Below are 72,089 nucleotides of genomic sequence, written 5' to 3'. Positions count from 1 at the left end.
CATCCACCTGAAATGACGAGATTGTTGGAACTTGGTTTGTGACTGAAGGTACTGCAAGGGCTGATGATCCGTATGGATGATGGTCTCCTTGTCGATCAGGTAGTGTTTCCACTTTTTCACACTCTACACCAAGCCATAAAGCTCCTTGTCATAAGTGGGATAGTTTATCACAACTTGAGAAAACTTCTCACAATGGTAACAAATTGGATTCTTTTGCTGCATCAGTACGACTCCCATGGCATAACCACTGGCATCGGTTTCAATCTCAAATGGCTGTTGGAGATTGGGTAAGGCTAAAACTGGCGTGGTGCTGATCTTTTCCTTCAATGTTTCAAAGGACTTTTGTTGTCTTCCTCCCCATTGGAAGACTTGTTTCACACTTGTCAATGTGTGAAAAGGTGTTGCAATAATAGATAAATTAGCAATAAATCTCCTCCAATACTGGACTGCACTTAAAAAGCTACGGACCTCGGTTACACTAGTAGGCTTAGGCCAATTTACAATTGCTTCAACTTTAGAGGGATCAATTTTTAACTGACCATGACCAACAATATGACCTAGGTAACCCAAAGAGGTTTTCCCAAACTCACACTTTGACAATTTTACAAAGAGTTTTTCTTTTTTCAGTACATCAAGTACTTTCTTTACATGACACACATGCTCAGCCCAGCTCTTACTAAAGACAAGTATATCATCTAAATATACAAGAAAAAATTCATCAATGAAAGGCTGAAAGAGATCATTCATGACCCTCATAAAAGTGGCTGGAGTGTTGCAAAGCCTGAATGGCATCACCATCCATTCGAACAACCCCATTTTGGTCTTGAAGGTAGTTTTCCACACATCCTATTCTGCAATTCAGACCTGGTGATAACCACTGTGCATATCTAACTTGGTGAAATAATTTTTTTTTTTAAATTGATCTAATAAATCATCTATGCGTGGAAGGGGGTAGCGATTTTTCACCGTAATTTTGTTTAGCGTGCAGTAATCCATGCACATCCTCCATGTGTCGTCTTTCTTTGGCACTAAAACGATCTGTGAGCCACACAGATAGGTGCTCGGCCTGATGACCCCTTGGTCCAGCAATTCCTACACTTGTTTCTTAATTTCCTCCATCTCAATAGTCGACATCCTGTACATGCCAATATTTGGCAAAGGAGTGTCATGCTGCAAATGGATTTCATGTTGGATTTCCCTCTTCAGAGGTAATCCCTTCGGTTCCTGAAACAGCTCATCATAATTAGAAATTAATTCAGATAATTCCTGTTTATGTTCCTGATCGCAGCCCTGGAAAGCATCAACAAATTCTGCCTCTTTTTCCCTTACAACCATAAGCATGCAACCCTTACTGGAATTCACCAGTCTTTTCATTTGTCCAGTGCTTACAAGGCTGGCATTGATTTTATTTTGATGAGCCCTTACTATATATTCTACCCCATCTTTTGTGATTTGGTATTTTTTTTCATGACGAAAGAAGACTGCCTTTCTATCATACAGGTATGGGCTCCCTAACACCATGCCACAGATATCCAGTGGTATTACATCCAGTTCTACTTCATCTACTAGCTTAGAAGCAATTACAAATTTGACCTTACACTGTTTGCTTACATTCAGTTTTTCTTTATCATGTATCGATCCAAGCGGGTAAGGTTTCAGGTGTGGTTTTATTTCTAAGCCAAGTTTCGTTACTAGGGATTCTGCAATTAATTTTGCTTGGGACCCAGTATCAAATAGAGTTTCAACTTTCGTATGATTTACAACAACTCTGATATGAAACAGTTTAATTCTCTTTTGGTCACTAGGAAGGGACTCATTTACAGAACTGGTGCCTTCATGCGATTCAGAATTGACATGAGGTGTAAGAGTACCTTTTGTTCCTGCTGCTGTGATCAACGCTTCATCTATCGAATCCGATCCAAGGTCTTACTGTGCTGTTGCCACTGTCTTCTGCTTCTCTTTTCCTCCATAATTCTTTGGATGCATTTCTGGGTGTTGCTTCCAACAATGATCGTCATTGTGGCCTTCCTTTTTGCAATGATTGCAATACAATCGTTCTCCTTCTTTGGCTGTTGTTGTTTTCTTCTCTCTTCCCTTCCATTTCGCTTTAGATTTGTCATTGGGAGGTTTGAACGGTGGTTTTCTGGAATGATCATCTCTTTCATTTTTGCCCCTATTCTCAATATGAATTGCCTTTACACTAGCTGAGTCAATAGTGGTTAGTTCAAACAAAAACAATGAATGCCTAGTATAACTGTGCAATGAGCCAATATACTTAGTTACAACTTCAGGTGTATCAAGTTCAATACCCAAATTCAGTGCTTGCTTTCTAAACTCCTCTGTAAAACTTTGAACATCCTTACCTTTGCCTTTCCTTAAACACTGCCAATTCATTAAAGATTTTTGCTTGTATCCTAAGGGATAAAACTATTCCTTTAACGTAGAAATAAAATCAGGCCATGAGGAAAAGAGTTTACCCACATTATTACTACTCTATAATTTGCTCTCCCACCAAACGAGAGTGGTGCTGCTCAGCCGTAGAGAGGCCAACTAAATCTTTGCCTCATCCTCCACGATCTGCTGAATCCTGCAGTAGACCTCAATCTGCCTAATCCAATTATCAATCTTTTATGCATTGCTTTCACCATTAAACATGGGAAGATCAAATTTAACATCTAATTTAAAGAAAGGCTTCTTAGATGCATCCTTTGAACTTCTACGATTATGGTGGTGAGAGGAAGGAGAACCTTCACTCTGGAAGGAGAAGGAGGGGGTTATTCTCCACCATTCCAATGTGTTGAACCTTGTCCTTCTCGATTTCTCTCCTCTGCTTTCTCCAGCCTTAAAACCAGCTGACTGATATTCTCTGCCATTGAATATAAAGTCTTGCGGAAATTGCGCTCCTCTTCAAGATGAGCTTCTTCTTCTGCCATGTTTCTCCTTCGATGTGCATGCCACTTTTCGGGACCGAAAGGCTCTAATTCCCCTTCGCCTCTTTAGAGTTTTTCTCTTGTTAGCATACAAACATACAATTCACATCTAAAAAGACTTGCTCTGATACCACTTGATCCCAGATACTTTTGCTTATAGATGCATGAAAAGAATCACATGTAAAGAATTGCAGCTTAACAAAGAATTATAAGGTGCACACAAGAAAAGAAGAAGAAACGCATAAAAAGCATGAAGGAAGACACAAAGACTTGATAACGAAGTTTGTCCAACTCGGACTATGTCTCTGGGCCCTGCTCGGTCAATGAGGAGGCCTTTATAATAAATGGAATAAAAAGAAGAGAATGCAATCATTTGATACATCAAAAGAGCCTTATACCTCCTTTCTGAAAGATGGCTGAGAACAAAAGAACTTAGATGGAGAAGTGGGCAGCACCAATGCATCCGTGGCATTGAGAGGGGCTGAAAACATCTAAAACTTGTCCAAAACAGACAAAATGCACTATCGACCACCTGAAAGCTCTCCTGCCTCGAATAGCATGCTGAAAATCCTCTCCCCCTTGCTTTTTCCAATCATCGGACTTTATAGTGCCTCTGTTTGGACAAATCCCTCTTAAATCGGGGTTGTTTGGCATAAAATAGAGGTCGTTTGAATGGAAGGGTCGATGGGTGCAATGAAGCCTTCAAAATATTCTTTTTATCATTGAAGCGATAATACACTAAAAACCTCGTAAAACACTAAAACCCAACCAAAAATTGTTTACCCAGATTTCAAAAATTATTAAATCGGGCATATATACTTATCGGCTCCGGGCCCAATATCGCAATCACAAGTCGCTAAGGTCCAAGGCCCTATATATCGGGGAACTTTTCCGCCCGCCGATTGCTAATCGCCGATATTGGTGTCGACCGATCGAACTGCCGATTGCTGATCGCCGATGTTGATTGCCGATCGCTCCTCGATCCTGCCTGGTTCTGATATTGCGCCCTAATCACTTGCCTTCCACCGACCCGATAGATCAGCGATTACTGATCGAGGGATGTGGAATCCACCCTCTACACATTCTTCGATGTGATTCCCTTTTAAAGGATTTAAAAGTCCATTTTTGAAGGAAAATGCCTCACTTTCCTACGAAATAAAGCAATCTTCTTTTTCGCGATAACTTCATCGTCCGGACTCGGAGTGACGTGCCGTTGGAATCAGGACAACGAGATATACACTCTGGTCTTGGGTTGTATTCATTCTTAGCACTTTGATTTTTTTGAGGTTTTCCATGCCATTGTATTTGAAGATCCACCTGGATCACCTATACTACCAATGTAGCCCCTTATTGTTATTAGTGCGACCCCCTTATTGTATTGATGTGCCCATGTAGTCCTCATATTGTTATTATTGTTCCCCATAGAAGCCCATTATTGTTATTGTTGTTCCCTGACAATATTATTGTTATGTAGGCTCATATTATATTGTGACCACTTAGACTACTTATATAGAAAGGAGGTATTTTCATTTGTATCATCCAAGGATTGTTCATTTGTGTAATGTAAAGGAGTTTTCCCCCTCAAAGAGGCTAATTTATAAGTCATTTATCTATCTCTTATCCTATTTTGTGATTTGGTTTCATAACATGCTACAATAACTTGTACTCATCAAGCTACCATACTTCTGCCATACGCTCCCCCCGATGTTATGCACCTCTTGTGAACTCTACAGTCCTCTATAAATATGCAAGAAATAATCATGGACTACAAGAGGGGATTCTCTCCAGTACTTGAAGAGTTGTTTCTCCTTTCTCCACACTGTCTTTGGCTACTTCTTTTCTTTCTTCACTGATTTTCTTCTAGTTCCTCCTTATTTTGTGCTAGGTTTGCTGATTTTTCCTTGAATAATGGGACAAAAAGCAGTCTCTTTCCATATGGCCAAAGTTATGACATGCGTAGCACTTCACATGGTTAGGATATGTAGCAAGAGGATCAAATATCATGTTGAGCATGTTAGATTTATACCTTGCTTGCAATGTGCTTCTCCTCCATTGGTTAGATCTGCAATCAACTACCTTATGGCCAAACAGGTTACATGAATAGCAATAACCATAAAAATCATGATTTTACCTGTTGGTCAACCTCCTTGGTTGTTGATACTGTTGCAAACTCTACTAATTGGATCTATACATTTTTCTCTTGCAATTTGTTGCAACATGCCCAAGCTTGTGACAACTATAACATTCTACCTTATGCACAAAAGGAACAAAATGACTTTGATTCATTTGAAACTTTACAGCTCTTCCATGATCCTCTCTAAGAGCCAAAGGTTATCTGAAAGTAGGAGCTCCTTGACGTTTTCTTCTTTGTTGCTTCCAATTTTTCTTCTTGATCTATTGTCGGTTCTGCTTCTTATTTCCTTGGTTCCCATTCATGTTGTTGGTAATTTTTTCTACAGGCTTCTTCGGTTCTTCTTTGTTTTTTTTGCTTGCATGCAAACTACACTCACCCTTTTTAAATCCAAGACCATCTATATCCAATGATGATATTTGGTTGTGAAGCAAATTTTCCAAGGCTACAATGTGCTTCTCCATCTTTCATTTCTTTCTCAAGGACACCACTTCAACTTCTAATCTCTCACACGCATTTTCCTTTGCTTGGTACTACTTATTCATACCTTCCTCAAATTTTTTTGATTTTGTTAATTTAATATTTAAGCTAACAATCACTTCCTTTATCTTGGCCTCCTTATGATCATAGTTTTGCTATATTTTTTCTTGATCCTTTCATGAAGTTGTTAGTCTAGAAATCTCAACTCTCATAACCTCAATATAATTCTCATCTTCACTAGGCACTTCAGTATAATCAAAATATGAATCCTCAAAATGTTATTCAAAAGAAAATCATTAGCATATATACATTTGGATTCATTTTGTTGTAGTCCCTTTGGTTCTTGATCTTTTGATTTTTGCACATTATTGGTTGAAGTACTTTCAGTAGGAAGATGAAACTCTTATGGCCGAGCTTCTTGAATTTGTAGGCCCCTATTCTTTTTTTTTCCCTGAAAGAAAATTCATAATTTCATTATAGGTGAAATTACATGCTGTAGATGACCATGGGCATATGCTATACTGTGGCCGAAGTCCACTGCCAAAGATCAGAAATAATTACAATAAGACCCCGAGGGTTGTACTGTGTTGGTCCAAGACTAAAATAAAAATCAAAATGTCACCCAGAAGGTGATGATTGTATGTATATATATTATTTACATCGATTTTGCAAAAACTGCATAATGAACAAAATTTATAAGAAAAAATTCTGTAAATTATGGGTTGTTCCCCTTTTCAAGTTCCCTGTCAATGTATGACTTGTGGAAGTACCGATATGTTCTTGCTGGTGTGTGTTCTATGATCATCCATTCTCCTAGAGGACGATTCGTCGCTTCTTTCGAAAGCTTGTCCGCGCTTTCATTTCACTCCCTGTAGATGTGAGAGCAAGAAATCTGATCAAAATATGTTTAAAAAAAACAATTTCGTCCATAATAGATCTCAATGTGTATGCATTACAAGTAGCAGTGTTGTTAAACCAGTCAATCACATTCTTTGAGTCCCCAAAAGTTTGTAATTTTCTGCAATGTTGAAGGATAGCAAAGTAAATCAGGTGTCAGAGAGATATCAGTTCTGCATGATTATTTGTTCCATGGCCTAATCCCATACTAATCTGGAAGGAGTGTGATTTAGTGAGATGGAAGATGATGCCACCCCCACAACCATGTGGTTGAGTAGCCCCATCAAAGTAGGCCCAAGGACTTCACTTGTCAATCTGCGCCTTTCTTATAATCCTCGGTCTGTTGTAATTCTCCTCTGCAGGTAACTCCTCAAACGCCAAGCAAATTTTCGGAGGGATCAAATTCCAGATTACTGGCTTGTCTTGAATGATTATGAGATTACGCTTGAGCCAGATATGCCATGAGACCAGAAGGAGTAAATTTCTTGTTTTTGTTTCCACTGCGACTCCCCACCAAGTGTCCCATGTGATTAGTAAATCTGCTCCATGCTAGCTCATGTTCAAGTTGAGAGTTGTAAGAACTTGTGTCCAGATTGAAATTGTAATGGAACAAGTGAGGAAGAGATGCTGTGTCAATTCCTCTTCCTGATGGCAGAGTACACACTAGGTAGGACCAGTGAAAGCCCTCTTTTTAAGATAAGTTCTAGTGGGAATTTTGTTGTCAAGTATGCTCCACATCAGAATTCTTGTGCGCATGGGGGCTTTCAGTTTCCAAAGAGACTTCCACCACCTTCTTATGCTTTCTGGTTTAGAATCAGCAACAATGATGTCGTAGCCCTGTTTAGAGGAATATTGTCCCTTTTTTGAGTGACCCCAAATAAGTTCATCATCTTCATTATTTAATCTAACATGTGATTCTATGAGTGCTTGGAGAAAACTTTGCCATGTCCTATCCCATTCAATGGGAATATTCCAGATTTGTCCAGAGAGCCAAGCTTGAGAAAGAAAGGTGGAGTTTTGATGATCTCTGAGCTGTTTAATATATCTTATGCCTCTACTGTTAAGTAATATATTAGCTCAGGTGGGAGTTGATAAGAGTTCCCACTTCCTGTCCGGGGATCTATCCCAATACGAATGGAAGCTCTGTTTACAATTTTCCATAAGAGTCCATCCTTTATAATGGGAATCGTATTTGGGATGGCCCTCCAAATAACTGAGATGCCTTTTCTATTCCAGGAGGGTCGTCTTATCCAGTAAATGATAGATAAAGGCCAAATGTATTTATGGGTGATTACCTCCGACCAGAGGCTTTTTTTATTTAATAATAGCTAGCCCTGTTTTGCAGCTAAAGCATGTGCAAAGGCAGGGAGTTGCTTAAGTCCCCAGCCTCCCCATTTTTTGGGAGCGGTGATTCTGTTCCATTTAACCCAGGCAAATGGTTTCCCTTCCTTTCTTCCTTTCCAAAGAACTTGACAGCAAGCTTGCTGTATTCTGTGAAGAATCCCCCTTGGGATCCAAGCCAAAGACATCCAAAAGACTGGAGTGGCTTCCAATATTGATTTGATAAGAATTAATCTTCCAGCCCTAGACAGGAATCTGTGACACCAATAATTTATTCTTTTCTCCACCTTAGTGATGAGCCAGGTCTAGTCAGCAATTTCGTATCCATCATGCTTCAGTCTAAAGCCTAGATACTTCAGTCCATCCTTTAATTCATTAACTTGAAAAGGAAATTTTTGAAGTGAAAGTTGTATTTCCTGCTGGGAAAATTCTGAGAATGACATGATAGACTTTCCCCTATTGATTTCCATCCCCATGGCTCTGTTGAAGAGATTTAGCACCTCGTTCATGGATGTGGTATCCTGAACACTTCCACTTAGGAAAATAAGGATATCGTCCAAAAAGAGGAGATGAGTCAGATTGAAATGTTCAGTGATCTTTCATCCCCTGAGTCTCCCCCTTCTTTTTCCAGAATCAATCAACCTACTCAGGCCTTCCATGACTAGGAGAAAGAGTAGAGGGGATAGACGGAAACCCTATCTTATGCCCCTATTAACATGAAAGGAAGGAGTGGCTGACCCATTGATGAGGATAACAAATGATACTGAGGAGATGCATCCTATGATCCAGTTTGAGAAAGCCAGGGGAAAGCCCAAATGAGTAAGGATCATTCTTATGTATAACCAACTGACTTTGTCGAAAGCTTTTGATAAATCTATTTTAAGCGTTAGTCCTTTGAGCTTCTTGAGTTTTGTTAAGTGAATGGCTTCCTGGGCCGAGCCAATAGCATCCTGGATATGTCTATGGTGAAGAAAAGAAAATTGTTCTTGGGAGATGTGATTAGACAGGATGGGCTTTATACGATTGGCAATGATTTTGGATATAATTTTATATAAACAGTTGCAAAGAGAAATTGGCCGGAAGTCATTGAAAGAGGTAGGGGAGTCAGTTCTAGGAATCAGAGCTAAGTAGGTGAAATTTAGAGGGGCATAGATATGGCCAGATATCCTGCTTTCTTCTATGACCGCAAGTATATCCTGCCCCAGAATATCAAGAATTGCAGTGTAGAATTCGACAAGCCATCCATCCGAGCTTGGAATTTTGTCCTTCTTAAACCTTTTAAGGGTGCTCTCAAGCTCCCCCATAGTGATAGGTTTTAGAATATCTTCAGATTCATCAGGATCCACAAAACTAGGGAAATGGCTAGCCAAATTAATGATATCAGGGAGAGTGGTGGCAGCAGGAGCTGTAAACTGATTTTTGAAGTGTGATATACCCAACCTTGCTAACTGGGGGTGAGTGGAGGCCCAGCCATCCTGTTCCCTTGGCAGCTGCCAAATGGTGTTTGTAGCTTTTCTACCATTGGCAAAGTCATGAAAAAACTTTCTGTTGCCATCACCATCTTGAAGCCAAATAGCTCTGCTTCGAAGCCTCCAAGGTTCTTCCTTTTCCAATAAGATCTTTGCTTTCTGTGTTTCCAGATTTACTAGTTGAAGCTTTATATCATTTGAGAGGAAACCAAGCTCCTTTTCATCCGTTAGATAGGCAATCTATTCTTATAAATCCTTCAGGGTCTATTCATCTCTCACTTTTTTCCTTTTTGACCAATCCATAGTAAGTGTTCTGAGTTTGTTTAGGCAACCACAAAACTCAGCAGCCATTCTCTGCTCCCTGAGAGGGGGTTGAGCATTCCAAAAATCTAAGACTAGTTTGATATAGTCCAGGTCATTTAAGTATCCATAATTAAATTTGAAAGGGGCTCGAGGCTTTTTAGAAGGGCCTGAGACTTGTAGAAAAATGGGTGAATGGTCGGATAGTTCTCCAGTGCCAACCCATTGCCTGTATAGGGTGAGGGAATGGAGGAGATCTTCATGAATTATAAATCGATCCAGCCTCCTACACAGGGCAGCCTCACCGGTTCTTCTATTATGCCAAGTAGGCATTTTCTTGTTCATGGGCACATCGATGAGTCTATGGTTCTCTAGAAGTATGCCCATCTAATCCGAAATAGGGTCAATTTGAGAGTGATGGCCCCAGGATTCCTCGTTCCCCAGAGAAAAATTTAAATCACCTCCAATGATGGTGGATCCCGTAATAAGAGGGTTTTCCAGCAAGGAGTTCCAAAAATCAAGTCTGTTCTGGTTTGGAGCATATATGTTTATGACTCGTAATTGAATCCCCAGGCCACTCACAAAAACATCCATGCCCAAGAACCCTTTCCCGCCCCAGGATGAAATAGATTTTACCGATTTGGGGTTGATACCCATGGCAAGACCCCCAGATCTGCCGACAACATTGTTGGCATTATGATTCTGGTATGGCTCTATGTTACAGATGTTGTACTTGATGGCAACACCCTCAAGTGGCAATGCTCTGATCAGGCTCTCAAAATGTTGGAAATTAAGAGGTACGCAGGTGAATGGTTCAAAAGGTGCGTACCCGCAGGTACGCCGGCCAGGAAGTGCGTTCATACCCGCAGGTTACCCATTCATGAGGTGCGTACCCCCAGTTCACTCACTTCAAGGCAGAGAAGCGCGCTCACGTGGGGTTTCTTATGTTTGGCCCGTGGTATTTAGCCCGCCATTCTTGATTCTATGGTTTTGGCTCGTGGTATAGGATCTAATTTTGCCCCGGTTTGGATCCCTTGTATTGGTTATTGATGGTTTTGTCCCATGGTGTGAATAAGGGCTTGACTATAAATAGGGAAGGAGATCACTTGGCTAAGGCATCTTTTGCAAATTGAATATCTTAAGATCTAAAATATTGGGTTATCGGTTTAAAAGCTTGATCTATATAAAAGTAAATTTGAAAGTGAATCTATGAAGTGTGATCTCTCAGGTGCATGATCAAATCTGGGCATCTGACTATCGGTGGCACACTGGGGGACTGCCAATTCAGCCCTAATCAGAGGTACGCAGGTGATTAACAGTGCAAGTGCGTGGGTACGCACAGCAGAATAAGGTGCAGTGCGTGGGTACGCAGAGCAGAAGAAGGCGCAGTGCGTGGGTACGCAGCACGACATAGGTTCAGGTGCGTGGGCACAGTGAAAGTACGCGGCGCTACAGAAGCTGCAGGTGCGTAGATACGCGGCGCGATAGCATCTTAGAGTGTGTGGCCACAGTCGTAGTACGCGGCGCGATAGAAGCAGTGGGTGCGTGGGCACAGTGAAGGTACGCGGCGCGTTTAAAGGGACAGTGCATGGATACGCAGTGCAGCTCAAGGCTCTCTGCGGGGATACGCAAAAGTGCAGAAGGCGAAGTGCATAGCAACGCATGCCAGATAAAGAAAAATTGCGTACCTGTCTTAAGGCTTTTATTTGTCTGACTTTTCTTTGTTGATAAGGTGTTCTGGGTTTAGTTTTCTGTTACTATTGATCTGGTTACTGCAGTTGACTGGGTGATTTACTTGTACTTGATGATCATTTGATGTTCATGGATCCAGTTTGAAAATTTATGAAAAGTGGTCCTTGAAAGAAAAGAAGTAGGGGGTTGTAGCTCCCTTCCAGGAGAGACTGGAAAACGAGAGAGAGTTGTAGCTCTCTGCAGGTTGCAGCCTGCGTACTGGTAAAGGACTGCATCAGTACAAAATCATTGTAAAAGGAGTTTCTAATTGAAAGAAGATAGAGACATATTGCAGCAGGTGGTTTTCACCCACATTGGGTTTCCACCTTACATCTAGTGTTCTTTGGTGTGACTATCTATTTTTCTTGTTCATGCTCATTGCTTTATGGTACTGACATACAAGAATAATTCAAAGTATAAATAAGGAATATTTATTAAAAGAACTAGATAATACTGATTCACCCCCCCTCTCAGTATTATTTCCAACAATTGGTATCAGAGCAGGTCCTTCAGAGAAGCTTGATCGCTTGAAGGAAAATCATTCATCATGAGCAATTACGAGCAGGAAGCATCAATCAGGCCACCAATTTTTGATGGGACAAACTTCAATTATTGGAAGGTAAGAGTTACTGCCTATCTTCAATCTCTTGGTACAGAAGTTTGGGATATCATAGATACAGGCTACACTTTTCCTTCAGCTACTCCTACAGATTCGGCCGAGAAGAAGAAATATGAAACAAATGCTAAAGCAGTCAATACTCTGCTAGGATGCTTATCTCAAACAGAATTCGTAAAGGTTATGCAATATAAATCCGCAAAGGAAATATGGGACAAGATTGTCTTGAGCTACGAAGGAGATGAACAGGTAAAGCGTGCTAAACTTCAAACCCTCAGGATTCAGTATGAGAATCTCAGAATGTATAATGATGAAAGTGTGGCTAGCTATTTTCTTCGGGTAGACGAGGTTGTTAATTGCATGAAAAACTTGGGTCAAGAAATAAAAGAGGCTATTGTGGTTGAAAAAGTTTTAAGATCATTGTCCCCCAAGTTTGAATCCAAAGTGTCTGCAATAGAAGAAAAGGAAAATCTACGAATTCTTACTATGTCTCAGCTACACGGGATTCTAACTGCTTATGAAATGAGAAAGGGAGGTCCATCAGACAGGAGAGAAGCTGCTTTCAAGGCTTCAGGCAAAGGAGATTACTATGAAGCAAGTCATGTGCCAGAAGAAGAAGAAGAATCAAATTTTGTCAGAAATCTTCAACGGGGTACTGGAAGGTTCAGAGGTAAGTTACCTTTTAAATGTTTTTCTTGTGGAAGAGTAGGTCATTATGCTGCGAAATGTCCGCATAAGGATAAGATTGAGAAAGGAAAGGAACCTGCTAGATGGAACAAGAAACAGAATGCAAATAAGAAAAGCTACTACACTCATGAAGATAGTGATGGTCTATCAAATAGTGATGAAGATGAACGAGATAATGACTATAAACTTTTAATGGCATTTGAAGATGATGATTACATGGATGCTATAGATGTGGATAGCTTTTATGAAGAAATTTCTAGACTCAAGACATGTATAGAAGAAAAGAATATGATCATTGATACCCTACAATCTCAAATTGATGAAAAAGAAAAATATCTTGAAAAGTTAGAAGGTGAAATTGTTGGTCTTAGAAAAGAGATTGAGAAAACAAAGGCTATTAATATTAAGTTTGTCAAAGGATCTGAAACTCTGGATGAGATCATCAATGTACAGCGTTCTCCTCTAAACAAGACAGGTCTGGGCTATAATGGAGAAACTTCTCAACCATCCACCTCAAAGAGTTATCTTGATGCAGCAAGAAGGAATGAGCAAAAGCACAATGAAGATCACCAGGTAAAGCAGGGATGAATTACATCAAACAAAGACTATCAGGTAAACCAGGGGCAATCCGTCCTAAGGATGAACAAAAGCTACAACCAGCCACAGGTAAAATCCTCTCAATTTGCTTCAAGAATGGATGACAATAGAAATTACAATCATTTGGCCGAAAGATTTAATAACCGCAGAAGTTTCTTCAATGGACAATGCTTCTCTTGCCATAACTTTGGTCACAAAGCAGCTCAATGTGTTGCATATAAAACAATCATGACTAGAGAAGCTCAAAAACAAAGAAGTATGACCGGGATCACAAAAAGGACCTATAACAACTTTTCGGCTCTTGAAAATGAAGTTGAATGTTCTATTTGCAATAACTTTGGTCATGAAGATTCTGAATGCAGGAGCAGGTTTCAGCAGACAAAGAAACAAGCCTCAAGCACCAAAACATGGAGAATAAAGGAACCACAAACAGAAATATGTGGGATAGCATTTTATGCAGAGGGACAGGAAAATCTATGGTACATTGACAGTGGATGTTCGAAGCATATGACAGGTGATAAAGAAAAACTTGAATCATATTCTGCTTTAGAAAAGGGAAAGAAAGTTTCTTTTGGAAATGATACTCCTGCAGCTATAAAAGGAAAAGGCACTGCTCAGTTAAAAGAAAAGGTCAAAGCTGGAAATGTTTTGTATGTTGATGGATTGAAGCATAATCTTCTGAGTGTCAGCCAGATGTGTGATCAAGGAACCGAGGTGGTATTTAGATCAAATGGATGTCTTGTTCGTGATCTTGATACAGGTAAAACGGTGATCAAAGGTGAAAGAACTCCAAATAATCTATACATATTTGAAGAAGGACAACAACAATGCTATCTAAGCAAGGATGATGAACACTGGTTATGGCACCGGAGGTTGGGGCATCTAAGCTTTTCACAAATAAGGAAAGCATGCAAATATCAGGCAGTTCGCGGTCTTCCAGATATCAAAATTCCAGACAACACCATATGCAAATCATGTCAGTTTGGAAAGCAAACCAGAACTAACTTTCTAGAGAAGGAAGGATCAGCTAGCATGCCTCTTGAGCTTGTACATACAGATGTATGTGGACCATTCAGGAAAAGGACACCTCGAGGAGAAGAATACTTGATATTATTCATTGACGATTTCTCCAGGTTTGTCTGGTTAGGACTTATGAAGCACAAAGATGAAGCATTCGAAAAATTCAAATCCTTTAAAGCCTTGGTTGAAAATGAATCAGGATACAAAATTAAGTGCCTCAGATCCGACAGAGGTGGGGAGTTTACCTCAAATGAATTTTTCGATTTTTGTGAAGAACATGGATAAGAAGAGAATTCTCTACAGCTAGAACTCCTGAGCAAAATGGAGTAGTGGAAAGAATGAACAGAAAAGTCCAACAAATGGCTCGTGCTATGCTTGATGAGTCTGGAACTCCCGCAACTTTCTGGGGTGAAGCTGCATATGCTGCGGTTGTTATTCTCAACAAAACAAATGTCCGGGTGAACAACACTCAAACTCCTCATGAGCTCTGGTATGGTGAGACTCCTTCGGTAAAGCACTTCAAAATCTTTGGAAGCAAATGCTATATTAAGAATACTGATGAGCAACTTGGCAAACTTGAACCTAGAGCAGATGAAGGCATTCTTCTTGGTTATTCTCCACGTAGCAAAGCATACAAGTGCTACAATAAAAGACTTGGAAGAATTGTTGACAGCATTGATGTAGTGGTTGATGAGAAGGGATACATTCCTAGGCAAGTAAATCATGAAGATATCGAAGAAGATGAAGACTACCCTCAAAGACATAATGATGAAGAAGAAGAACCTCAAGAAGAACCAGAGGAGTAGATAAGGATAGAAGAGAAGACTCCATCCAGATATGTTTAGAAGAATCATCTAGAATCTCAGATTTTGGGGCAGAAAGAAGCAGGTGTACAAACAAGAAGAACAATTGCAGAAGCTTCAAGCTATTTGGCATTACTCTCTTCCACTGAACCACAAAATGTGAAAGAGGCATGCAAAGATGAATGTTGGGTCAAAGCAATGGATGAAGAACTTGAGCAGATCGAAAAGAACAACACTTGGGAGTTGGTTCCTAGACCAAAGGATAAGAATGTTATAGGGACAAAATGGGTCTTCAAAAATAAATTGAATGAAAATGGAGAAGTAATTAGAAACAAGGCCAGACTTGTTTGTAAAGGGTATGCGCAGCAAGAAGGAATAGATTTTGAAGAAACTTTTGCTCCTGTTGCAAGACTTGAGGCCATCCGAATGTTCCTTGCTCTCTCAAGCTTTCAAAACTTCAAAGTATTTCAAATGGACGTGAAATCAGCCTTTCTGAATAGAGACTTGGAAGAAGAAGTATACATTGAGCAGCCAGATGGTTTCATTCTTGGAAATGATCCAAATCTTGTATGCAGATTGAAAAAGGCTCTCTATGGTCTCAAACAAGCTCCAAGGGCTTGGTACTATCGTTTGGAAAAATATCTTCATCAACAAGGTTTTTCAAAAGGATCAGCAGATAGCAATCTTTATATAAAAGTTGAAAACGACAAATTGCTAATACTTGTTGTGTATGTAGATGACATTATCTTTGGCAGCAATGAAGACGCTATGATTCAAAGCTTTGCCTTGGTAATGCAGAAAGAATTCGAAATGTCCTTGCTGGGAGAACTGACATATTTTCTTGGTTTGCAAATCCAACAAAAAGAAGGAGGGATCTTTTTGTCTCAAACCAAGTATCTTAAGCAGATTTTGAAGAAATATGGCATGGAAGATGCAAAACCAGTATGTACACCCATGGTCACAGGATGTAGCCTCAGTGCAAATGATGAATCAGCAGCAGTGCATCAACCAACCTACAGATCTATGATTGGAGGTCTACTTTATTTGACAGGTACCCGACCAGACATAATGCATGCAGTAGGAATAGTTGGAAGATTTCAGGCAAATCCAAAGGAAACTCATCTTCAGGCAGTAAAGAGAATCTTCAAATATCTTCAAGGAACTCAAAACTATGGCTTATGGTATCCTAGAGATACAGATCTCACACTTCATGCTTATACAGATGCAGATTGGGCCGGAAGCGTGGATGACAGGAAGAACACAAGTGGTGGTGCATTCTTTATGGGCTCCAGATTAGTATCTTGGTTCAACAAGAAACAGAGTTCGATTGCCTTGTCTACAGCTGAAGCGGAATATGTTGCTGCTGCATCTTGCTACACTCAACTCCTTTGGATGATGCAGACCTTGTAGGATTTTCAAATCACTTGTATACCACCCATCTCCATCTTATGTGATAATACAAGTGCAATCAACATTTCAAAGAACCCAGTCATGCATTCAAAGACCAAGCACATACCGATCAAGTATCATTTTCTCCGGGAACAAGTACTTGAACAAAAGGTCAAGTTGGAATATGTTCCTTCTAAGGAACAAGTTGCTGATATACTCACCAAACCATTGCCCAAGGAGACCTTTGAATACCTCAGTCAAAAGCTGGGGGTTGTTGATGCATCATCTTGTTGTTGAATCTCTTCTGATGGTTGGTTGTACGCAAGGCTCATCTGGGGCATATGCGTACATGTGCTGGGTTGCGGATTGGTCGAAGATCGAATGGCACAGGTTCAAGGGGAGCATATAATGCATTGTTGGCATTATGGAGGACGTACAGAAGGAGATCATGGATGCTGGTCTGAATATTGTTGCAATATGTCTCTATCTCTTTCATGGTCATTTATGGTGTTTGGTGGATTATGGTTCTTCTTTGCAGATCTGGTTTATAGTCAGGAGGAGCATGTTCTTAGGGGGAGCATAACCCTTTGCCCTTGATGTCAAAGGGGGAGAATGACGTTGAGGATCTTGAGGTTGCCATCAAGTCCAAAGGGGGAGATTGTTGGCATTATGATTCTGGTATGGCTCTATGTTACAGATGTTGTACTTGATGGCAACACCCTCAAGTGGCAATGGTCTGATCAGGCTCTCAAAATGTTGGAAATTAAGAGGTACGCAGGTGAATGGTTCAAAAGGTGCGTACCCTCAAGTACGCCGGCCAGGAAGTGCGTTCATACCCGCAGATTACCCGTTCATGAGATGTGTACCCCCAGTTCACTCACTTCAAGGCAGAGAAGCGCGCTCACGTGGGGTTTCTTATGTTTGGCCCGTGGTATTTAGCCCGCCATTCTTGATTCTATGGTTTTGGCTCGTGGTATAGGATCTAATTTTGCCCCGGTTTGGATCCCTTGTATTGGTTATTGATGGTTTTGTCCCATGGTGTGAATAAGGGCTTGACTATAAATAGGGAAGGAGATCACTTGGCTAAGGCATCTTTTGCAAATTGAATATCTTAAGAAAATATTGGGTTATCGGTTTAAAAGCTTGATCTATATAAAAGTAAAGTTGAAAGTGAATCTATGAAGTGTGATCTCTCGGGCGCATGATCAGATCTGGGCATCTGACTATCGGTGGCACACTGGGGGACTGCCAATTCGGCCCTAATCAGAGGTACGCAGGTGATTAACAGTGCAAGTGCGTGGGTACGCACAACAGAAGAAGGCGTAGTGCATGGGTATGCAGAGCAGAAGAAGGCGCAGTGTGTGGGTACGCAGCGCGACAGAGGTTCAGGTGCGTGGGCACAGTGAAAGTACGCAGCACTACAGAAGCCGTAGGTGCGTAGATACGCGGCGCGATAGAAGCAGTGGGTGCGTGGACACAGTGAAGGTACGCGGCGCGTTTAAAGGGACAGTGCGTGGATACGCAGTGCAGCTCAAGGCTCTCTACGGGGATACGCAGAAGTGCAGAAGGCGAAGTGCGTAGCAACGCATGCCAGATAAAGAAAAATTGCGTACCTGTCTTAAGGCTTTTATTTGACTGACTTTTCTCTGTTGATAAGGTGTTCTGGGTTTAGTTTTCTGTTACTATTGATCTGGTTACTGCAGTGGACTGGGTGATTTACTTGTACTTGATGATCATTTGATGTTCATGGATCCAGTTTGAAAATTTATGAAAAGTGGTCCTTGAAAGAAAAGAAGTAGGGGGTTGTAGCTCCCTTCCAGGAGAGACTGGAAAACGAGAGAGAGTTGTAGCTCTCTGCAGGTTGCAGCCTATGTACTGGTAAAGGACTGCACCAGTACAAAATCATTGTAAAAGGAGTTTCTAATTGAAAGAAGATAGAGACATATTGCAGCAGGTGGTTTTCACCCACATTGGGTTTCCACCTTACATCTGGTGTTCTTTGGTGTGACTATCTATTTTTCTTGTTCATGCTCATTGTTTTATGGTACTGACATACAAGAATAATTCAAAGTATAAATAAGGAAGATTTATTAAAAGAACTAGATAATACTAATTCACCCCCCCTCTCAGTATTATTTCCAACAATCCAGACCTTGGAAATTCCAGCCCAGGAGGAGGGAGTGAAGGGTTTTGGATATGTATTCAGACGATCCAAGAGTTTCCTGGAGGAGGAGGATGTCGTAGTTGGAGCTGATCAAAAGACGCTTGAGAGCCAATCTCTTTTTGGGGTTGGCTAGTCCCCTACAGTTGAAGGATAGCCAGATCATGGGGGAAGAGGAGCAGAGGGCTCAGATGCTCTAAGTGCCCTTTCAATAGTGGATTGACGACCCTGAGCTACATCAGCCACTACCGATCTGATGGCTTTTGCAATCTTGGATCGGTGCCCTCTGGTGGGTTTGGCGTCAGTTGAGATGGGAGTTATACCCAAACCAAGGAGGGGAGTATTTTGCAGAGATCGGGATCAAAGGTTGTAGGGATGGGAACCCAACGCAAAGGGGGAGGAGGTAGGGGGGGAGGGGGAGAATTTCCCCCGAACGATGGAGGTGTAGTGGAGAATGTTTGGGGGGGGGGGAGGTTACGATGTTGCAAAAAATGGTGGGGAGAGGGCACGGGGAAGTGGCAAGGGGGGGGATGGAATATTTAGAGTAGTCAAATCATTGAAAGAAACAGAGGTTATGGAAGCAGAGTCATTACCAGGAGGGGGATCCAATCCCACAGCAGATCTGGAGCGCGTGTGAGGTGGTGATGGAGGGGTCTTCCGTGGATTTTTTGTCTTCTGTGTCGACACCCCATCAGCAGCCTAAGGAGGGACTTGTCCTTGTAGTTGGTCACTCATGTTCCACTCTTCCGAGAGGTGATGACCCCTCGAGTAGTCTCAAAGCCGGCGATGTGAGAAGCGGGCAATCCTTGTACAGATGCCCCACTTTGTGGCATCTTCTGCAGCGGAAGGGCACTCCTTCATAGTCGAGGATTTGTCTGTGAGAGAAGTGCCTCCTGTGGAGTGTAATTTTCTCCTCAAGTCCCTCCCTGGTATCAAGGTGAAGCAGGATCCTGGCCATGGTCATGATTCCAATTTTTTTGTAGGACTGGTCATGCTCAAGGTAAGTCCCCAATGCATCGCCAATGCGTTTGAAAACCTGAGGGGTCCAGAATTGCATGGGTAATCCTGGCAGTCGGACCCAGATTGGTCCCACTCCCAATTGCTCTCGTTCTGGATCAAACAAAGGATCCCATCGCTTTAGTAGCACAGGTGCCATCTCAATATGCCAGTAACGGGAAATAATCTAATCTGTATACTCTTCTCTGTGAAAATGGAGGGCAAACCAACCACGAGCCAAAACCCTGATGATTGGGAGTTCTTTTAACAGTGAGCCCCATATTTCCATAGTCCATTGACGAAGGTGCTCTACCAAATAGTTTCTTCCATGCACACGCCCAACAAGAACCTTCCTTGCCGTATCGAACGCATCTCCCATCGGAACGTCCTCACCGAAGGTCAGATTAATGTCTGTATCCACTGCCTTGAGGCACCTTCCCTTTTTTGGCTTATTCATGCGCCGACCCGTGGGGTGCTCTCTCAGTAGACTTCTGCATGCCTCAGAGGAACTGCGAGGGGTTGACTGAGTGGATCTAGGGTTAGGGATGGGAGAGCTAAAACATCCGGAGCGAATCAGAGAAATAGGGTTAAAGCTGCTGGACCCAGGATGAGCAAAGGAATGTGCAGGATGAGTAGGGTTAGATGGACCAACCGGTGCGAAGGAGTATGAGGGCCCATTCAATGGCATGGAAGGAGGCAGAGACGAAACCAGGGGAGATTCAAAAGTGGGGGAGGCTTAAAGGCTAGTGCCGAGCATGTTAAGGGTAGCCGGAGAGAGTGGAGGGCAATCCAAACCGGGGAGGTCTTCAATGTGGACATCAGTCAGGGGCGATTTGCTGGTGGAAAGCAGGTGGTGAGGCGTCAGTCGAGCATCTGTAACCTGATGAGATTTTGTAGCCCTAGGACCAGTGTCGAGGCCAGCTTGATAAGCCCATATCTCATGGTCAGGTGATGGGTCCACCTCGTAGTCCACGAGGTCCTCCTCTACCATCAGGAACCGATAGTAACAGTCGTCCGTAAAACCAGGGGAGGGTAGGACAAATGATGAAATGGGGTTCCCGCGAATGCAGGTCGAAATCCAAACCACAGTAAACTAGTAGAGTGTGAGTTACAAGGGTAAAACAGTTGAAAACAGGAGGATAGTGGTCAGACCTGCTAGGATTAACCCCTATAACCGCCATGAAACCTGTCGCGGGTGCGCAGAACCAGGTCTCCCATCGTATTCCCTAGGGTTTTTCCCAAACTTTCAAGTGAGTTTTCCCATCATTCCATCAGGCCCTTATTCTTATTATTCTTCTTGTTTCACTTTTTCTCAAACTCCTTATTGTTGCTAGTACTATCTCCAAGTATGGATTCTATCTTGTCCCACATTTCTTTACCATATTTAAAACCTACTATTTTCTTCAAATCATCATCATGAAGATTCATGTAGATTATGCATCTAGCTTACGCATCCTGCTGAAAAAATTTAGGTGCAATTTTATCCTTGCCACATCCTTCACATACTATTCTCCAAATGTTAGATCCACAAGATAAAAACTGATATTTAACATTTTTTTTCCATACCTTGAAATTTGCAGTAGTGAGGACAACCACTCCTTTAGAAGTCATTTTGAAAAATAATTTCAAAATTTTCGCCAACAAACCCAGATCTACTCTCCAACGATCAAGCTGCAACTTAGAGCCTCATTCTAATACCAATTGTTGGAAACTTTTGAGAACTAATAAGAGGGGGGGTTGAATTATTAGTTTGTCTTATTATCAGTTTTCACCAATTTAAACTTCTCTATTGAATCACAAATATTAACCAACAATACATTATATCATCATGTGAATATAAAAAATATAAGAAGCAAAATAAAACAACCATGAGAGAAAAAATACACAATAAAACCATCAAACACAACCACAAAATCCATCACAAAAGGGACACAAGATATCTGGTGGGAAACCCTTCACTTTGAAAAAAAAACCCTTGCTATTGTTGCACTACTATGAATAATCTATTAAGAAAATGATGACTTTTACATAGATTTTCACACTCACATTAGCTAGGAGACTCGACCTCATATACAATCTATTCAATCCCATAATTTAGGAGAGTCGATTCTACTGATTAGCTACGAAGACTATGTTTTCACACGGATCTATGGACTACCATCCACTGAAAGCCACCACGATCAACAATCCTCACCGAACATCGAGTGGACTATCAAACTACCAATGGATGGAGAAATTGTTCCTTTTGCTGAAGTTTCCAAATCATTGCTCCACTCTCATGAAGTAAATGCTCATTTATTCTATGTGAACCTTGTTTCATATATTTTCACACTTGATCCCAAGACACTATGCTTAACTCTGATACAGCTCTGCAATCAAATATTAGCAGCAAGACTCTCTGCAAATCACATAAAAATACCATGGTGACATGCTCTCTACTCAATAAAATAGTGGCCACAATCTATCCAATGAAACTGAATAATATAATCACCAACAGCTAAATTAAATCTCAAACTTAGCCATAACATAAAACCCTCAATCCAAAATATATTTACTGCATAATATTATTAGAATCATAAAACAAAATGGTTATGTTCCAAATGCATTAGAATCACCTGCAAAACAAATGTGAGAGTCATAAACTTTGGATGCTACAACTCTCTGCATCTCTAATCTACAATCTAAACCTTTGCATCAATACTATGCTTCAGCAAATATATATTCTCATTTTTCTACCACTAGAACTCATACAATGATGCAATACTTCTCACAAATAGGTCTGAAGCATACTCACACAACGCATCCTTCTCTAACTTACACTATCACTCATCTAACCCTCACCCAACTCTAAAATAAAGAATATAAAACATGTAGGGAGAATTGCACTAGTGGATTGGGATCAAGAGTGCATAAAGTTGATGAAATATAAGAACTATCACCACTACTTGTGCACTAAAGGTGTTCACACCCACTAGAGAACTTACTTAACCAATTTCTACCTTAACCAATTAATACAAAAGCTCCTAGGAATATACAATTCGAAATACATCTGATGTACGTGAGGAATGTAAAGAATTTTTTATGAAGAAGCTCAACCACACAGACAAAACTAGTTGATCCTGGTTGCAAATGCTTGCACAAGCTTGTCTCCATGAGATTGGATCCTTTCACTTGCATGCAGAAGCCTGCATGGGTGCAGTTGGGGCAGAGGATGGTAAAAAACATAAAAAAAAAAACTCTAACCAGAACATTTGCTTCCTGTTGGATCACCTTCTCCAGCTTCTACCTCACCTCCAAACCTCTTCTAAGTCTTGTCACACCTATCAAAATATGCCACACATGTCTCCCAAGAGCCACTATCAAGTTGACCTAGAAGCCAACAAACAAGGATTGACTTATCTCTCAACAAGTCCTCTACTCTCCTCAAGAACCTACACAGTTTGTACTACCTCTGTAGCATACTGAAGCACATCTCCAACATCATCAGAAGGTCAACACATTGTTACAACAAGTCAGGAACAAGAACATAAGCATGATGACTAAATTTTTCATAATCCTCGACATTTCAATACCACTAACACATTAGAAAACACCAATCATTGCCATCTTCCTAAATAATCAAAAAGTTGACATCAAGGTTTGACATCAATTCCAACATAATCATCTAAATGTTAGCTCAACCAAGTGTAACCATACTACAAGGAAGGCATCAACGCATCAACTAGGCTACATAGGGTTGAGATCAATGCCAACATGAGCTAGCTGCCATCATGAAGCCAATGCCAACATCATCTAGCTACAACCATTAACAACATATTGCCAACATAAACAATTATTTAATCATGAACATATTTGGGTGAATGACCATATGGTAGATATATCATGTTACCCTTGGAAACCTTAATATGTGATTATTATAAGAGATCAAAAAATATTTAAAGATTTGGATTGTTTTAAAGTAGAGCTCAAAAATCTTAGCCTAGTTATATTTAATGGGGAACATAGGAAGGGTAAAGATGTCAACACATGTTTGTTGGGCATGAGGAAATTAGCAGAATTTTTAGGTAAAAAATGGGCCTTAAAAAAATTTGTACCATCCAAGTCAACTTTAAGAGAAAAAATAAGTTCCATAATGATGATGTCATCCATCGGGATATATGCTTTTGGAGGGAAGAAGAAAGCTAGTATTTTAATTATACTTTAATCTTATCTCTTTATATATTTACTCAAATTTCAATTGTAGTAACCAATTGGATGTAGAACTACATTCTACATCCAATCAATACCCAATTTGCATACTTTTGAGTATACACACACCTAAGAAAATGAAAAGAAATGACAAAATTCATGTTTCTCTCAGGAACTATATATATATATATATATATATATATATTCAATTTTGTTTGGTGTGGGTCTACTCAAAAGTATGCATAGTGGACACTTGTTGGATGTGATATTATAATTTTGAATCTAGTAGGTGCCTACACTTGACATTTAAGTAAACTTGTTAGGAGATAAGCCAAAAGTACAGTTTAGGAGGCCCATTTTAGACCTCAAAATCCTCATAATGAGTATTTCTATACTCATAGCTATTCATCAATATTAAAGTAATATTTCCATATATTATCTTCAAGGGAAACATCCATGTGGTGAGACAAACAATAGTAGGTCAATCATATTGATGAAGATGTGACAATACTCATTGAAGCATTACTATGAAAACAAGGTTCAAGAATTCCTTTATCTCAATCTAAGAAACATGACTATGAGAGAGTGTGAGAAAAAATTCCTAGAGATTTTGAGGTATTTGGATTTCATCATGGATGAAAAGGTGTGGTTTTAGAGATTTTTAGAATACTACGATCATTTTACAAATAAAAATTTAATTCAATTAACCACAAACTACAAATGAAACTATAAGGTAGGATGAATATTTGTATGACCAAAATAAAGGTAGGACAACATTTCAAACATTTTGGTATGACAAAAAGAAAGGAAAAGATGGATTAGAGTAAGAAAGGATTGAAGCCAACTTTCTTAAGAAATAGATCTCAATATTATCAATAGGGACAACTAGCACAAACTAAACCAATGATGATAGATTCATTGGGAAAATTGTTCATATAGTAACCCATAAAATGTTGGTGATGTTAGGGAGACCACATGTTCTTAGAAGGGATATCAAATGAGGATTGTGCATAAGATTCAAGTGGATAACACTATAGAATCCATGGGTGGAAGCATGACAATGAGTTATGTAGCCTTGTACAATAAACAAAATAACTATTATTTCTACATGATTGAGCTGGAAAGTAAGATCCGTAATCATCCCATATCCATTTTGATTAATCTAGACCTTTTCATAGCTATATAAATCCTAATATAGTTGAAGATTTGAATCGAAGAGATGTAAGCATGAAAAGGAATTGTTGTTTCATCTCACCACTTCCGCCAATAGGAGAATAAATGAGCTTCTAAAGGATTACCTGGTAAACATGAATGGATTTAGCACTAAAAAAAACTGCAAATTCATACCACTTGGGCCATATTATTGCTTGATTGTAATGGATTGTTTGGAAAATCATCACATTGTCCTAGATGGTTACAAGGCTTTCACATGCGCCAATTAAAATGGAAATTTAATGTTTATTAAGGTATTAAAAGGCATATATCCATCAGAGAGAGTGCATCAGACTAGAAATTCAAATTCGTAAGGAACTAATCCATCAAACTAGGAAATATCTAATGGACTAGCTACATACCTAAAAATGCTACAATGGGGTATGAGAAGGCCATGTGAGAAGAGTACTCGCATCCTTTTGTAGATTTTGGAAAAATATGGTTGTGTGTTTGTACACATATGCATAAAAGTTTTATTTTGGGTTTAGTTGATTTTCCCGTTGTTCAATTTTAGACTTCTTATCTAGCTTGTAAGGTAAGTGCTATAACTTGAGGCACAATGATGTAGAGAAGGGGTACACTTTCTTTTTTTATGTAATTTGAAGAGGAATGAGAGATTTCTAGTTGGAATTTCCATAGGAATCATTAAATTATATAATTGTTGAGAATTATGATGTGAAATTTTGTATATGTAAATTTCCATAGCTCTATGGTGATGTGCACTAAGGATAGTGCAAAATAAATGGGGAGGGGAATGTAACACACTACTTTTGATTCCTAGATTAATATTGTATATTTGCAAATGTGATAAATTGTCGAGGGAAAAGTGATTTAATACTAAACTTTGTCGTATAGAAAATAATAAAATACAATACATTGTTGACTAGGGGCCTATGATTACATAGGAGAGGAGGATGCAAGGGCATCCATGGGGAAATCCACTTGCTTATAATACTGTGTCATTTTCATAAAACATTTTCATTAACACATAGTCCTCCATTGACTTATTGAGATCCAATCATTGAAGTCATGTATGAGGGTTAGTAGAAGAGTCAACTATGCTAGTTATTAGAGCATGTGGGTGAGAGAGAGTCATACCACTTAGTTATGATAGCATGGGTTGAGTACAATCCTCTTTGGGAGGAGAGAGATCCAAGCAAGCATTGGAAAAATAAGAACTTTGAGTGGAAGAAGTGAGTGATTATGTAGATAGAAAGAAGTGAATAAAGAGAGATTGTGTTAGTGTTGCAAGAGGTTGCAACCATATTCTATGTGAAAATTAGTTTATAAAGTTGAATTTTATGATGAATATTAGGCTCTTGTGCTTATGAGGAGTCCTTGTTGAAAATTACATAATATCATATGTAAAGATTGTTGTGAGAACTCTTGTAACAACTAGACTTCTTGGAGCCTCTAGCAAAGAAGTTGCTAGCTATTTTTGTACTAGAGGCCTCGAGGGGAAGGATATTTTTTTAGAGACTATGCTATAAAGAAGGAAATCTTAATAATCAGTTTGTGTAAACTAATGTAGAATTCGGATGGGTAGTAATAATTATTGTAGGAGTTCTCTCTCTATGTTTTTTCTAGGTATTGGGTCATATGAGTGGATTGTAGAAACCCATAGAGTCTATATATCCTTATGGAATCATAGCCCCATTTTAGGGGTGACATGCTACTGATGGTAATGGAGCAATAGAGTCTATTTTTGAGTGGAACGTCCAATGTATACAACCATTTTTCTAAACATTTATAAAGATGAGTCTTTTATGGCTATTTAAGTTTGTAATTTTATTGCTATGCTAAAATGTTGGGTTGTTGTGTTCAATCCATATTTCATATGGTTAAATTTTGTTGAGAATGTACAATTCATTGTATTTATAATTTTAAGAATAATGTTAGCTACACAACTATATGTATATCATGTTCTACACATTTTTTCATTTCAATTCATTTAGAGTCATTTCTATAGTAATGTGGCTCAAATAATAACTTACACATATTACATTAATTACTTCATAGCAATTAAGTTAATAATTACTTAATTATTTTTCCAAAAAAATCTATTTGTTAGAGATGTACCAAAAGGTAAGACGGATGATATTCCTACTAAACTAATTTACATACTAATACACCTTACCTAAAAAAAATTGAACTATATAACTATTAACACAAAAAAGCCAAATTTCCAATAACATTAAAAAAACTAATTATAATTAACTTCTTAAATATAATTAAGAATTTATTACTTAAAAATAAATATGGATTAAATAATAACTATTAATAATTAAATAAATATCACATATAAAACTCCAACAAAATTCTAAAATATTTTTACTACACTGAAAATGTTGCTTTGTTGTGACACCATAAGCATATTCATGAAGCAAGAGCGATGCTAATGTGGCATATTTATTCTTTTATGAGAATAGTGTGACTTAGTAAAAGACATAACCTAAATGCATATGATCCTAATATGATGTTATAAGAATACACGCAATTCAAAAGCAATGAAATTTAGTTACATTTACTCTTTTGCATCGATGACAATGATGCTAGAATGAACTTAACGATGTTAATCGAATGTAAATTTATATGCTATCAAGTGTGTTGTGTAATAAACATTGTGTAATAAATGTTTATAGAAAAAATTAATTTTTATTTTATTTAAAATAATATAGATTTATTTTAAGTATAAATTTAGTAAATTTTGAGAAGGATCAAATTTTTTTAGATGTAAATTTATTTTTAGAGTGTTAAAAAATAATGTGTAATTTTTTATTGTTTAAATTGTATTTTTGAATACTATAAATATTACATAATTTAAATTTATAAATCCAAAAAATATTAAAATATTTTTTTTAACATTTTTTTATATATAAATATATAAGAAGTTGATATCTACATAAATTAGTTAACATAGATCTTTAAATAATTTATTTAAATCAGATGTTAAAATATTTTTGAAACTCTAAAGTTTAAACATCTTCCTTATATGTCATGTTTACTTTTAATCACTTTACATAAAATTATATCAAATCATTTAGATAACTAATTAAACATGTATAACATGTTTTTTTTCTTTTTTACTATCACTATATTTAGAAAATATTTTATTTTTATTTAAAAAAAATAAGTGTGAACCCCAAATTAAACACAAACATATTTACACATCACTTTCACACTACTCAGTTATTCTATATAAAATTGAAATAATAAAAATTGTCATATTTAAACGAGTTGTCTTTAATGCAACTTTTTGGAAGCTTTTCCGGTCTAATTTCTATAAAATCTGAATTCATTGAAATCACAAGTTTGATGGGTAACCCCTGCACAATAAAAGTGCCCGAATGGTTTTTTAGTGTATCCATATATATAGTCAAAAAACTTGTTTAAATAACACAAATCAAGATTTCACCTAAATTTTTTCCATAGATTCCGACACTCGAAATTCCAAAAAATCACACTAAAAATAATTCCATTTAAAAATACCAAATCATAGAAAAAATTATAGTAATTGGAAATACCAAACCCGTGGTTCATTCTTTCTGGGAAGAAAAGTATGTGCAAGGATGATACTGAATCCTATCCTAAAAATAAAGAAAGCAACAATATACTTTGTTCTTGCCCATTTTCATTTCATTTATAATGGTCAGTAAAGATAATTGTCCCATCACTATAATGATTAAAATGGTTTCCAACTTTGCAATGAGATGAATTATGTTGGAATTTTAGGAAGTATAAAAATTATAAGAAATTATGTAAAATAAGAGGGTTAATAATAGAAAGTTAATATAATAAGATTGAGTACTTTTGATTGAATGTTTAAAGGATTCACTCGGATAGTATCACAGGTTTGGTTGTCCATCTTTATTTTGCTTAGTTGGTGTTTGACAAAAAATCTGGGTGGACTGGATTGGCAACAGACATCACGTGGCGAAACATCGTGTTTGCTTTTCTGTGAAACAACCGTTTCAAAACCACAAATGGTATATCAGGTGGGGTTTGAATAGTTTCTGGTTTTTTGCGATTAGCCCCCGATTCCACTCTTCATGCGACACGTTGCAGCCAGAGGTGATTCCACTCTTCATGCGACACGTTGCAACCAGAGGTGAGAGAAAATCGCCCTCATCGGGCGGTTAACTCTGGCGCTTCTCGTCTTCCCGATATTCATGAAGGTCGTTGGATCTAAGTCGGATTATCACGGTGGTGATTTGTTTGTGATTGTTGGTCGGACCCGAAAAAGTTAGAGTGCTATGCTTATAATTTTCGTCGAGTCTGTTTGGAAGTTTCTAGTGTGGTTTGTGGTGGAACCTCTTGTGGACCCTCGGCGGGTCATTTGTGGCCTTTTGTGGTCCCCGGGTAGGTGAACTCGTCTTCCAAGGAGTTCAAGGTTCATTTGGTGCAGGTCAACACCACCAGAAGTTCTTTTGCCATAATTGTTTGGCGGTTTCTCCCCGATTTGTCCAGGTTTAGCTTCTCATGGTTTTGGGTAAGTGGTTAGGTTTCTACGTGCCTTGCTGACTGTTAAACACTCACAAAATAGATACAACTTCATGTAAATTATGTATATTTAATTAGGTTAACAAAAATCCTACTCACTCTTGATAAAAAAAAATGTAATGTAATATAGTTTTTGTATTTATTGTTATTTAATTAATAAAAATAAAATTTTGCATTTTTGTTTTCTCACAAGCTTTTTCTACATGATCTTTTTCATACACACTTCTTTTACACATGTTTCCTTCGCACAATCCACACATGCTTTTTCAGCGTAATGACCTCCACACACGCTTCCCAATAAAACTGAGCGGTCCAATTAAAAACACCGCAGAGAAACGTGATGTGGTATCACTAAAATAATAGTGTTGTTAATTGCTTGCAGTTTTTGGAAAAAGAAATCTCTCATGCGATCATCCTTGTCCATTTTCAGTGCTCGAATCCATTGGTCAAAGAAGCAGACTGCAGTGGCTAATTCTTTTTATAGGTTTCACATTTTATTTTTTAGCCTCATTGCTTCAAAACTATTTCAAACTATTTTATTGATGAGAAAACTTTAATGTGCTTTTTCTCAATTATGGCATTAGGATCAGGTCTATTAATAGTGTTGGATTTCTAGAGCCCTTAAAGCTAACCTGCTTATCATGACCCTCGAAAAAAATTGATAGGAATGGAGACCTAATTCCTTTTTGACCCGCACAATTTTGAAGTTTTGTACACGCGATTTTTTGCATTACCGGTCATTTAAATATAAGTCATAAGTCAATAAACATAATTTTGAGATGCGAACCTGTTTGACAAGTAAAAAAATAAAAATAGTATATTGGTGAATTATTATCTTAACTAAAAATAGTATATTAGTGATAGCGAGGTAAGTAACTCTCGGTCACTTCGGGATCAGTGTTTAAAATTGAACATGTCAAAGCTGGTCTAGAGGCCTCGATAGGTCAGAAAAGTGTTAATATAAAATTACCAGTGAAACAAATTAAATTTTGATTTTGACATGTTTTTAAAAAAATTTAAAAATTCTTTAAGAAGGGCTCCTTGTCTACTAAATATTTCTGAAAATTTAAATAATTAAAAACTGCAACACCCGTCCCTTTTTTATGTGACAACTTGACTCTACTAGAGAACGCTACTACAAGGATTATTGAAGCAATAAATAAAATGTAATAGTGCGGAGGTTGTTGCATTGCCAAGTTTTCCCAGTTTTTTCATCCAATCGAACAATAGAACTGCGAAAGAACAGGAAAACTTTCAGGAGAACGGTGAAAGAGAGCAGGAAAACTCTCAGGAGAACTGTGAAAGAAAGCGGGAGAACTCTCTGCAGCTACCTGTTATGAGAAAGCGAGAGCAGCAACAACTTTTCTCGCTGACTCCATGCTTCTGAGGTGAAGGTCCAACTGTAAAGATCTATCTATGCTGAAAATATATTTAAGATATGATATGTTGTTTTCAACCGGGCTACACATAGAGAAAGCAGAATTTGGTGTGTATTTTTTTTATGGCTTTTATGCATTACGATGCCTAAATTTTGATGCCTATTGGGTCGTTTTTAGTATATATTGGGTTGGTGTTTCAGTAAGGCATTTTTTTGAAATATGTGTATAATGGATTTTGTAATCGGTCTAAAGTTTCTTCACATATATTTTCTGCAGCTTGAAAATTTGGTCAGCATTTAGAATATTAAGTTTCAATATTTAGAGATTTATAAGTATTTTTCAGCATTGAACATTTATTTTATTGTCTTTCTTTTATTTTGTTAATTTGGTCAACATTTAGAATATCAAGTTCTAATATTTAGAGATTTATAAGTATATTGGGGTGTTGGACATTTTTTTTTATGGTTTTTTCTTTATTTTGTTTGCTTAAAACCAGAAGCATGAAAGATGGTCTTTTCTATTAATGTTTTTTGTCCGGCCTAAAATAGACCCACATTGACTCACAAATTTAATTATCAAACTCTGTGAAATTACATGTTTCAAACTATTAAGTTAGTATTCAAAAATTCCATAAATTTTTGGCTAAATTCTGACTAAGTAGCCCTCCATTATTTTTTATCATTTTTAAGCAGCTTTTCTCGGATTATCTACCCATGGAATCCATGATATCATTATTGTCCAACCAAAGTCAAGTTCATTAGATTGCGCTGTAAAATAGTATGCTTTTGCTTTTAGTTGAGGAAGGCAAAAGAATTTTTTGCGAGGAAAGTTAGTCATTTAGGTGTGTTTAATGTCAGTGAAGTTGAGAGTGGTAACACAAATAAATATGTCAATATTGAGGATCTATAAAGGGATTTGATTAAAAAATATATTTTGTTTGTTTTAGGGCCAAGGTAAAAATTATAATGAGTAGTCAAATTTCCTTAATTTCAATGGCTTATAATATATTTTGATGTAAAATTGAGAATAAATAGCTTTGGTGACTTCTTGTTACTCTGCATTTGACGGGATTTTAATGATAGTAAACTTGAGCTAGTGCACATAAAAAGAGAATCAAAATTAAAAAATTACTTATCTAAGTAAAAAACAAAAAACATTTGCTTGATATAAATTCAATAAAACCTAAACCAAATACTTTAATTTCAAAGGCTCAAGATGGAGTATAAGGTAAAAAAATAATATAAACTCTAGAATAAAATTACCCTTATTTAATTGTTGGAAATTTTGGTCATTGTTTTTCTATTATTTCATAATTAGTGTGTTTCTTTCTATGTACTACTTAATTTTTTGAATAGAAAAGAAATATGACAATGAAAAGTTGCCTAAAACTGGAAAAATGAAGAAAATGATTCTCCTATTAGACTTGTATTATTATAAAGATTTTGTGTGTTTTATCCACTTTTAAAAAGAAAATACTTGATAATATATTTTAATGGTATAAGTTTTTATTGGAACTGTTAAAATAAAAGGAATATCTAGTAATATATTTCAATGGTAAATGTTCTTATTGTCATGACTTGTATAGCCATAAAATTTATGAAAACTAATGTTTTTCTAATTTTTATTTTTCTAATTTATGGAAATGGATGTTTTTGTATTTATTTTTCAAATACAATACAAATTTGCAAAAAATTTGATAAAATTTATTAATACAAGGAATAAAATTTATTAATACAAGCTTAAAAAACAAAAAACAAAAAAATAAGTAAATAAAGTAAACTTTAATTTAAAATTTTAAAGACCGAGACAAACATTTTTTTATTTTGACATTTTTTTATGAATATTTTATTTAATATACACTTGTAATTAAAAGTACAATTATTTTTTATAACTTTTCAACTTCTAAAAGTTATATTCTCAATTAAATTAAAACTGAACTTCAAATTTGATAACTGCTCGAGATCCAACGTAATAAGAGAAGGTTAAAGACATTAGCTTCTTCGCACCATGAATGGAGAAAGAGAGAAAAGGGCGGCTAGCACATTCCAAGTCTTAGATGCGGTTGAACGGGCCATACTAAATTGATCATATTTCAAATAATAACTTCCAATCATTTGTTTTGCTTCTGGGCACTATACACAAATTTTAATAAATCGTAATTCAGATTTAATGACATTCTTTTTTGTTTTACGAATCGTTTCTTGGGCGGAGTTTTCCGTTTAACGCTTACCGCATAAGCAAAGCTCTGCACAAGTAAGGAAATACCAGTCCAAGGATTGACTTTGTAACCTTAGCTAAGTTGAAAGGAATGGTATTGTTTCTCTGTAGAGGAAATATAAGTATGGATATAAGTTATTGATTAAGTATGGATATAAATTATTGAGATGGTGTGTAAATTTAATGAATAAATTAGCTCTGCATAAGTAAGAAAATGCCAGCGCAAGGATTGATTTTGTGACTTTAGCTGTTACGCCTCCAGGCCGGCGGTAGTCTTTCAACCGCTCTTGGCGAGGTGTGGCACTATCGAACACTTTTTTTTCACCAATACTTATGTTCATGGACAACGCCTAACCACTTGTCCTACTTAGTTTATGTTTTTCAACCAAGTAATCATTATGTTCCCTTTATACCAATAAACACCCATACACATTCATTATCATCAGCGATTATACAAGAGAACACAACTGCACAGTATAAAGAGAGGGGCAACTCCCTGAACAATGAGTCTGCCCGAATAATATATTATACAATCTTTCAATGTTACAAAGCTTATAAGTATACTTGGGAAACACCAAGTTTCATACTTAGCCAAATTTACAACTTTCCACACCTTCGTGTGATAACCAAGATTCCTTGCCAAAGTTGGGCGGGCGTGCTCTCACACGAGCTGCCTACTGCACTTCTCAACCGAACCTTGTGCACGATGGGCGGGCGACTCCACCAAGTCACAGAGACACCCTCGTTTCACCTTTGCACGGCTTCACCAAAGCTTCACCGTTTTGTGTTTGCACGCGCTGGGCGACTTCACCAAGTCTCCACCCGCGCTCCTTGTTCACACGTCGGGCACTCCTACCCGCACTCTCACCCAAGAACGAGGACCTATGCGTTTTATCCTGTGCGGCCTTTGCCCAAGGTTGGGCGCATTAACTTACTACGCCTTCCCTTATTTCTGGGCCTCACTCCTTAACTGCGCACTTCTCCTTTGCTCGAGTTGATGACCGAGAGTTCGATGTTGAAATGGCTCCACACATCGTTGTTTTTATATGAGTAGAAGGGTGAGTCGAGCTGCCCAAGCCAACTCGTCCTCCATATAATGAGCGCCCCCTACTCATTGCAAAATCCTTCATTTCGCATGTTGGCCTTTGCTTCGGTCGTAGGTCGGCTCGTGGGCTAGCCAAGCATGCTCCCACGCTATATAAACACGTCTCGCCCTCCTTTCTTGTGCGCATTTCACATATGTCCATCGCACATAAGTCAAGAGCTCGCACTTCACATATTTTCCTTCGTTCAAGCCGCTCGTTCACCAACAAGTTTCGCACATCGTGCCGGTGGGCATGCCAAGGACCACAGGTCCTTACATCCTCCTCCACCTACAATCATTGTCGTCCTCGACAACATCCCATCTTGGTAGCCATCCACCAAGATCATCATCAACAACTGTCTCATCCTTGGTCCATGATATCAACTTCTCCACATACTATAAACATCTTTGCAACATATGTAGAACTTCCATCTCCATCATGTGTCGTCCCATCCTGTGAACTGTCCTCCTTGCCTGCCTGATGCCAACATCTCTCCGTGCACTTCCGGACCCCATGTTTGAACTACTTGGGTAGCTAATCCAACTATCATGCTCAAGACATGAGAGTGAACATCCTTATGCCTTCACCAGTCTATCTCAGATTCTGTCACATCCCGGACTCACCAAGAATCTCTCCCATGCTCAGGTCCATGAAAACTCCATCCCATCTTCAAAATGTCATGATGCTTGATGCCAAGCCATCCTTGCACCATCTGTCATACCTGCTCAGCCTGTTTTAAGGACTCACTTCCATGAGCAGCTAACAATGAGCACCATCTTCTATGTCATCTAAGAAGATGTAGAGGGAGTAGAGCCTGAAGGCTCACCCTCACTAATAAGCTCAATCCATCTGTCAGGATTCTCTATCTCCATCCTCTATAGATATGCCACTCGATCCTCCTCTCGGACATTCGGTCTCACATAAACCTCCTCATCGTCATCATCCTCCACTTCCTCTAGCCTTCTTGACAAATCCAAGAGACTATCAGACAGTGTCCTAATGCCCAATGACTGCTCGGTAAGCTTTGCCTCAATAGTAGACAACCGCTTATTCATGTCTTCCATTCGCTTCTCATCCTCCATTTGCATCACTGCCAACTTACAATCAGGCTTTGTCACACCAATGGTTGGAACACCAATGGTTACATCTTCCCTTCCATCGTAAATGTACCGCTTCTTCAAATGTGGAACAATCATAGCATCAAATTGTTTCAAGAATTCCATCCCCAGCACAACTTCATAGTCATCAATCCACACTATAGTGAAGTTGACGTTCCCAGTCCACTCCCCTAGTGTTGTGTCCACTCTTTCAGCTACACCAAGTACCAAATCAGGAGGAGAATTCACTGTCTTCATTTGTGCCTTCACTAGTACAAATTTCAGCCCAATTCTTCTCGCAACATCTTCACTCGTGAAGTTGTGAGTAGCCCCACTATCCACCATAGTGAGTATATCATCACTCCCAATCTTCATCCAAACATACTCCAAGCTGTTCCTTTCAGGATATTTTCGTGAGACCACTTCTGTAGCAGCAGCAGCTCCAAGAATATGCATCATCCCCACAGAAGATTTTTCTTTCTTCGCATTAGATTGTGTAATAGCAGTCACTTTCGGTCTAGAAGGGCAATTCTTCACCGTATGTGGTTTAGGACAAATCCAACACTTCAATGGCTTCTTCATCTTCTCATCCGACTTCGAAGCTTCATCTTTCTTATTCTCTTTCTACTTATCGGACTTCTTCTTCCTCTCATCAGAAGTCTCATCATAATGCTCCACCAACCTGTCTACAACAACAAAAGCTTCTTCAAGTGTTTTAATCTTCTGCCTCTTCACTTCATTGCGTGCCCAAGGTTTCAATCCAATAATGAAGTTGAACACCTTGTCCCTCTCCGCCATGTCAGGAAGTTCCAGAACCGCACTTGAAAACTCTCGCTGATATGTCTGTAGGTTCCCTATCTGCTTTATGAATTTAATCTTCATCCTCGCTTCCCACGTTTTATCGTGAGGACTGAAATGAGCCTGCAAAGATTTCTTCATATCATCCCAAGAAGTAATGTCATCAGCACTGCCATTGGCAATCTGATCCATCCGTCTTCTCCACCACATCTTAGCATCTTTTGTCAGGAATTGAGCAGCCACTTTCACCTTTGTCTCATCATCGGATAGACCCAAGTGTTCCAAGTATTGTTCCATATCCCAGAGAAAGTTGCTTCTTGTACCATCATAAGATTCCGGTTCCTTGACTTTCACATGAGACACTCCTCCACCTGAGTTATGTCTCACGGCCTTCTTCAACACCGCGATCTCATCATTTGCACCATCAAGAGATTTCCACAAGTTCATGATCTCTGCCAGACCCTTGTCCCTTGATTCTCCAATCTCCTTGACTTCATTCTCAAGTTATGTACACTTAAGATCAGTGTACTCATGCCGAGCCCAGAGTTCATCAAACTCTTCCCTCAACTGCACATGATCCTCTAGCTCTTTCACGACTAGATCCATCTTTGTAGTCCAGTAAGATTCCAATGTCTCCACTCTCTCTAGTAGTTTTTCAATAAAGGCCTCGGTCGCATTGTGGCTAGATTCACCCGATACCACTCGAGATTCACCTACCATTTCTGCTTCCTTCTTCCTTCTTTGTGATCGAGTATCGACCATCCAACAGCTTCACCAAGTTGCTTGCAACTTGAACCAGCCCTTGTCCCACTTGTATGTGAAATAGCTTCCTTCACCTGCAAGTACCTACTTCACTGTCACCAGCTTCCAAGCTTCTTCAACCCTAAATACCACTTGTCAAGCTCTTCACCTGTCACTTCATTCACCAGCTCCAACCGTGACCTCTGATACCACTTGTCATGCCCCCAGGCCGGTGGTAGTCTTTCAACCGCTCTTGGCGAGGTGCGGCACCACCAAACACTTTCTTTTCACCAATACTTATGTTCATGGACTACGCCTAACCACTTGTCCTACTTAGTTTGTGTTTCTCAACCAAGTAATTATTATGTTTCCTTTATACCAATGAACACCCATACACATTCATTATCATCAGCAATTATACAAGAGAACACAATTGCATAGTATAAAGGGAGGGGCAACTCCCTGAATAATGAGTCTGCCCAAATAATATATTATACAATCTTTCAATGTTACAAAGCTTACAAGTATACTTGGGAAACACCAAGTTTCATACTTAGCCAAATTTACAACTTTCCACACCTTCGTGTGATAACCAAGATTCCTTGCCCAAGTTGGGCGAGCACGCCCTCACACGAGCTGCCTACCTCACTTCTCAATCGAACCTTGTGTGCGATGGGCGGGTGACTCCACCAAGTCACCGAGACACCCTCGTTTCACCTTCGCACGGCTTCACCAAAGCTTCACCATTTTGTGTTTGCACGTGCCGGGCGAATTCACCAAGTCTCCACCCGCGCTTCTTGTTCACACGTCGGGCACTCCTACCCGCACTCTCACCCAAGACCGAGAACCTGTGCATTTTATCCCGTGTGGCCTTTGCCCAAGGTTGGGCTCATTACCTTGCTGCCCCTTCCCTTATTTCTGCGGCCTCACTCCTTAACTGCGCACTTCTCCTTTGCTCGAGTTGATGACCGAGAGTTTGATGTTGAAATGGCTCCATGCATCGTTGTTTTTATATGAGTGGAAGGGCGAGTCGAGCTGCCCAAGCCGACTCGTCTTCCATATAATGAGCGCCCCCTACTCATCGCAAAATCCTTCATTTCGCATGTTGGCCTTTGCTTCGATTGTAGGTCAGCCCGTGGGCTAGCCAAGCATGCTCCCATGATATATAAACATGTCTCGCCCTCCATTCTTGTGCGCATTTCACATATTTCCGTCGCACATAATTCAAGAGCTCCCACTTCGCATATTTTCCTTCGTTCAAGCCGCTCATTCACCAACAAGCTTCGCACATCATGCCGGTGGGCATGCCAAGGACCGCAGGTCCTTACGTTAGCTAAGTTGAAAGGAATGGTATTGTTTCTCTACAGACGAAATAGTCTTTCTGATGAAGTATGGATATAAATTATTGAGATAGTGTGTAGATTTAATGACTAAATTATGTCTTTCGAGGCATCAGTTTCTACTCACAAACTCCCACTTGTCTCATTGTTGTTGATTATTGCATTTCTTGCATTAAAGATTAAGTGGAAAACCGTATAGTAAAATAAGCACCATCGTTACACGTTAAAATAGATTATTTATATTAACATTGAATATCTATAGAATCTCATTGCGAATCTCCCAAGTAAGATCAGAGTTCCACAATGACAGGTCGAACTAAATTCTATACGTTCACTTCACAACCAATAATGTTTTGAAGGCCGCCAACCCACACAAGTGACAAGTCACACTGCAAACAAGTGGTATTTCAAAGGGTCCCCTCGAGCGCCCTTTTAGTCAATAATGTTTCGTCTTCGATGGATGGGCATCCCTAAAAAGCCCTAAAGCGGTTGTGCGGGAGTGTGTAGTTTGGGTCAAGCCCCTCTATTCTGCATACTCTTAGAAACCACATCGAAGGGTTTTTTTTGTTAATAATGATGACGAAAATCACATGTAAGACCTCAGTGAATAGGGTCTTGCCTTAAGTGAATGGGCATCCCTAACAAGCTTTGAAGCGGTTAGTATCCCAAGTTGTGTGAAGTATGGGTCAGGTTCTTCTATTCCACATACTCAGCGAAACCACGTCATAGTGTTTTTTGGAAAATAACGATGGCTAAATCCACATGTAAGAGGTCAATTAACAATTTCTCGCTTCGAGTGGATAGGAATCCCTAAAAAAACCCTAAGTGGTTATCATCCCAAGTTGTGCAGAAGTGTTGAGTTTGAGTGCAGAGTTAGGGTCGGGCCCCTCTATTTCGCATACTCTGGAAACCACATCGGATGGGTTTTTTTGTAAATAATGATCGCGATACACACATGTAATAGGTCAATGAATAAGGTCTCGCATTGAGTGGATGGGCGAAATACTCTCGAAACCACATCGGATGGGTTTTTTTGTAAATAATGACCGTGATATCCACATGTAATAGGTCAATAAATAAGGTCTGACATTGAGTGAATGGGTGAAATACTCTCAAAACCACATCGGATGGGTTTTTTTGTAAATAATGATAGCGATATCTACATGTAATAGGTCAATCAATAAGGTCTCACATTGAGTGGATGGGCGTCTCTAAGAAAACCCTATGGTGGTTAGCATCCCAAGTTGTGTGGGAGTGCAGAGTTTGGGTCAAGCCCATTTAATATGCATACTTGTATTGAAATTTTCCCAGGCTTCATACAATTTTAGCATACCCATCAAGCTGCCATAGATTTCCTGCAGCATTCTATTACTGTATTTGATATTTTTTTTCTCTCGTGTTCTTTTAATTATTTCATAATGATGTAGCCAGGTCCTGTGACAACACATTGATTCTATGTAAACTGTAATTCCACACACATATATGTTAAACACACACAGAACAATAGGCAACATATGAAGAATAAAATTTTGAATTTCATTTATTATCCATATTGATGTACATTTTACATGACTTTTGGATTCATATTATGAGGTCTCTTGGACTCCAATGACTATTCAACTTCCACGCCATAACCTTTAGCGGATTAGGTGTCTAACATTTTGCTCCTCAGTCTGAAGGGGTAAATATGAGTCCAAGAAGAGAGCCGTAATACAAAAATATAACAACGCATGACAACGATAGGCTGAATTTGCTCTCTGAAATGATGGAATAAGGTGGGAGAACTCAAGGTCTCAACCGACTGTGGTTTAATGATGACCACCAACACTGGCATGCTTAGCGCATTTCCTGGAGCTCTTCCAAATCTGGCAAGAAGCTGAAGTCTTCTGCTAGAGGAAGTGCTCACAATTTTTTTTTTGTGAAAAGGGAGACCTTTGGGTCTCAACCTAGAACGATTAGTGTGATTCCAAAAACTCTTCCAAATCTAGCAAGAAGCTAAATTATTTTGCTAGAGGAAGTGCTCCTTAATGCTTTGAAGAGGGAGACCTTCAACCTGGAAAAATGGAGGTCTTCAACTTGCATTGGTTTAAGGAAGGCCACCAACCAAAAGCATGCTTAGGGGCTTCTCCGTCTCTGGCTAAACCTCTGAATCTAGGTATGGATGTCTCTGGTTGTAGGCTCAGGCAACAGGTTGAAGTTGTGGCTCAAGCTCATTTGATGCATCTTTGAAATTTATATATTACCATAAATTCCCCCCATGTTAGATACAAGGTGAGAAGATGAATAAAACTCATCTGTAAGACTTTTCAAAACTCGAGAACAAATTTTTTGATACGAGTGAAATATCTTCTTGGTTGTTGAAGCCCATTTTCAAGAAGCGATCCATCCAAGGTGAATCTTTGTTCTTGCAAGATGCTTATTTTTTAAGAATTTGTTTGAAGAATTATTATGTTGCCCACAATGTTTGCACCGGTGAAGATTAAAATAATGATCTTTCACATGGCCAACTTTGTCACAATGTTGTCAATTGACAACCTTTGATTGTGAAAGTGGAGCAGGATTTAAACTCGGTGAATATGAGTTATCACGAAGAAACCCAACACTTTGAAATTAAATAGGCTTAGAGTAGTCTCGACTTGAAAGGACACCTCTTGTCATATCCAAGACCAATTTTGTTCTTGTTGTTGACAATCCTTTTCGAAGGTTTGTTGATGTGCTTGGGAAGTGTAGGCTGAATTTTTCATTTGCATGCAAATTTTCTCTTGAAATTGGCATTTGATAGGGATCAACCTCAACTTTACTGGCTTGATCACTTGTTAGTTGCTAATGGGTCCCGGTTTAAACCTCAAATAGACTATTGTTCTGAACAAAAACCAGTCTAGAATGACAACTCTTCTACTTTAACTCATCTTGTTGAAGTTGCGATTCAAGCTACAAGAAGTCAATCTTCTCTTGTGCATGTTGTAGACAAATTTTAATATCAGAAAGAGTGTCCTTTTTGATGTTTATTATCTCATCTAAAATGGAATGTATTAGAGTATTCAATAGCTCTAGTATATCATCAAGTCTAGTCATATCTAGAGAGAAATCATGTTCTTTCCCTTGGTTCATAAGTTGTTGCATACAAATAATGGGCTCTTGTGATGACATGGTGCATATAGAACTGGTACTACTATGGGTTTGTAGAAGATAAGGTCCTTCCAAATTAGATTGGACTCTTTTCCAAAATTAATGAGAGGCAACTTAAAAATTTGTTTATATTATTATTATTATTATTGCACGAGTTCAAAATTATCATACCACTTCTCACTTTCAACATCTAACCTCATTTAATCAAGCCTTTAATCAATATTTGAAAAAGTGATTGAGAATTTTAAAAATAAAGGTGTGAATTCAAGCAATATTCCATCAAGAAATATACTCAAATATACCCATAGTTGTCATCATGAGAGAAAAACTACCAAGCCAGAAATAAAATCATGTTCTCAAACTCCAACTCTTGCTACGATGTTGTTCCTTCAATATTTTGTCATTACAAGGCACGATGCACCACAAACAGATCAAGGAAGGCACAAATGAATCCAAGCCAATGAGATTACGAACTATACAAACAAGTTGGAGAGCCTCAGATCTTAACGTGTCTTTACATATTCTTGAATAAAATTCAAGCTTACAATTTATTCATTGTAGTCTTGCACAAAAACACAAGAGCACCCTAGCACCTTTGGAGCTTTACCCTCCGAGTCATATCACGGAAGCTACACATGACCAACAATTACAATCTACTTATAAACTATTGGTCGGCCTTCAATTTATTTTGATCAATTAAGGTGTACGCTCCTTCGAACCTGTGTATGTTGTAGTATTGGCCAGAGGATAATATATAATGTTTTTCTTTGGAACTCCCATGGTAAGCGTTAGTTGCACCACCCATTACAAATAATAGTTGCAATGCTTGACAAATAATTTTCTATGGCGATTCAAATTCCACATAGCCCAATGACCCTCACGGTCTTGTAATAGCTCGAGAAATATTCGTGGCTTGGATGCCTAGAAAAGCAGGTAACGTGCAACCTCACTATGTTAATGCTGGAGTAGTCATGGGTTCGCTTGTGTAGTCGAGGTTGGATCTCAAGTGCCAAAGATTAACTATTTTGTTGATACGGGCTACGTCATTCCATGTACTAGCAAACAATACATATTTCACATTAACGTGCAACCTCACTATTCTAAGGCTAGAGTAGTCATGGGTTCGCTTGTGTGGTTGAGGTAAAATATCAAGTTATAGAGATTAACTATTACGTTGATAAGGGCTATGTCATTCCATGTACTAGCAAGAAATATAGTTCGCATTCCATGTAGTAGCAGAAACATTCACATTCAACAATGTATAGGGTGGTTTCCAAATTTATTTTCCATAGTGTCCCATACGAAAGACTATGGAGATAAAACTCATAAACACAAGCAGAGGCATTTACAGTGGTGTGGGTTCAAGTCGATCATGGAGAAGGGTCAACCATGGAAAAGCATTAAGAATAATAGAGTAACACATGCTAGAGGATAATTTTGGTTATGACAATTAGAGGAGGTGATTCCTTGACACTAACCGTGAGAGCTTCTAAATTACCGATGTACTCGCAATGTATAATAAGAATGGAATACTAGTCAAGGAAACTAGTCATAGAATATGCAACATGTCAAGGAGCCCAAAAACAATGGACATATAGAGGAGTTTTTCTGAAAAGGCGTTTTTGAAAATGGAAGAGTAGTTACATAAATCCAGGCTATGCTGTAAAAAAATGCTCTATATGGCATAATCTACTAACAGGTTCTCAGAGGTAATGTTTCTGAGTAGAAGAGACCAGTGCTATGTTTATCAACGTCTGCAGTTTTTTTGCTTTGACAATAAATAAGTGGTAGGGTTGGCAGGGAATGGCAACATGTCATTTTTTCATAGAAAACCTAATGCACAAGCACACGGTGACAAACAACACCACACAACTAGTGGTAAAAAACGCAGCAAAATTGATACTCAAAGAAAGGCCAAAACTTGAGTAAGACAAGAATACACCCACTCTGATACCATGTTAAATACACACAGAATAATATGTAAAATATGAAGGATAAAAATTTGAATTTCGTTTACTATTCACATTGATGTACATTTATACATTTTACATGATCGTTGGATTCATATTCCAGTGTTTCTCAGACTCCAATGACTATTCAATTTCCACGTCATAACCCTTAGCGGATTAGGTGTCCAACATATATATATATATATATATATATTGTGTGCATCTTCCCATTAAAAACAAAAATGAGGTGTCTTATGATAAATTCCTAGTCTTGAATTGACAATTGATATTTATTATTCCAAAAATATCTTTATCGTATAGAATAAATCAAAAGTTGGCATTGAAACAAGTGCAGTTGTTTCTCTTGACATTACAACTTAATTGCTAATTCGAATGTTTGTTGCTTGTTAATGCTACTTCTCCACAACTATCCTCCCAAAAATTTTGTACAGTGCAATCCTTGCAATAAGTTAGCTCGGTCGATGAGATTAGAACCCTATGGTTCAGAGGTTTGCAACATTGAGTGGATGAGAATTATCTACACTAATGTTTTTCTTCTACCTAGGACCTCCATTCCATTAAGATTATTCGCAATAAGAAGACTAGAAAATCATAGTGTTATGGCTTATTGGAATTTGCAAGCCCTGAAGCAGCCCAAATGGCTCTCCAAAATTACAATGCTCTATAGATGCTTGGGGCTAACCAATTTTAAAGGCTAAATTTGGCAATGAATAGCAGTAGATAAAAGTGTTCCGGAGATTTTAGTATCTTCATAGGAGATTTGGCATCTGACGACACAAATGAGTTGTTGCAAGAGACATTTAGAGCCATATACCCTTCTGTAAAAGGGTCAAAGGTTATTATTGATAAGACTACAAGTTGTTATTTGAAATATTGGGACGTTGGTTCTGAAGCATTACAAACCCTGAAAACAAACCCTAGCCACATCACTCCATGACCACCTTTTGGGGGGGGGGGGGGGGTAATCGACCCACCCAGCCCCTTCGTCTTCGACAACTTTCCTTCTTCGCCTGCCAATACCCCATCAAGCTCCCGATCCAGGGCCAATGGAAAATATCCAGCGACAAACCATACTTCAAATACTAATGGATCTACAGCCGCGGGGAACATTCCCAGCCAAAACAGGGCAACAGGCCCATCCCCTTGCAAATCGCTATCGGAGGAAACACCATCATTGATCATCGAAGACCCTTGGATCAAAGGATATAGAGATCACATGAGTAAACATGCCCTAATTTGTCGTTTCATGGGAGTGCGACTCAATGAAAGGCTCTCTGCTGGTGGATAAACCAGAAATGGAAGCCTGTTGTAGCTCTGATACCACTTGTTGTGGATCTAACCCGAAAATATATGAAAATATAAATAACCCAAGAATAACAAGATAGAAATAGATAGAAATGCTTCTTTATTATCAAAACCCTTAAGGTAGGGAAACACCATACATTCACTCCTTAAGGAAGGAGAACACTCCACAAGCCATATGCCTGTTCATACAATAATCCTTCACTATCTCCATGTGGAGTCTCTAGCCTCTATATAGGCCTCATACATACAATACCATGGGTCATTACCATGGTTCCCTCATACCATCAACTAATACCATGGACCTATTACATTATTACTAACTACTTGTGGTCCCTTACATCATATGGGTTAACCACCTTATTTATTACTATGGCCCATCTCATTATTACATTATTACCTTGGGTACCTCCCTTGGTACCCCATATTATCCCCTAGGTATATAACATTCCACTCCCCTTAGCATGTTTCGTCCCCGAAACATGGGAAGAACACAAATAATAAGATCTACTCAAAATAGTAGTCCACTGGTACCATGAACGTGCATCTAGCCATCCCAAAGAAAGGTGAACCCTCGATCTCGCTGGTGCCTCGCTCGCTTGAGATGGAAGTTGACCGTGGCAGCTCTTCTGTGTTGATGTGTAGTAGGTGGATCGTCGCTCCTCGCTATCCGTCATACGGGGGTTGTTGTCCTTGTGGCTAATTGGTTGCCATCTTGATGGTTGTCTTGCGGGGTGATGTGGGTGATGATATGTTGAAATTTTAACCCACGATGGCTTTTTCTTTAATTCACCCTGTTGTGGTGCCTGTTGTGGTGTCTTCTTTTCCAATATGACTTCAACCACTGAGCTCTCATCTAATGTACCTGTAACCTTTTCGGCTTCAGCCTCTGTTTGTGTTTGATTGTCGATCATCAAAGACTCATCATCTGATATGTTAGTCCCTGGAACATCTTCTGCTTCCGCCTCCCTGTACTCTACCTGTTTATTGATGGAAATATCCTGTAATGTAATTTTCTTCTTTTTATACCAGAGCTTCAGGAATTTCTTCTGCACATTAATATTGATAGTACCCACAGATTCCATCCAAGGATATCCCAAAACAACATCCATATTATCCATCTCTGAAGGATAAAAATCACCATGCAACACATATTTATCCATAGAAATCTTCAAATCCTTGTACACTTGAACATTCTCATCATCAACCTGTGTATTTTCAATGTGTTTTGTTGGAACTTGCAATTTTTTTGCCAAATTAACATTGATGAAATTATGCTTGCAACTAGGATTTATAGAAACCATGATTTTCTCTTTCTGAATCAATCCATGAACCTGCAGTAAGGAGACACCCGTATCAATTAACCCCTTATGTGTCTCATTCTCCTTTTTTTTAGCCTGAGACCATTTGTCCAAAAAGACTTTTTCAAATTCTACATCTGAAAGTTTAGTCAACTGCTTGTGGTCAAGTGATAACCACCAGTTTTCAGCCTCATCTCTCATATTAAGCTTCATTGAAATCTTCCAATATGTCCCATGTATGGACTTGTATCTCTGTATGAATTCTTCAATAGTAGGACCATCATCTTTCCCTGTAAAATATAGCATCTCCATGAAGAGGGTTTGAGAAAAATTCACTTACTTGGCGAAAATTTGAAATTGTCACAGTTTCGTCAATATTGCTCAGAATCCCTATTATGACTTGTTTTTAGAAATGGAACAATCATTCTGCATCTGCCCATGTGTTAGAAATTTTGATCTAGGCAATGAAATTTCAAATCTGCACTGCAACTCTCCCGCCGTCACCAAAATTTCTGCAAAAAAGAGCTGATTTTAAATCAGCAATATCTCCCTCATCCGGACTCCGATTCGACTGATTTTTTTTTGAAATTAGGTATTTTTTCACAAAGATTCTAGATCTACAATTAGATTTTGCAGATTGTGCACCAAGACGTCCAGATCTGCGCCGCAAACTCGTTGCCTTGAAAAATTGTCTGCAACCCCACTGATTTTTAGATCAGCGATATCTCCTTCATCCGGACTCTGATTCAACCGATTTTTTTTTTTGAAATCGGCTATTTTTTCACAAAGAATATAGATCTGCAATTATATTTTGCATATCTTGCACCAAAACGTACAGATCTGATCTGCAACTCGCCGCCCTCGAAATCCTGCAAAAAATTAAAAAAACAAAATATTCTCCACTTTTGTGCCCAAGAAAGTGCTTCGATACCACTTGTTGTAGCTCTGATACCACTTGTTGTAGCTCTGATACCACTTGTTGTGGATCTAACCCGGAAATATATGAAAATATAAATAACCCAAGAATAACAAGATAGAAATAGATAGAAATGCTTCTTTATTATCAAAACCCTTAAGGTAGGGAAACACTATACATTCACTCCTTAAGGAAGGAGAACACTCCACAAGCCATATGCCTGTTCATACAATAATCCTTCACTATCTCCATGTGGAGTCTCTAGCCTCTATATAGGCCTCATACATATAATACCGTGGGTCATTACCATGGTTCCCTCATACCATCAACTAATACCATGGGCCTATTACATTATTACTAACTACTTGTGGTCCCTTACATGATATGGGTTAACCACCTTATTTATTACTATGGCCCATCCCATTATTACATTATTACCTTGGGTACCTCCCTTGGTACCCCATATTATCCCCCCTAGGTATATAACAAAGCCCAAAGGGAACTATGAACTTCAGTTGGGGGCAAGAAGTTTTTTCACGGTCATCTTTGCTCACAGGGATGACAAAGATCGCACTTTTGAAGGAGGCCCATACTTTTACAACTCGGCAGGACTCTACATGACATATTGGAGACCCAATTTTGCTCCAGAACAGGAAGACTTCAAAAAAGTTCCATTTCGGCTTAGACTCTACTCCCTGCTTGTTGATTACTGGAATAAGCACATCTTGGAAGCCATCGGGAATTAACTGGGCATCTTCGTCAAAACCTCAGATCTCACATCTCAAGGTAAATACACTGCCTATGCTAGAATCTGCTTTTACATGGATGTCTCAGGACCCCTCCCAGGCCTTTTTGATCTGATCCACAAGGGAATACATTGGAAGTAATCCATCGACTATGAAAACATCCCTTTCAGATGCTGGAAATGCCGACAGCATAGACATCTCAGTCATGGGTGCCCTCTGAATCAACCCCCACCTCAAACCTAAGCAGACAAGGTGGATAACCTACCCCCAGATTTCATCCCTGTTTCAAGGAAAAATAAAAGGCAGAAGGGTAAAAATCCCCTGAAACACTCCTCCAACCCAACCCCCACTAAGCCGAATAGCTTTGAAGTACTAGGCAACCTTGATCCAAACGAGAACCCTCTGGAATCCCCCGCCCCCACCACTCAAGATCCACCCATGCATGTTCAGTCATCAAACCCTTCAAACACCTCCATCCCAAACCCTGACTCACACCATGCCCAGCCACAACAATGAAACCCACAGCCCAATCCCATCCAGAATGATACAAGCCATATCTCATTACAAGCCCCTCCCTGCATAGAAACTTATTCAGACCAGCCACCCTCAACCACCCCTACCAATCCCCTGGAAGAGATTCTAGGTGACCTAAACCTCCAAGCGATCAACGAGCAATGGTCCAAACAGGGAGTGGATGCCATTCCCCAAGAACACCTGGAGAAAATCGAAATGGCATACCTGTAGTTAGAATATCTCAACCAGAATGCTGCTAAAAAGCAATGGGGAAACAACAACCAAACAAGCATCCAAGCCAACTTGGATTTGGACCAATACAAGCTGAAAGGTCCGGGAAGAAAAAGGGGGAGAAAATCGACAAAACAACAAATACAAGAACTCGGTAGGTGCCTAATCAATGAAGGCAAAATTAGGGCTCTGGTCCTATCCACACCAAAGGTTACTCAATGAAGATTACAACCTAGAACATCAGAGGGCTAAATGGCACCTCCAAAAGACAAATCCTAAAAAACTGTCTTTCCACGCAATCACCAGACCTTATCCTTCTTCAAGAATCCAAATGCTCCTCCAACGGCATAGAGACGCTTAAGCAACTCTTTGCAAAAGGCTATCATTGCATAAGCACATAATCCATTAGGTAAGTAGGAGGGCTTCTCATGTTTTGGAATAAAAACAAGTTCTTCATGCAGAATTCTCTGTCCATTAAGCATTCGTTATCAGTCATCTTCAACATGCCAGAATCAAAGCACACGATATGAATTACCAATGTGTATGGACCTCAGTGAATCCAGGACAAATTCAAGATGCTGGAAGACCTGGACGAGATCCGACAACACCATGGAGCCAACCACTAGATCCTAGGTGGTGATTTCAACATGATCACCACCCTAAAGGAGAAGAAAGGAGGCTTAAGAAGACTGGATAAAGATGTGGAAGCATTCAACACCTTCATAGCTGCATCTAAACTCATTGATGTTCCCACAGTCAATGGTCTGTATACTTGGAACAATAAGCAAGGGGGAAATAGGCAAGTTGCATCGAGGCTCGATAGGTTCCTTATCTCGGAATCCATCATGCTCCAAAATCTAGATATGGAGGCCAACATTCTGCCTATTGGGGGATCAGATCACTGGCCAGTGCAGATGCACTTCACCAATATGGACAAGCCTCAAAACAAGCCTTTCAGATTCGAAGGTTTTTGGATAGATCATCCAACCTTCATGCAAAATATACAGAGCTGGTGGACTCAAACCACAATAGAGAGCGATAACATCATGTACATCTTCCAGCAAAAGCTCAAGATCATCAAGGCCAATCTCAAATGCTGGAACAAGAACACCTTTGGTAACATTTTTCAAGCCAAAAGAGAGCTCGAGGAAAAAATGGCGGACCTCCAACAAACAATGATCAAGGAAGGGCCCAATGAGGAAAGGTTAACTCAGGAATCAAACCTTCAAAAGCAATGGGAAGAAAGGCTAAGACAAGAAGAGTTGCTCTGGAAACAAAAATCAAGGGTGCAATGGTTAAAACATGGGGAACACAACACAAGCTTCTTCCATAAGTCAACCATTCAGCATAGAGCCAACAACCGTATTCTATCCCTTACAAAAGCTGATGACGCCAAGGTTTTTACCAGGGAGCAAATAGGATCTAAACTTGACTCATACTTCAATTCACTTCTCACGGATCCCAAGCATGATAGAACCCAAGCTATCAATAAATTCATCGATGCCATTCCCCCCTTAGTTACGGAGGAGCAAAACTCCCTTCTCTTAAGAGAGTTCACTGAGCAGGAGATTGAAGAAGTCGTCTTTACCATGGCCACTGACAAAGCCCCTGGACCAGATGGCTTTACAATTGAATTCTTCAAAGCTTGCTAGCCCATTATCAAAGCCGACCTCTGCAATCTGATTAAGAACTTTCACAGAACCAAAAGAGTGCTGGCGGCCATCAGTGCCACCTTCCTTACCCTAATTCCAAAATCTGATCATGCTAACTCCCCCGACAAGTTCAAACCCATAACCCTTTGCAACGTCATTTATAAAATCCTCTCAAAATTGATGGCCAGCAGACTCAAACCCATCCTTCCCTCCATCATATCTCCAGAACAGTCAGGATATGTTGAAGGCAGACAGATAACCGACAACATAATCCTCACCCAGGAAGTGTTGCATTCTATCAAAACACAAAGGATTCCAGGTATGCTCATTCAGCTTGACCTCTCCAAGGCCTTTGATAAAATTAGCTGGACCTACATCAGAGCAATCCTCCAGGCTTTCGGCTTCAGTCAGATTTGGATAAATTGGATAATGGAAATGGTCTCAAGAGCATTCTTTTCAATCATGCTGAACGAAGGCCCCCTACAACCCTTCCTCCCGTCCAGAGGTATATGACAAGGAGATCCCCTGTTGCCTTTTCTCTTAGTCATCATGGCAGAGGATTTGGGAAGATCTCTATCCCAAGCAATCTAAAAGAATCAGCTCAAAGGAATCAAAGTTGCACATCAAGGCCCCACAGTAATGCATCAGCAATTTGTAGATGACACAATGCTCATGGGAACCCCCACGGTGAAGGAAGCTTGAACCTTTAGCAAGGTGCTAAGGAAATTCATGGAGGCCTTAGGTATGGAAATCAATCTAACAAAATCCAAACTGTTTTTCTTCAATACTTCTATTCCTATGCAGAGAAATCTCAACAAAATTTTCAAATTTCAAAAGAACTCACTTCCAACCAAATACCTTGGAATCCCTCTTTCGGAATATACCCCCAAAGCTACAAACTGGGAAGACCTCCTTAACAAAATGAAGTCCAGATTAAGTAGTTGGACTCACAGAGCTCTAAACATGGCAAGCAGACTGGTACTGGTCAAATCAGCTCTTCAAACAATGCGGCCTACATGCTCTCGGCACTAGCGGCACCTAAAATAGTGTATAAATCCATTCGAAACATCTAGCAGTCCTTCCTCTAGAATGAATATTCTAAGAAACCCAAATGGGCCCTCCTCAAGTGGACAGACATATGTAAACCAAAATTGGTGGGAGGATTGGGCTTAAGAGATCCTGAAATCCTAAGCAAGGTTGTAGTAGTGAAAATCTGGTGGAGATGGGTGGAAAATCCTAATTCCCTCTGGGGCACCTTATGGAAAGCAAAGTATACAAATCAAGTCCAAGACAAAGACCTTATTAGGCTCACTGGTAATACTCAAGGATCCCCCCTCTGGAATAAAGTATGGGAAAATCGACATATTGTTCAGAAGCACAGCTTCTGGGAAGTGCACCAAGGCAACACCACCCTCTTCTGGGAGGATGCCTGGCAGCAGCGCCCCCCACTGGACCACCCAGAGTGAACTACTCTTAAAAGTGACATGCAAGAGGCAGGGTTGAGGAAGGTAGCAGACCACTGGAAACCTCGAACATTGGATACTACATGGCAAAAATGGCTAACTAAAGAGCAATGGCTAACCCAAGGCCACAATGAGAATATAAACCCTCTCTTACAAGAACTAGACCAGCGCAGAATCCTTACATCGAATAGAGAAGATATCCTTCGGTGGGGAAATAATCCTAAAGGAACTTTCAGCCTCAAAGAAGCCTACAAAATCATAGCTGCTTCTCCTGACTTGCAGCCGAACCCCAAATGGCATGCTCTTTGGAATAGAGGAACCTGGCCTAAAATAACCCTGTTCTCCAGGTTGGTCGTGTATAATAGAGCACTCACTTGGGACAATCTTCAGAGACGGGGTTTCATAGGTCCCTCCCACTGCGTCCTCTGTGAGAATGATCAGGAAACTCTCAATCATATTCTCAACACCTACCCCACTGCTTGCTCTCTTTGGGATGACATGGCCATTGTTTTCAGACAATCCGACAGAAACAGGAACTCTATCTGTCTTACACTGAGCAATTGGAGGTCTTCCATATCCTCCAGCAATCTGTTCAACAGGGCATGGAATCTTATTCCGAGAGCCATAGCTTGGATCATCTAGAAAGAGCGTAATGCAAGAATCTTCAAGAACTCGGCGATGACAACGGAAATGTTAACAGGAAAAACACGACAGCTAATCACAGAATCGATCCATGCCATGGATATAATGCAGCAAGAGGGGAACACATCTGCGAATGACCAAAGGATAATCCAGATCCTAAATCTCAAAGCCAAGACCACTCCCACAGGCAAGAACCAGGCCTCCACTGCGATGAAGTAGGAAAAATGGGGTATGCCTCCATTTCAATCATTCAAACTGAATTTCGACGGGGCGTCAAAGGAAAACCTGGGAAAAGATGGTTACGGTGGAGAAATTAGGGATCACGCTGGGAACATCCATCTCATCTACCATGGCAATCTGGGCACGAATACCAATAATGTTGCAGAGCTAATCGCTCTCATCAAAGGCATCACCCTGGTTGATCGCTACAAATTTCTACCTCGGTGGTGGAAGGAGATTCGGAGATTTTCATCAAGATGATGAGAAAACTTCAAAATGGCACTCAAGTGGACAAGCTAACACCCAACTGGAGGCTCTCGGCAATCCTGAAGGATCTAGAGGGCCATCTCAGCAACATCCAAGGGTTCACCTTTCAAGTGGTTCGAAGAACAAGAAATAAGCTGGTCAATGCCATGGCCAATGCTAGGGTTCAATCCAATCTTGAAGATTATCACATCCTCTGGAAAAACCTGGAGGAGAGGGAACTCAAAGCAAAGTGCAATACCATAAACAATGCAGACCATCGAGCATAACGATCATGGTGTTCCTTTGATTCTTCTATGTATGCATCTATCGATAATTCTACAGGTTGTACATGTTCTAATTAAAAAAAGAAAAAATACAGAGACTAGACCAGCTCATTGGTATAAAGGCAGACACAGGGAGGTCCCCTTGACTCCCACTCTACATCATGTATTCTACTGTATTCTATTAATATAAAGTCCTACTGAACCATTACAAATAAAAAAAAAGACTACAAGTTGTTCAAAATGGTATGGGTTTGTAATGTTTGGGGATGGGAATGAGCAAGCTCATGTTATAACATAAATGAATGGAATGGTTTTTCCTCCCAACCTATGTGAATAGGCCCTTCCATAACAAAGCAGATTACAATTTATCAAAAACCCTATCGTCATGTGGTCGAGCCAAACTCAGAGAGTGATCCAAACAATACCACTCTATTGTTTGTTGGTGGCATATATCCAATGTGAAATTTGAAATGCTGATGGAAGGCTATTTTTGATAAATAACGATGACGACATCCACGTGTAAGAGACAACTGATAAAAAAAAATTGAACAATGAAGGCCACGTATACAGTCCTGCAAATGGTATCAATCAAATTCTAAAGCTACTACTTTCGTCCATTTGGTAAAGTGATTTGACAATAGGAATGCCTCATATCATAAGCCCACCAATACAAAGGAGACACGTTAATTCAAGTAAGTGGAACATGTCATAGAGTAAGTTGGCCAGGACTGGGAATCAAACCTCTCACCGCTCCACCATATGGTAAGGCGAGCCATATTTCCTATGCTATCGGGCCATAAATGAACGGCGGGTGTATATGCCTACTGTTCGATTTTCCTATGTTATCGGGCCATAAATGAACGGCGGGTGTATATGCCTACCGTTTGATTTCGGCCTTAGCAAAATCAAACGGTGGGCATATACACCCGCAGTTCATTTATGGCCTGATAGCATGGGATTTATTGGTAAGGCAACGTCACAGCCAAATATAGGGCGATGAGAAATATGCTTTATGGAAACTGATTAAATTCCTGTGTACAATTATGTGTTTTTTGAAATGTGCACAAGTAGAGGCATAAACAAGGGGGTGGGATCTCCGCACTTACTATGCATTGTGCACAAATTTAGTTACTGTGCATTGTGCACAAATTTAGTTGTGCAAAAGTGTGGAGTGCACACATAGTAGAACTTTTAGGAAAGATGCAAATATCATTAAATAGTTAACATTTCAAATAAACTAAAAGAATTACCTTGTTTTCTTTTAGAATATGGCATTATGTGAGTTATATATCTCTGAGTTCAGCAAATGCGATAAGCATATTAATATAATGCAATGTGATTATTGAAATATGATGAATATGGCACAAAACCATTGTAATCGACATGATTGATGAAGTTATTTACCAAAGACATTTAGCTTCTGTGCATCCATATAACCATGTTTCAGTGCTTCCGTCAAACATCATCTTGGTTGGCCAAGTTATCATCTCCGATTATGTGAGAAGGCAACCATATATAGGCATTGAAATTGGATCAACTGAAAAGTAATCTTTTTTGGTTGATCAACATGCCCCCCTCTTTGAAACGTTCGTACACGAATAAATGCAAAGCAATCACGGAATACTGGAAGATATCTGGAAGATATGACCCTATTTATTTTTGGCCTGGTTTCCATAGAATCCATATTTATAGCTCTAAATAATATATAAATATGTTGCAATTATTGAATTCTTCATAAGACACGCTGGAATGATGAAGGATGAAGTGGACAATCATTTTCCAAGTGGATTTTGGAATTGGCTTTCTTGCAATGCTAAATTAAGCTAAAAGCATCCGTATGCACTCAAACTTGCAAACACCATCAGTGAATGAAATGGATTTAATGAAATCGATCAGAGTATGGCCTCACAAAAATTTGTATCAACTAATATCAATAGTTATGAATATTGCTTAGTCATTACCATGCTTCGTAAACTAATATCAATAGTTATGAATATTGCTTAGTTATTACCATGCTTCGTAATAATTAATTTTTCTGCTATTCTACCGCCTTAAATATCAACATTGTGTGGAGGGTCATCCACACAGTGAAATATCTGCATGTGGAAAACCCCGCTCAATATTAATAGGAAATTATTTTATCTTTTTCCACCCTCTGCATAAACGACTTGCAATTGCATCAGTTCTGACATGGAAGTAGCATAATAGTGAGACTGTCATTGTCAAAGCACTCACCTATAACTATTTATCAAATTATTCTTTTTTCGATTTTAAAGTTATTTGTTAAGTACTAATAAATACTAAAAATAAAATTCCTACCACCCCGAATTATGTCTTATAAGAACTAGATCATCCAATCAAAAATTAAAATGAATATTTCCAAAAAATTAGAAAAAATTACGAGAAAATAAAAATATTAATCATTTTCTAAAAACTTTAATTAAAATTACAAAAATTCAGCAAAATATTTGAAATTCAATGCACTTTAACACAAGGCGAATGCTATAGATGTGATTGATAAATTTACATTCAAAGCATAGCATGTTTAAGAATTATTAATATTATTCTTAAAAGTAACATGGGAAACCGTCTTGTTTAAAAGTTGACACATGTGATAACGGTGAATAGAAATGTGAATATTTTTTTCAGAGGATATCAGAAAGTGATCATACATAATCAAATTGAACATGTATCAAATTGAACACGAGGTATAGAGATTAAATAATTATTCTCCTTAGCTAAGAAGCAAATCTAAAATGCATCGCGAATAAGCTTTTGACTCATTCATCATCTTTTTACTACAAGCAAAAAGAAGTGGTCATTTCTTTTTCTAAAAATGTTGATGATAACAATTTTAGACAACCATAATTTTATGGGGATGACATAGGATGTTAAAATGTTGATGATAACATTTTTAGGCCATCACAATTTTATGTGGATGACATAGGATGTTAAAGTGGAAAAGTATATATACGATTTTATAAGAATTATTAAAACAAGTAGAATTACCAGGATAAAGTATGTAACAGAAATGGGATGGTTGGAGAAGAGTGAATAAGATGAGGATATGATTTCAGCACTATGATCTGATGTATATTGCTTTAAGGAATTTGGAAGTTGTATCGATTTAATTTAGAATAGCATAAGTTTCTAAGATACATGTTTTAAGTTTAGAATTTTTTTTTTTTTTTTTTTTTTTTAATTTATGGTTGAAAAGGAAGAGGGAGATAGGAAGAAAAGATAAAGATCATGAAAGAAGCATTGTAGAAGCAAAAAAAAGAGTTTCAATTTTAGGGAGCACAATGATAGAGGGATGGAGATAAAAAAGCATCATATCCTATATATTATGAATTTTATTATAATATTTTTAAAGTTAATATTACTTAATCTTACCCCAAAAAACATATTTTTAAGGTATGATTAACTTGAAGGAAGAATTTTTTTTTTTAGTTTTTCAACTTGTTATTAATTATGATTACTAAGTGACATTGCCATGGGGAAGGGTGAAATATATGACCCACCAAAATTATGTGAGAATGGATTTGGTGTTGTAATTATAAGATAATGCAGTGAATCATTATGAAGGTTCCCAACATGCAATTGGTCATGAAATTTACATCTTAATATATTTGTTTCAAGGAATCTCAATGGAGATGATTAAGCTCATTAGTTCGATAAGTCTCAAACTATAGTATATAAGATTAAAGTGTAATATGCAATTTCAAATTATGTTTTTCATATATAGAGTGAATATACAAAATTTTCCAACTTGGAATAGAATTTCCCAAAGGATTTATAGATATTGCATTTAATATTTCCAATTTACAAGATACACATATTTTGAGAATGAAACTTATGCCTTTATGTAGAATGGGTAATGACATGTTTAGTTGGCTAACCATAGTCCATGACTACATATATCAACTACTCAGTTCTTGGAACTCATAAAGATAACCAAGTACTTTTAGAAATCTTCAATAGTATCAAACACATGGATGATATAATTAGTGACAATCATGAGAAAATAGTAACTTTGAAAATAATGAAACTTTCATTTAACTTATCTTGTTGATAAAATACTTCTCCAACTTATATATATATGTGTGTGGGGGGCGACAAAAAGAGTGAAGATGACAATGGGAAACCTTATTTAAAACCAATAGGGTTGTGAATGTAGTTAGTCACAAGTTACATATAAACATTAGCTTCAACTAAAATGTTATGTATGGTGTATAAACACAAGACATAATCATATCTAAAATTCTACTAAAGGGGGATTCTCAAATCAATGAAAAATGTGTGCTTTTATTATCCCATGCATGATTTGATTCTCCCATTAAACATGTTTCCCATTATGGGTTAGTATGCCCCCATAAGCCAATTGTTGTTTAGTGAAATCTATTATGACTATGAAGTTCATTGAGGAGGTCACATCCCATAATCTAGACACAATGTCCCATTTTGAGTGTTTTTATTATCCCATGCATGGTTTCATTCCCGTGTAACATGTTTCCCCTAGTGGATTAGTATACCCTATAAGTGAACCATTGTTTACTGAAATCTATCGTGACTTTTATGTTCAGTTAAAGGGTGTATACTATAATTATGGCAAAATGTCCATTGCTATATTGATGGTAAATGATTAGTATTTAATCATTAAGAAATCTTGCTCAAGAATTTCCTTTATATCAAAAATCATATGTCCTTTAATCTTTACTATAATTATGGCACAATATCCCATTGATATATTGATGGTAAATGTTTGGTATTCAATCATTAAGAAAGTTTACTCATGAGTTTCTTTTGTATCAAAAATCATGTCCTTTAATCTTTAAAGAAAATCATGTCTAAATATATTACTAAATATTTTTTTAAACTAACAAAATAAAAATACAAATTCATCTTGCTTATTTTTACTTTAAAAAAATGATTTATGATTCTAGATATTTTTGCTAAAATAAATGCAACTTTTTATACATAATTTGTTGTTCTTTAATAATTGTCATGTACTTATTGCAACAATGACAAAAGATTAACTTTAAAATACAATGAATAATTTGGAATTGTATGAAAGAAGAACATTATAAAAGATATGTAATTGAAAATATGGAAATTAAATGAATAGGTCGTTCCTGAGAAATGTGGCTTCATAGTGTTTAACATTTAGGGCTTTATTAATATTAAGTTAAAAACAACATTGTGAACATTCTTATTTGAGGAATCGTGAAGAAAAGTAGGTGAATTAAGTAAGAAGGTTCATGGGATATTTCGAATAATAAAGTTAAAAACAACATTGTGAACATTCTTATTTGAGGAATCGTGAAGAAAAGTAGGTGAATTAAGTAAGAAGGTTCATGGGATATTTCGAAGAGATGAAGCATGGTCAACTATAACAAGAAAAAGTATTACCAAACAAGTATTCCTTAAATACATTTCAAAATTTATTGAAATTATATTTAAGTATTTAAATTAAATAAAAACATATTTCAGAATTAAATTTAAATATAAAAAATAATTATTTTTTTTATAAATTTATTTTAATAAATAAAAATAATAATAACTTTAAGAGTTAGCTCAACTAGAAATTATTATAACGGAAGGTCTCATGTCAACCAAACAAAAAAATATAAAATAATAAAATTTATTTAACTTATCAATATATTTCCATCACTATTAAATAATATAAACTAAATTAAAAAATAAATAAAATGAAGATAAAGTTGTATTATTAACCTGAAAAGAAATTGGAAATTGTATTGATATAATTTACAATAATATAAATTTTCAGAATATAATATATAATATAAATTTTCTTCCCTCGAGGTCCCTCCGGCATATTTTGATGGGGCAGCCCTAGAGCGATCAACTCTATATCACGTAACATTCTGATATTGAATGAGTTCACTGACAGCTTGAGTATGTAGATTCAACGTGCAAGTTGAGATGGTTTTTGTAGTATATACAATGATTGTGTCACATGCTCCAACTTGAAATACAATGGCCCCATGCCTCATCATGATTTTAATAAATTCCAACTTGCAAAATCAGTAATTTTACATTTTGGGTGGACTCTGTTTAATAATTCCAACTTGCAAAATCAAATATTTTAATATTGTAAACGCATGAATGCCTAGGCCAACTAGTTAACGTAAAGAAATGCAACCATGGCCATGACGATGATTCTGAGCATAGGTGTGTCTCGAATGGGAGAAAAGTCTCACAACTTGCACTGAATTTTTTTTCGGTGAGGGGGAAAAGCCGGCACAACTTGCATTTCGCTTAGTTTTTTAATATATAGAAAAGCCACAACATTGACTGAGCTCTTTTCAAGGGCAAGGGCTAACCAGCCTGCCATAGGGCATTAAATGCCTAGGTATATGCATGCTTTATAACAAAATAACACACAGCCTTTACTTTTAATTTATGTAGCCACCAAGGACTGTGTGTTATTTTGTTATATAACATGCATATACCTGGGCATTTAATGCCCTATGACAGGCTAGTTAGCCTTTGCCCTTTTCAAGAGAAAAGCGGGCCCCACTTGCATTGGGATTTTTGAGAGAAAAGCCGGCACAAGTTGCTCTGAATTGTTTGTAGCTGAAATAGAGAGGAGAATAATAGTGACCTTAGAACCGTTGAGAAAAACGGCCGTCAAGCTCCAACAGCTCAATTTGGTGGCGAATTTGGAGCAAGTAAAAACATACAAGTTGCAATGTATTATTAGGCTCGTGTGTTAACTTTATACGATATAATTTAATAGATGTGTGGAGTTTTGGTTTCTATAAATCTTGCTATGGGTAAAATTATGTATATCTGAAAACTGCTCCAGAGTTACATGCGAAGGTCTTGCCCGTCTAACTCTAAACGAGTTGAATATATATATATATATATAAATGGATCGAAATTGCTATTTATTTCATAAATTGATTTTTAATTGGAAGTGATATTATAATCTCAATTTTATGTTTATTGCATATCTAATCTATTAATAACTTAAAGTCTCCCAATACTTATAAATATGTTTTTTTGTTTTTTTCATAAAAATATAAAATGCCTAAAATATAACTATTCCTTTAGTATGCCTCTAAGTCAATATGTCTTTTCATAATTAAATATGTGTTCCTTTAATATTATATAATGTTTTTCTTTCAAACTTTTTAACCTACCATTAATAGCTAGCTTCATTTTATGGGCAACTTGTGTCGGAGTCTTATAAGGCCTTGAAATATCAAGTTTTCAAATAATGCAAGGTAAAGACTTATAAGCATTTGTAGATGCATTAGTTATTTAAGAATATGGACAACAAACAAATAGTATAAATGTAACATTCATTGCTTATCTAATCTATTAATAACTTAAAGTCTCCCAATATTTATAAATAATTTTCTATTTCTTTTTTCATATAAATATAAAATTCCTTAAATATAATTATCCATTTACTAACAACATATTTCAAAATAATATAATGTATTGATAAGAAAAAACAATTTCCCCTCCATTATAAATTTTTATAGCTTTTTGGTATGCCTATTAATTATGTGTTCCTTTAATATTATGTAATGTTTTTCTTTTAAACTTTTTTACCTACCTTTAATAGCTAACTTGATTTTATGATATTAAATATTTTTATTTCAAACATTTTTACCTACCTTTAATAGCTAGCTTGATTTTATGGGCAACTTGTGTACGAGTCATATAAGGCCTTGAAATATCTAGTTGTCAAATAATGCAAGATAAAGACTAATAATCATTTGTAGATGCATTAGTTATTTAAGAATATAGGCAAGAAACAAAAGTCAATTGATGTGGTTTGTTGTGTAAAATTTTGCTATAAATGATTTTAATGCAAAATAAAAAAAAATTATTGTTTTAACTTAATACTTTGTGAATCTTAACTTTGTGAATTCAACTATAAATTCTCCCTACTTAAAACCTTAACAATTTTATTTGTTTTAATATTTTGAAAATTTGTTTTAATATTCTAAAGTAGAAGCCTAAATTCAAACATTGTAGAAGATCTAAACTATTATAATATAATGTCACTTACAAAATGGAACTTTACAAATTATAAGTTTTAATAATTAAAAAAAATTAAGATATTTATGCATAGACATGTGGGAAATTTTTATAATTATGATCTCAATTACATTTTCCATAAAAAGAAAATACTAAGCCACCAAGATCCATATTAAACTTGTTTATTATAAAAATAAATAAATAAATTACCATTTTAATAGGAAACCCACTGACACTTTTATATTCACTTTAAAAGTATATTATTTATAATAAATAATATTATTATCTTTAAAACATGAATTCAAATTTTTAAAATTTAAATATTAAAAAAAAAAATTAAAGTTAATAATTTAAAAAAAAGAGTTAAGTAATTTCTATTACGGAAAAATTACATAGCTACTATCAATTTTCACAAAACCATACCAACTTTATTCTCATTAGAGTTGTTGCCATATCGAGAGGATATAAAAACATCATAAACAACACCAAACTGATTACCATTATTTAAGAGTTGGATGATGTCATAGGAATTGGGTCATTTGAGCCAGTGATGGGGGGTACTCGTAGCTTGAACTCGCAGAGGTATGCTTTTCCATATGTGTAAGGCCTCCGGGTGATTGTGCGACGAGCGCACGATGGGCGCACGATGGGCGCGCGACAACCGGGTTTGCGACGAGCTGCGGTAGGAGTGCGACACAATTGCGACGAAACTTGCGACGTTATGAAGCACACGGAAAATTGGCTAAGTGTCATTCCACACTTGAGCGCATATGTTATGAGGATACACGAAGGTTTATATGCGTTGAACAAAGGGCATTAAAACATAACCAAGCCGACATGTAAAAGAGTTATGTGGAGCATACGACAAAGGATTATGGGGTCGGCCATGGGCTAACACCCCCATGTAACATCACATAAGAAACGTATATATACATGAGCATGAAAGCTCATTAAACCAACGAACATTCACTCATACACTCTTGCATAAGGACAAGGGGAAAAGGTGCATGGTCTTGGAAGGATATGCGCATATCTCATGCGCATAAGAATTAAGGACTTTGCAAGTTTGTCTTATGTGAATGGTTGGCAAGTGTGCCACGGTTTGAGGGGGTTCTGGTGTGCAGTTTTATGCAGGATTTGGTAGGAAGGTTGAGTGGCTCGGGTGAGCACTCCTTCTTATGCAAAGGTGCATAAAATGATGTAAAAGGCTGTTCTATGCCTTGTTGTAAAATTATTCTAAGTATTGGCTTGGAGTTTGCCAAGCATTACTTGTGTTGTAATATTGAAGAAGCTATTATAATATATTGTTGGGCATACTTTCTGGGAGTTGCCCCTCCCTTTGTACTTGCTTATTGTTGATGTTCTCGGTTTATTGTTCATGGTTAATAATTGAGAATGGTCTTCACTAAAGTATAAAGGATAAATGCTTTTACTTGGTTGCGAAACACAAACTAAGTATGTTAATATTGAAGTAGGTGTAGTCCACGAATGTTAGTATTGTTGAAAAGAAAGCGTTCGGTGGTGCCGCACCTCGCTACAAGCGGTTGGAAGACTACCGCAGGTGTAGGGGCGTGATAGTTGGTATCGGAGCTCGGTCGGAGCTGGTGAGCAAAGGTTGCTCGTGACAGTGACAAGGGTACTTGCAGGTGAAGGAAACCATTTCACACGAAGTGGAACAAGGGCTGGTTCAGGTTGCAGGTGACTTGGTAAAGATGTCTATCTTGCAAAAATTGGGTTATGCATCCTTCGAAGAATTCGAAGGGAGTCTACTTGAAGAGTCAGAAAGAGTAAAACAAGGATTTGTAGAATGTGGCAAAAGGTTGTTTGAAACAAAGGATGCTCTTCGTGCCTTGGTTAAGGAAGGGATTTCTGATAGAGGGGAAGCTCTTCGACTTGCAAAGGAAGTAGACTTGATTGAAGCAGAACTCAAGGAGCTCAAGATAAGAAAGGAATTGAACCAAAAGGAAGTGAGGCATCTCCTAGCCTTGAAGAGGAAGGTTGAAGCTGAGGAAGAACTTCTTCAACTTGGTTGGACAATAGAGCAAGATGAAGTTGCAGATTGTGCTAACAAGGAAGAGGAAGCCGTGGTAGATGAAGATGTTGCAGACATGATTACGATGGAGGAAGAACTTGAGGCTGATCAAGTTGAATCAGGATCGTACAGTTTGTCAACATGTATGGATGAGGTCACTCACATGGAGGAGCCTCATGATGATGAAGTAAGTGATGATACTTGTGTTTCATTTGGGCATTTGGGAGATGGACCGTGTGCAGGAAAGGGCAAAGCCAGTTTGCCAATGCTAGGGAGGATCTCACCATGGATGGCTAGGATGGAACCTTGTATGGAGAAGCAAGGATTGTCGATTGTTGCAGGGCTTGTTGGGGTTGCTTGTGACCTTGTGATGAAAGGTGCAAGGACCCGTGACAAGGGTGGAACTTGATGATCGTTGTGGAGGATTGGGTCATGCTTTAGCCACATGGAGAATTGGCTAAGTGCCCGGCATGACTCATGGACAGATGAGGAGGGCACACACTTGTGATGTTTTGGGTGGACTTCTCATGGCCGAGACCAAGAGATAGTCTTGATGGACACTTTGGTGGAGGAGCTATGGTGAAGGGACTCATGACATGATGATGATGAGATGGTTGAGTGACCGAGTTCACTAAACCGAAGATTGAAGACTTGGATGGACTTGTGAGCAGCTATGGAGCATTCCTACTACATGGGGAGCTGAGGCATCTTGTATGCTTGCTGAGGTGTTGGTTGGGGATGGCTTATGGAGCTCATGATGACATGAGATTGTTGTGACTTTTAGGGACTTCATGTATGGTGGACTTAGAGGATCTAATGCATTGAGGAGCTGAGGTCAGGTGACTTTGATGCAGTATGGGATGCATACTTTCAAAGTACATGTATGGGCATGGCTTGGAAGAGTGACTTAATGTGGAGGATCAGTATGAGGCACTTTGAAGTGATGGAGTTACAACGATGATGATGATGACGCTTTGGTGATACACTTGAGCATGGGTTGAGCCGAGACTCAACTACTTTCTACACATGGGAGCTGATTTGATCGAGGATCATGGGAAGCACATGGATAGATGAGACAAGTGCATACTTGTTTCTATGGAGACTCGAGGATGGCACATTGCAGATGATGAAGAGGCTTCATGGACCTGAATGGGGCACATCGAGAGTTGGGTTGAGGAGATGGTCTCTTCGCATGGAGGAGACACACATATGGACAACATGTTGCAGATGAGATGGATGGAGTTTCCATGGACCTGAGCATGGATTGTGGAGATACATACTTTGGTATGGTGAGCTTGGTGGCAGTGCCCACTAGGCCGAGACATGGTGGAGACAGTGGTTCTACATATGTTGCAGTGATGATTGCCTTATGTAGAGGAGTCAACACCGTGGATGATGGTATGTTGTCGAGGACGACAACGATTTCAGGTGGGGGAGATTGTAAGGCCTCCGGGTGATTGTGCGACGAGCGCACGACGGGCGCACGATGGGCGCGCGACAACCGGGTTTGCGACGAGCTGCGGTAGGAGTGCGACACAATTGCGACGAAACTTGCGACGTTATGAAGCACACGAAAAATTGGCTAAGTGTCATTCCACACTTGAGCGCATATGTTATGAGGATACACGAAGGTTTATATGCGTTGAACAAAGGGCATTAAAACATAACCAAGCCGACATGTAAAAGAGTTATGTGGAGCATACGACAAAGGATTATGGGGTCGGCCATGGGCTAACACCCCCATGTAACATCACATAAGAAACGTATATATACATGAGCATGAAAGCTCATTAAACCAACGAACATTCGCTCATACACTCTCGCATAAGGACAAGGGGAAAAGGTGCGTGGTCTTGGAAGGATATGCGCATATCTCATGCGCATAAGAATTAAGGACTTCGCAAGTTTGTCTTATGTGAACGGTTGGCAAGTGTGCCACGGTTTGAGGGGGTTCTGGTGTGCAGTTTTATGCAGGATTTGGTAGGAAGGTTGAGTGGCTCGGGTGAGCACTCCTTCTTATGCAAAGGTGCATAAAATGATGTAAAAGGTTGTTCTATGCCTTGTTGTAAAATTATTCTAAGTATTGGCTTGGAGTTTGCCAAGCATTACTTGTGTTGTAATATTGAAGAAGCTATTATAATATATTGTTGGGCAGACTTTCTCGGAGTTGCCCCTCCCTTTGTATTTGCTTATTGTTGATGTTCTCGGTTTATTGTTCATGGTTAATAATTGAGAATGGTCTTCACTAAAGTATAAAGGATAAATTCTTTTACTTGGTTGTGAAACACAAACTAAGTATGTTAATATTGAAGTAGGCGTAGTCCACGAATGTTAGTATTGTTGAAAAGAAAGCGTTCGGTGGTGCCGCACCTCGCTACAAGCAGTTGGAAGACTACCGCAGGTGTAGGGGCGTGACAATATGGGTCGGGTAAGCTTCCATTCGATCAACGTTCTTTATTCGTTTTGTTGCATATCATTAAGGAAGCAAATGATTTTATTTATCTCATCGTCTTTAATTTCAAGGACCTACCTCAGTAACGTCTTCAGCTATTAGTGAAGAGTGGCTTTATGCATGACTCGATTGAAAATTCGCAAATGAGTTATTTTTATTTTCTTAAAAAAAAAAAATATTCGCGAGTATGGTTAAAAATCTATTTTTACATATATATGATTAAATAGATGATGTTCCTTAAAAATTTACTAGTTTTAATAGTAAATTACATGTTTTTTTCTTAATATTTGCCTACATTATATTTTGATGAATTTTTAAACTAGAATAGTCACTTACAATACTATATATAGGAAATTATTTAAATCCTTTAAAAATACCTTGTTGGTTTCTCCTTCCCATGGTGGTGCCCAAGGTCGAGGAACCATTGAGACACTTCATTCATAAGCTCATAATCTTAAAAGGTTTTCTTGTCCCCATAGACAATCCTTTCAAGTCATTGGATTTCACCTTGAGTGTTAGATGAGGTTGTTGCCTAATAAGCATCGATCGCCTCCTGGACTAGAGCTTTAGAACAAGACCCAGTGGTATGGGAAAATTCTCTGCTCCTCATCGAATACGTCCACATTGTTGTTCCATGATGGCTTAAATTTTCCATAGGACCTCATAGACCTTGAGAAAAAAACAAATGTAATTATCCCAAAACTGAAACCAAACAAACACCTTAAATGCAAACATGGAATCCTAATAATGACAAGGGACTAGAATCTCCTCCCCCCCTACCCCAAAACCAAAGTACATATACAACCCTCTCCTCACCTAAAAATATTTCTTATATTTTCACTTTGTTCTTTCTAATTTCCAATAAGTGTTGCAAGGTAGCATAGTCCCTACCACTCAATTTAGAAATTATGCTCTGGGAAAAATTGTATAAAAAATTATAACTTCCATTGGTCAATGCTAAATTAGTAGTGGTAAGAAATTCACTTTGCTTTTCTCTGTGGCCCTGAGGTCCTGAGTGGCTTTGATTTTCCTTATTGGACTTCGCCTAGCTTAGTGGGCTTGCAGCTCTGGGTGTATCTCCCAGTCTTGTCTTCTACGTGACCTCTTTGGATTGTTAGTGTCAGTGCCTTCGTTAATTTTCAGATCTTGTCTCTGTGGTGCCTTGCTTAGGCTGGTTGGTTAACCATGACCAATCCAGCCTCTCCTTCTTAGCTCGATTAGGATATCGCGGTATTTAACTCCCTAGTATCTAATGGCCCCAATTTCCAAAAGGCTTCTTCCTCCCAGTTCATCAATAATCTAGATGAGATCCTAAAAGTGGAGATTTATGCCCCTCATGCCAAGCTCTGAGCCCTTCAACTGGAAGATCAGGGTCATGTGAGACAATTTATGGGTTTTGGTCACCCCCTAGATCTGTTCATCTATGGGTTGAGAAAAACTGGAAATGCTTGATCTATGGGGAGGTAACTTCTGCTTTCTTTCACAAGGGGTTTTTTAGCTTCTTCTTTCAGAATAAATTAGAGTTGGATATAATCTTGCAAAGTGGTGCGTATTTCATGGGAACGTGAGGGCTTTACTTAGATCATTGGATGCTTAAATTCAATCCTCATAGTGACTTTCCTTCTATTATTCTAGTTTGGGTGAAGATGTCCTTCCTCCCCCTACACTACTATAATGATTCCACCTTTAAGAGAATTGAAAACATTCTTGGGTAATATGTTCATTTTCTAGAGTCTCGCAATGGACTTTTATCCTATGCTCGAATCTATGTAGAGGTGGATCTAGATAAATTCGTACTTGTTGCAATCAACCTCATATTGGATAAATGGACCCATATTTAGGAAGTAGATTATGCTCAACTCCAATTTAAATGCAAAGTTTGTCATGATTATGGACACTTCACCAAATATTTCCCCAAAAATTGGGAGGAATGGGAAAGGAAAGGGGAATTTGGAGGTTAGTGACAACAAGCGAAAAGGAAGAAAGGATCTCAAAAACAACAACCCCCCTCTAACCAACGTCATGAGAAACCACATCAAAATGGATATGGGTCCAGTTCCCTAAGAAAAAATCTATTATTAGTGGGGAAGGAACAAGTATATCATCCAACCTTGGCACTAATAGCAACAAGTTTGACGCTCTTGTTCATGAAGAGGAAGAAGACGAAATTTCCCATCAAGATCCTACTATCCTAGACCTTCCAAGTAATCTAGTGGTTCGCTAAGCATCAACTGAGCTAGTAACTAATTCAAAATCTAATGAAGAACCAAAATACATTCAAGATGATTCTCAGAAGGTGAAGAATACGTAGGAAGGCAAGTATAGAGCTACATTTGATAGTTCAACCAATTAGAATTCCGAAGTGGAAAATATAAAGAGAAAGAATGCCAAACTCGTTGATCTGGGAGGAAGACAAATAGAGAAAACAGAGAAGGAAAAATAATTTGGCCATTATACCATTCTAAAAATCCTCCAGGTAGGAGACATGGGAGGCAAGGGAAGTAAAAGAATTGTTGTAATTGCCCCATCCAAAGGGAGATCTCAACCCAAGAGTAAACAATGATATTCCTCTCCTGCAATAATATGGGATTGGGGTCTCAAAAAAGAAGGAATTAAGTATTATCTCTTATAAAAAATGAAAGAACCATAATTGCTCTACTATAGGAGACAAAATTGTAGGAGCAAAAAATAATAGTACAGTAACATTAGTTGTGGAGTGGCAACAACAATTCCTCAGTTAGTGTTAGAAGGGCATCTAGAGGTCTCTGCACTCTTTCGGATCCAAACCAAGTTCGATTGCTAAAATCTTAAAAATGTAAATTGGATCATTACCTCCTTTCTATACCTTACCTCTAAGCAAGTATGTTTTATCACTAATATTTATATGCCAGTTCATTTTTGAGGAAAAAAAATGTTAGGCTTCCTTCTTATATGACTCAGAGTATGGAGCTTCCAACATCTTTGGAGGGGATTTTAATACCACTTTGCATTTTTGGGAGAAGAAAGGGGGATCATGAGTTAGAGACCCATTTCAAGAGAAGATGGAGGACTTTATTAGTTACTCAAAGTTAATGAAAATCAAACCTACTGGCCTTAAATATACCTAGAAAAATAAGAGAGTTGGCCCATGTTATATAGTATCTAGAATCGATCACCATCTCTAATTATTTCTTGTCTATAGCCTTTCCCTCATTTTTACTATCCTTCCTTGGAGTGGTTTTGATCATAACCATATTAAACTCAACTTGTCCTCCCCCTCATAATTATGGTCCTATCTTGTTCTTGTTCATCCCATTATGGATCCAACAAATGTATTTTCACAATGTGGTCACTCAATCTTGGCTCCCATGGTTGGAGGGAAGCCCAATACAAATCTAGGAAAGAAAAATAAAAAGGCTCAAAGCCTGCATTAAATCTTGTGAAAAACCTTCTTTGGCTGCTAGACAAGAAGCTATTCAAGAGATGGAAAAAAAGATAGACCTTATCCATTCCTCCATGGAAGATGAACTAGTGTCCTTAGAGATGTTGAATCAGGACAAAACTATATTTGATAAGAACCACTCTTTGTTGAAGGAAGAGGAAGAATACTGGAGACTGAAATCTAGAAGTGTGTGGCTTCGGGTGGGAGACAGAAATGCCAAATTTTCCATGAGCATGCTAAAAAATGAGAGAGGAAAAATATAATACAGGAAATCATGGTGATGGGAATTAAGGTTGGATACTTGCATCAAATCAAGGATGAATATATGGCATACTTTAACAATCTTTACACACAAAGAAACTCACCCTCAGGTGAAACGAAAGGTTATATTTTAGAACATATCCCACAAATGATAACGAAAGGTATGAATCACCAAATAACTATCCACCCCTCAAAAGAAGAAACTCATATAATAGTATTATCCTTTCATATGGACAAAGCCTCAGGCCTAAATGGGTTTTCTACCCACTTTTATCAACATTCTTGGGATATAATCAAGCAAGATTTATGTAGAATGGTGTTGAAAATGGCAACAAGAAATGCTATAAATAGCATCTCAGGTACCAGTGTTGGATATAGAAACAAGGAATAAAAAATGGAAGTGCTAAAAATAGCATTGCTATAAATAGTATTTCAGGATAGATTCCAATTTTAGTTAGTCCCTGAACTAAAATTGAGAAGTAAAATTTGAATTTGATCTTAGCAGTTGTTTGTAAAATAATTAATTAATTCATCTTAAGTTAATTAGTTAGAGAAAATCAAACATGAAGTCTATGTGAAGACATGCAATAGTTACCCCTTTGACTGAGGAAGTTTTCCCTTGATTAAGGAGATCAGGATGAGTTGTACTTTGAGTTGTAATTAGTTATCTCAGTTAACTTAGTTAAGTCCAGTTAGATTAGTTCCAACATTTTGTGGAATTGATTGTGAGTTCAGTTAGTTAATGCATGCATGCATGTAACTGTTGCACTTCAGATAACTAAATATTCTCTCATAAATAGCTCATGCATGTCAGTTCAGTCAGAGACCCAGTTGAGATTAGAGGAAGGGACGGTGTACTATCAGTTGGATGATTTTTCCTATATAGGAAACTCATCCATGCAGAAGGAATTATCTCCTTTAGGATTGTGCAGTTAGATTAGAGATTAGTGAGTGTGTGAAGAGGCCAATTCACACAGGTGGCAGCACTGGACCCCAAGGAAAACTACGCAAGGAAATAGGATGCTTGGAGGGTAGAGGAGAAGGTTTGTGAGAAGCATTTGACTATTTATGAGCAGCAGTTTGATTGCAGAGAGAGCAGGATAGCTTGTGAGCTGATTCTTTGTGTAATCTGAACATATTTCCACTTGTATGATAATACAGAGATTAGGGTTTTAGGCTGAGGCTTTCCCCAAGTTATTCTTATATGTTCATGTGTGATTTATTTCTCATTCTCAGTTATATGTGTTCTATTTTATCTTGTTCATATTCGATTAAGCTTCTGCAAGTTTGTTGTAGAAGTAGATATTGTATTTTGCTTTAGTATATTGCATAATCTGTTGATCTACAGTGGGAAATTCTACATGGTATCGGAGCAAAGGTGATCAAAGAGAAGAATAGTATACAAAGAAGGGAGAAGTTCGAAGTTGGAAGTTCCTGATTATAGAAATCGAGTTCTTATCACATCTCAATTTCACCAATGGCATTCAACCGTTTGAGACTCGAGTATACCCTTGATGGCAGCTCGAATTACATAGCCTAGAAGGATCACATGGAAGTAGTATTAGAGGATAACGATCTAAAGGACTTCATTGATCAAGAAGTCCCCAAGCTCGCAGCAACTAATGCTACAAAATTGGCAGAATGGAAGAAATGTGTGGCTAGAGCAAGGAGAATCCTTTTGGAGGGAGTTGGAGACCACATAGTCTCAAGTTTCCATGGGAAGGAGACACCATTTTTGATGTGGAAAACATTGAAAGATCTACATCAGAATAGCAGCGATCAGAGGAAGTTGGCGCTGAAAGACAAACTTGGGAAAATCAAGTGTGAAAAGGGCGACATGATCTCTACATATCTAAACAAGCTCCCCACCTGTAGGGATGAGCTTGGAAGTGTAGCGATCACAACAGTCGATGATGACATGGTGAGTCTTGCACTCCTCGGTCTTCCTAAGAGCTGGCATAGCTACCAAGACTCGATAAATGGAAGAGAAAAACTACCAGATTGGGAATGACTTTGGTCAGATCTGATGCAGGAGGAGATAAGAAGAAGCACCAGAGATGGTTCTTCATCCAAGGAGGATGAAGAAAATTACGCCTTAGCGAGTAAGGATAGGAAATGGAACGATAAGGATTCTCATCCCAAATCAAGTTCTTCCCATGGTGGGAATAAGTTTGACAAATCGAAAGTGTGATGCTTTCATTGTCATGAGGTGGGCCATTTTGCTACAAATTTTCCACTGAAGAAATCCAAGATGGGATCCAAGGAAGGATCTGAAGGTGAGGCATTGGCCTCATAGTTCGAGTTGGATTTCACCCTCTTTGCATGCATGGTTTCATTCATGGTGGGATGTGGTTGGTTTCTTGACAGTGGAGCTTCTTTCCACATGACCGGCGACAAGAGTTTGTTCAGTACCTTGGAAGAGAAAGATATCCAGATACTCATAGTGATGGGTAATGATGAAAAGTATAGTGTCTCAGGTGCAGGCACAGTTGTTTTTCAGAGGGAGCATGGAGCTCGCATTACCTTGACCGATGTCAAGTATGTACCACGAGTGAGGAAAAAATTGGTGTCGATCGCAATGCTGGAAGACAAAGGCTATGATGTAGTCTTTAGTAAGGGAAAGGTTTTCCTTAGACACATCACCACGAGGCAGGTGAAGCAGATCAGTTCACGATTCAAGAACCTGTATGCTCTTGAGGTTCAAGATGCATGCAAAGCCTTGAGGAGAAAGGCAATTGATGGAGACTTGGTGGTTGAGAGGGAGATTAAATTACCTCTCAACATGCAGTGCCAAAAGAAGTCTCAAACAATTGTGGAGGAGCCACAATTGGTGAAGCAACTTTAGGAGGTTGTGGAGAAGCCACAAGTAGAGAAGCCGAGCGGAGATCAAGTGGAGGCATCCACTCATGTAGAGACCTCCAGTAAGGGGAAATTTTGAGCCAAGTGACAGAGGGATCACATGCATCCATACCTCCAAGTCAGAGGTGGGGCGATGTGGAGTGACAGTACCAAGAAGGCTAGAATAGGGGCAGGATCATTAAGGTACCCAACCTCTTTGATTAGACCTTAATACGGGAGCCCCGATGAGGAGTAGTAGGACTGTATGAGTGGGTGGAGACAGATGTGGATGGAGTGGCAGAGAGAGCTACAACATAGGAATCCCAAGACAGTGCAGAGCTAGCAGGTTG

General features: G+C 38.4%; 2 protein-coding genes across 2 annotated transcripts; one reads left to right on the top strand and one right to left on the bottom strand.

Moving 5' to 3' along the window:
* Nucleotides 1-19,279: 19,279 nt before the first annotated feature.
* On the bottom strand, nucleotides 19,280-19,708 carry LOC149193612 (uncharacterized). Its single transcript, XM_089407373.1, has one exon. The coding sequence runs from the start codon at nucleotides 19,706-19,708 to the stop codon at nucleotides 19,280-19,282; it is 429 nt and encodes a 142-aa protein (XP_089263499.1).
* Nucleotides 19,709-48,860: 29,152 nt separating this feature from the next.
* LOC149193611 (uncharacterized) lies at nucleotides 48,861-49,865 on the top strand. The gene has a single exon (XM_089407372.1). The coding sequence runs from the start codon at nucleotides 48,861-48,863 to the stop codon at nucleotides 49,863-49,865; it is 1,005 nt and encodes a 334-aa protein (XP_089263498.1).
* The last annotated feature ends 22,224 nt before the right edge of the window (nucleotides 49,866-72,089 follow it).

This window comes from Pinus tabuliformis, chromosome 2_2 (genome assembly GCF_031772625.1).
Source record: "Pinus tabuliformis cultivar Carrire ecotype Pingquan chromosome 2_2, CPIR1, whole genome shotgun sequence".
In the NCBI taxonomy this organism is placed as follows: domain Eukaryota; kingdom Viridiplantae; phylum Streptophyta; class Pinopsida; order Pinales; family Pinaceae; genus Pinus; species Pinus tabuliformis.
The sequence above is the reverse complement of the archived record's forward strand: the minus strand, read 5'-3'. Positions and strand labels throughout refer to the sequence as shown.

Coding starts and splice junctions, on each gene's coding strand:
- LOC149193612 (XM_089407373.1), bottom strand. CDS start 19,708: ATGGCACCTGTGCTACTAAAGCGATGGGATCCTTTGTTTGATCCAGAA.
- LOC149193611 (XM_089407372.1), top strand. CDS start 48,861: ATGATCACCACCCTAAAGGAGAAGAAAGGAGGCTTAAGAAGACTGGAT.